Source organism: Setaria viridis, chromosome 4 (genome assembly GCF_005286985.2).
Source record: "Setaria viridis chromosome 4, Setaria_viridis_v4.0, whole genome shotgun sequence".
In the NCBI taxonomy this organism is placed as follows: Eukaryota; Viridiplantae; Streptophyta; class Magnoliopsida; order Poales; family Poaceae; genus Setaria; species Setaria viridis.
Window position 1 is genome coordinate 6,429,975 of NC_048266.2, and position 71,590 is coordinate 6,501,564.

General features: G+C 53.0%; 2 protein-coding genes across 2 annotated transcripts; both read left to right on the top strand.

Moving 5' to 3' along the window:
• Positions 1 to 15,147: 15,147 nt before the first annotated feature.
• LOC117853777 (fucosyltransferase 2) lies at positions 15,148 to 17,254 on the top strand. Its single transcript, XM_034736062.2, has 2 exons — positions 15,148 to 15,403; positions 15,675 to 17,254. The coding sequence occupies exons 1-2, from the start codon at positions 15,166 to 15,168 to the stop codon at positions 17,144 to 17,146; spliced, it is 1,710 nt and encodes a 569-aa protein (XP_034591953.1). The 5' UTR covers positions 15,148 to 15,165; the 3' UTR covers positions 17,147 to 17,254.
• Positions 17,255 to 34,865: 17,611 nt separating this feature from the next.
• LOC117853325 (galactoside 2-alpha-L-fucosyltransferase) lies at positions 34,866 to 37,170 on the top strand. Its single transcript, XM_034735717.2, has 2 exons — positions 34,866 to 35,237; positions 35,531 to 37,170. The coding sequence occupies exons 1-2, from the start codon at positions 35,069 to 35,071 to the stop codon at positions 36,991 to 36,993; spliced, it is 1,632 nt and encodes a 543-aa protein (XP_034591608.1). The 5' UTR covers positions 34,866 to 35,068; the 3' UTR covers positions 36,994 to 37,170.
• Positions 37,171 to 71,590: the final 34,420 nt, after the last annotated feature.

The following is a 71,590-nucleotide window of genomic DNA, read 5'->3' on the forward strand; positions in this document are numbered from 1 at the left end:
ACCTCGTCCTCATCTGCATTCCCTAAACTCCTCGTCCTTGTTCGCACCTGCCGAAATAACAGTCTCGTCTGCTGCATCTGCTCATTGGTTGCTACCGCTTTGGGATTTTTTTTTTTTCATTTCTTGATTACAAACAGATCCTCACTCAGTGCCTACTGCTTCCAAAGGCATGTCTGAGCATCGGGCTCCTTCCATAACTATTGAGTTTGTACTCATGACTTTGAATCCTATTAACAATACCGATTTTTTATATAGAGAGACCAAGTCCCTTACGCGAATAGCTATATACATGTTGATGTTTTTTAAAGGACGATGTTGTGTTCTGGATGAAAATCAAATAGCCTAGTTTTCATGATTTCAATTCCTAATTTAATTGTTTATTAATTGTGTTTGGCATGGGACCCTTTATTTAACTATTTTGCTTCCCAATTTGTTTAGAAACTAACCGATAGTCTTCCTATTCTTTTAATTCGGAAATTAATTTGATAAGGACTCTTTGGATCAATCTAAACCGTTAGATCATCCAACGGTATATATTCTTCTTTTTTTCTGATTAACATGGGAATTTGTAGACACTCTCAGCGAATGTGGTGATTTCTTTTAACGCTATTGTATTAAAATAATAGATATTCATGTTCACACGCACCTAGCTTATATACACATAAATAGGGAAAGGCTGTGGCTTTCCCCTGATTTGTGAAACTCAATTTTCTAACTGTCGGGATACATCCCCAGTACCCGTAAGAAAGGAAGAAGATTGACTCCTAATAGGATTGCTTTGTAATCCTACCAGGACTACTTGTAACCGACTAGTAATCCCGCCTCTTGGAGTATATAAAGGAAGGCAAGAGTCCCTGGATCGGTAGGCCAAGACCTCATAGAACCACAACAGAGGATCAAATCCTTAATACCAAACAACACCCAAGTGCAGGGCGCAACATACAATACCCCAAACAGGACGTAGGGTATTAAGCTACGCGCAGCCTAAACCTGTATAAATTCATGTCTTGTGTCCTCGCTTTTGCCTTTGAATTCCAGGTCTGGCGATCCCCCACCAACCAATCTATTATCTCGGGATACCCCTTGGTAGGTTGCCAGATATAAAACACTGACATCTGGTGCGTCAGGTAGGGGCGATCGTCGAGATCATCGGGCAAGCTTGAAGGATCTCATCATCAAGATCAAAAGGATCTCATCATCAAGATCAATCTACTCAACAAGAAGCAAGTCACCGAGTTGAAGTTCCGACCAGAGAAATCTACGCCGAGATAGAATCGATACGCTCCGCGTTCCCATCGAAGATCGAGTCGGTTTCCACCGCAGGCTGCTGCATACGGCTCGTCGATCAAGGAAGAGGCAAATCCGATTCGAGTTGGGAGATCAGACAGACTGAGGGACCCATGCCATAATTTCCAAGATGACAAAGATCTATTACAGTCATGCGTGGATTGAGGCAAATAATCAGCTCCGACTACCCTCCGTGAAAAGCAATTTTGAGGGATTTATGCTACACGCACATGGAAGGCTACCACAAGATCTCAAAAATCATAACCTAACGTGCATAGAAGATGTACGCGAGCACTGCTATCCCGACGTCCGGCCGCATCAAGTCACCGACGACTACTTCGACTACTCGTCTCGACTAGAAAATAGAAAACTAGTCGAGGGTGGGTTCCACATGATCACAACTAGTTGGAATCGACTCCGACTAGTTGGCTTCGTCAACAATCGACACGGCTTCGTCGACAATCGTCCACGAATCAAGCTAAGTCACTTTCCACATGCACTCCAACGATCCCCCACCAACCAATTTACTACCTCAGGATATCCGTCGGTAAGTTGCCGGGTATAAAATACTGATACTAGCCACCCTAAAATGGGCATGTATCTCTGCAAGGAAAGTACATTGGTGTTATCTAAAAAGTCTCGTGCATTGACACGTAATCTTGAGATGACTTCACAAACAACCTATACATTGGGATGTCTTTCTAAATTGTCTCATAGTAATTCAATTTTCTTAATTTGTGCATTGAAAAAAAGGAAATATTATGAGTTGCATGCAACCACAACTCATACAATGGTGGAATAGTCGTGTTATAGTCATAAAATCTAGCGTATGAGACGGTTGTTTTGCCAAACAACATCCTCCTTCTCTCTCCTCACCCTCTCTCCTCCACATCAGAAAAAATCCTATGTGGCATTGCATGAGATGACCTATGAGACTGCTGAGTTGTAGCAATGTGACCTAAAGTAAAATGATTAGGCGACATTTTTTATCGTCGAGTCGCCTAATCGTTCCCTGCCTCCGCCCTCTTTCCTTTGTACATGCAACTTCTTCTTCCAACCTCAGGGCAGTCCCAATAGGACATTAATGATAGTTTCTATCCCTCTTAATTGTCATGCCAACTAAGCAATTTGCTGATGTGGCAGTGGATTTATTATGGAGAGAGAGAAACCATTTCTTAGAGAGGAAACCAAGTCCTCACGCGCACCGATGGACTAAGAAACTAGCGAATCTGCATTGGGGAGATCCAAGTAGTTTCTTCTTATTTACTGTCGGATCCTTTGCGTTTGCACTGCTGCTACCCATCACTCGATCTCCTTTACATGATGCACACAGGATCCGGTACTAGAAGGGAGAATGATTGGTTGGATTTTTATTTAGATTCTAGATAAAAAAGTTGCATTGTGAAGGATAATTGCTTGATACAATATCCTAAACTATGGAAACTAAATTGGTTTCTCCCATTGGGAGTGCCCTCGCTCTCAGCCGCGCCTCACGTCCTCCGCTCCGACCGCGCCTCCTCCATCGGCTGCCCGGCCGCGCCTCCTCCATCCTCTGCCTTGTCCCGCCGCTTCCGTGTGCCCAATGCCGACGCGGCCCCTACCCTTCTGCCTATCCTTCGAGCGCCTGTGCACGGGTCTCGTCCAGGCGGCGGACGCCAATGCCGTGGGCGCTGCCGCTTCCCGCTCGAGGAGGTGGATGTGCATGCGATGGGGCTCGCGCTGCGCCATGCGTTTGTGGACCGCGTGTTCTGCGTCGCCGACGAGGACAACGAGTGATTTATCAGGAAGCTCCACAGTCCACGCGCGCATCGACCGCGCTTGGATCCAGATCCTCACCGTCGAGGTGCGGTTCCGGGGCTTGAACGTGGAGGCCGAGTGCCACGTCGGGACCTAGGCGCTGCCAACGCTGGCAAACGCGGTGCTAGACGCGGCCGACTCGCTGCTGGGGCTCACCGGGGTCAACCTCAGCAAGGGGAGGTTGCTCCGCATCTCTGGCGTCATGAGGCCATCCGAGATGTCAGGAAGAAGAGAACAGAGTATTCTTCAGTTAAGCAGAAGGGCAGCAGAGCAAGACGACGCCAAGTTAAAACACTCCATCGACTTCACTGATGCTTTTACTTCTTCATCGGATGGTTATCATCAATTCACCGTAGTGGCCACCGTTTCACCTTTGCTTACAGACAGACAACAGTTACTTTTCGACAGTTAAAAGCTTCTTTTACTTTTACTCCACTGGCCGATATTTTAGGCTTGGGAACTTGGTCTGTGATCCATTATCGAACAAGAAGAATCCTAAGTATCATTTAGTTGTAGCAGTAGCAGTAGTAATCGCCAATTCAGCATCTATCTGTAACTGAATCTTGGTTATCCTCAGTATCCTGCTGCTGTTGCTTCTATTTGCCTTATCTGTTCTTCAGTTCTTGTTCGTTTTCCTCTTCTGAATCTCTCAAATTTCCATCTGGATCTTGTTAATCCTGACAATTGGTATCCAGAGCCAAGGTTGCTCGGCGAGATCCACTCGCTTCCACAGCCAATTCCTTGTTTCTAGTCTGATCGGCGTGGTGGAAGGTGGTTTCAGCACCTGTTTAAACCCCACCCTCCCACCTAGATTCGAGGAAAACACCCAAGTTCCCCAAAGTTTTGCGACTGATTCAGTGCAAGCGAGGGTTACAGAGCACCTGTCTCTGCGTAAAATTCTGTGAGCTAAGCCGATTCAGTTTCGCAGTGGCGAAGGAGTGAGACGGCATTGATTCGGGTTGCAGGACATTTTCCTGTGTAAAATTCCAAGATCGATTCTGCGTCTCTGGCGGCGGTAGACGTTCTTGTGAATCATTTGGGGGAGAGCTTTTACTTGAACCGAATTCACAAGTCGTGAGGATGGCAAAGTTGGATGAAGTGGAAAAGGCGGATCCAAGGTATGCTACAGCTGTAGAAGTGGATGGCCTTCGTCGTACACTTGACGATTTCATGAAGAAACATGAGCAATGCAATGATGTTTTATCCACCACTATGGACAAGATCCTGATTTCTATTGGAAACCTGGGTGTGAAGAATGGAGTGTACAATGTAGAAGACAAAGGTTCAAACTTCAAAGCACCAAATGGTCCTGGTGGTTCTGAGCAGAAACTTACTCAAGCTGGTATTCACCAAACATCCTTTGTCCACAAATCTCAGCATGCTATTCCAGTGCCACAAGCACACCAGCCACAATTTTATACTCCACCACCTATCAAAAGAGCTCATTTTGTGCACAATAGTGGTCCTGAAACTTCAAGGGATGCACAATTGTTAGAACCACGTTTGCATGATTGGGAGAGGCACTATAATCACACTACACAAAAGATGTTATGGGGGCAGGAAGGAGATGATTGTCCATGGTCAGCTAGTGAATTGGAAGCTTTTTATGAAAATTGCCAATCAAGGTGTTAATTAGGAACAGGAAAATCAGGTCAGGGAACCACCAAAATGGGGACAATCCAACCAGCAGCAAATACAGCAACCTCAGAAATTTCAGCAATTCTACAACAAAGATATCCAACCTTTTCCAAGAACCAGTCAAAGCCAATTTAGCAATCATCTAAATTTGAGCACTGAACAGTGGCTAGAGGACCCAAACTCACATTCCCTGAGTTTGAACAAGCTCAACCACCTCCAAGAAAGTAGCTACCCCCAACTCAATTTATAAGACCGCAAAAGTCATGGGTGAGAAAACAAGGACAAAGAGCAGAAGGAAACACAACCTAACACTATTGCTGAACTGAAGGCAGCAAGAAAATGCTTTAAATGCAGAGAACCATGGATGCCAGGTCTGTAAAGGGAAGCAGGTCTACTCAGTAATTCTGGTGGAAAATGAGCAGGGCACAGAAGAAGTGGTTGTGGTCGAAGATACGGCTCAATCAGTGGATGGAGAATACTATGATGCTCATCCAATGCCTAATGTTCAAATTTTCATGTATGCTCTGTGTGGAACTACTCCCTCCAGCAATACTTTTAGCTTGAAACTACAAATTGGCAAACACATTGCTATTGCCTTAGTAGACAGTGGTAGTGATATCTCCTTCATCAATTCTAAATTTGCAGTGAAAACTAAATGTCACATATCTACTGTTGAGCCTATTCAAATATCTGCAGCAAATGGCAAGAATATGATCGGTGAATCTGCATGCTTATCTTGTTAAGTCAAAGAGTATGATGTCATACTTGGCGCTGATTGGATATACACCCACAGCCGAATTGGTCTTAACCTGGTCTTAACCTTAAAACCAGGGAACTCTCTATTACCAAGAATGGTATTAAAACAGTGACATTCATTGATGACGATTTTCCTGACAAAAAGCTGATAATTGGGCCTAAGAAGAAAAAGTCCATCACTGCTGCAATAGTGTTGAACAACGCTGACAAAAACCAGCCACAGCCTTGAAAAGCTTGACCTACCGGTGGAAATTCAGAAACTCTTAACTGAATATAGAGATGTCTTTTTGAAACCAACTTCTTTACCTCCAAAAAGACAAGTGGATCATGCAATTGCACTAATTGATGATTCAAAGATAGTTAATCAAAGACCCTATGGACTACCATTTCATCAGAAAAATGCAATGAAGAGTTAATCAAGCAGATGCTACACTCAAAAATGATAAGGCCCAGTATCAGTCCCTACTCATCTCTAGTTATATTAGTAAAAAATAAAGATGGAACTTGGAGAATGTGTGTAGATTACAGGCAACTGAACACTAACACAGTCAAGAACAAGTACCCAATTCCAATTATTGAGGATTTATTGGATGAGCTATTTGGAACAAAATTTTTCTTCAAAAATGATTTAAGGTCCGGATATAACCAGATTAGAACGCAGGATGAGGACATTGCTAAAACAGATTTCACTAGTCACATGGGTCATTTTGAATATGTGGTTCTACCCTTTGGGCTCACTAATGCTCCAGCCACATTTCAATCATTATCGAACACCGTCTTAGCTGAATTTTTAAGGAAAATTGCATTAGTTTTCTTTGATGACATTTTAATCTACAGTGCTAGTTTGGAAGACCACATTCATCATCTGAAGTCAGTCCTAGAAGTACTGAGGTCAAATCAACTTTTTGCCAAAATGAGCTTTGTTGTACTGAAAATTCCATTAGACCATTCAATTCTATATGTTCGTTATAATGTTATTCCACTATGCCACATTTTGAACAAAGGGTTTAGTGTTTCTTTCCCTTTATTAAATTGTTTGTTTAGCAAGAGATTTGTAATACATTTTACATCAAATTGTGTCACTTTTGACAATTGGATATAGAAGGACGAAATAATTGCTATTGCAAATATTATCAATGTTTTTTAAAAAAACTAAACTTATTGTAAAGTCAAATTGAACAATTTAAAATTTTATTGTGGTAGCAATGCACGGACATTTAACTAGTCCATGCTAAAAGAAGAGAAACAACATACTCCCTCAGTTTCAAATTATAGGTCGTTTTAGCTTTTCTAGATGTATAGTTTTTGGTCTGCACCTAAATATAGTGTATATATAGATGCATAATAATATCATTAACCTAGAAAAAGCAACACGATTTGAAATGGAGGAAGTAAAATCTAAAAAATTCTAGATATTTATTATTTGGTGGACTTCAACTGCTCGGATGCAGCTGGTAATACTCACGAGCCAACATATGATCTCGGCCATACATCTATGGACCCACCGGGAGGCTTGGATAGTCCTACAATACGGGGCTATACACCGAGACATGTCAGACATGGAGACTACCGTGTAGGACCGCGTGGTCTATGTGGAGGATAAGAACTAGTCGAGGATTAGGAAACTACTCATAATAATTAGAGTATGACTCTCTAGTCGAATCCGACTAGTACTCTTGTAAACAACCGATCTGTAACCCTGCCCCTGGCAATACAAGGTGAGGCAGGGACCTCCTCCAAACATCATCATCAATACAATCCAACCAACAGACAGAACGTAGGGTATTACGCGACATAAGCGCTCGAACCTGTCTAAATCGTGTGTTCGAGTTCACCTTTGTGTTCCTGATCTTCGGTGAGCCCCACGCATAAAACACTACCTCGGGTACCCTCTCGGTAGGTTGCCGGGTCTAAACACCAATAGCTGGCGCGCTAGGTAGAGGCTCTCGCCAAAGATCCACTAGCGAACTCGATGGTCCAAGTTATCATCAAGCCAACCATCGCATTCAAAGAAGACGCGACGTTCATCTTTGGCTCCTGGGTCAACGTCGCGGACGGTGCTGGAAACTTCCACCGCTATGTCGTGCTGGCCCCAGAGGAGAAGCACTATGACATCAACCTTCATCGCCAAGCTTTGGAGGATTTCGTTGAAAAATTCATCGAAATTTTTAACCTCTTCTGAGGCTCAAGTGACGAGTCCGAGTAAAACTCGACTTCTCCCACTAGTCGGGCTGGTTCCCACGAGCTGGTGCTCAAGCCATAATGTGAATCGGTCTACGAAACAAGTCAATTCCCGTTCGGACTTTGAAACTTGGGTGTTGTCTACCAAGACACCCTATCCAGATTTCAATCCAATTCAGATTTGATTGAGGACCTCAACTGCTACTCAAATCCGGATGAGGAAATCCCATTATCAGGTCCGCAACAAGGCCTGCTAATCACATCTACTCCACAAGGCAGATTTGTTGTGGTGGAACCGTGCGACTTAAACTGACTTAAGTGCGCCTAATCGCTGTCGGAACAACAATTATACGAAACGCACTTAAAACAGTGTAAGCCCGGTAGTCCGTCGAGTGTCCCTAGGACACTAGAAACATCCACTATGTGTTTCATAGCCGTACATCAGGATCACTTCCACGAAGGGAAAACATCAACAAATATTACATTTTTACAGATATATAGAAGGTGCAAATTATTACAAACCGTAGATTGAAATAAACTTAACAGTGCAAGTTAGACCATTGCTAGGAGTTTTGAACATAAAACCAGTCCAAGGGCAAGTAATTATACAACTAAGTTTTATTCCAGGGTATTGTGAGACCCGTAAATACCCTAGTTCTTCGGGACTTCTTCTTCGGTTGTCCCCTACTGTGCTTCTGAAAACAGCAATAAGGGATCCCTGCGTACGAAGGTACTCAACAAGGCTGACCCAACTAACCAATACAGGTAGGTTTAAAAATACTGTATGATAGCTTTATGGTGTACTGGCTGACTCACAAATTTTGCGGAAAGCTTACTACTAGTAGGACCTTGGTTTTATCATTTTATTTCAGATTATTTCTTACCTAACCATTCTAGGTGAATTAAATATTTTTGAGCAACCAGATGGAACTAAGTCATGCAGCATATTAATTTAAGGAAAACATTACAATCCACTAGATTACTCTACGATGCTTAAGCGATGATCAAGTGCATTCATAACCAAGAATTGCAGCGATCCGGACCGATTTACATCCTGCAGGAGATACCTAATTACCAGCTATGCACAAATGATCGGGTTGCACATAACAACCTTTCGATTAGTAGTACCCAAAGATCAGAAATATAACTACCCGAACCCAGGGACGCACCCCCACATGGGACCCCACGTCTGGCCTGATCTCCATGTGAGCTTCAGGTTACGCCCCTGCCATTCTCCAGCACGACAAGCACGGGTAAGAACATTTCCAATTAGAGAGCCAACTAACCTACCGGGCTTGCTGGTTCCTGATGGCAGTAAGCAACCAGGTAAAATCACTTGATCATTGGTTAAAACAACGAAAGGTCCTTAACCAACTTAAACTTAGTAGACAGAACTACCATCTCTAACTTTTGTCCACGTCTTCCAAAATTTCAGGTCATTTTCCTTGATTAACATGTACGACACTTTCAACCTTAGGTGATCGAGTAAAAAAGTTACTTCAAAGGGAATCTAAGCATTACTAATCATAGGATGATTATTAAATATTTGAACAGGTGGCAAAGATATCCTATAAACAAGGTGGGATCATGCACAAGAATAGGTTGCAATCAACTTCTAGACTTAATGCATACATAACAAAATAACCCATAATTGGACTCATGAATAATAACTTCTAAAAGTAGATAGGCTTAGATGCACCGGGCCTTGCCTTGATTATCCTCTGAAAATCCTTCCACACAGGGGATCAATTCAACAACCTCTTCGAATTCTTGAGGTTCTTCAGAGAATTCCAAGAAATCCACTTCTAGGGCTAATGTTTCTACATTACGGTGCATGCCATAATTAGAGATGCAAAACTTTTGAAACAAGAGACTATACAACTTATCTTCATGATAAAGTTACAAGTGCACACTAATCTACCCATAAAGATTATCCCACAATTTTAATTTCGTTTAACTACCTAACTTAAGTATCTCCCTTATTTAGAAAAATGTTATAATTAATTTCTAATTTGAAAAACATAAACCCTATGGATTAATGAATATTTGTGAATAATAAAACATTACTTAGAATTTTATTCATTTCATAATACTAAGTATTTATTTAAATACCTTAATCAAAGGCATTAATAAATACTTAAATTTTTATTAGTTTACCCTAGGGTTTAAGAATTTTTAATGCATAAAGGTAAATAAAATACACCTAATGAAATTGGTTTCACTACATTTGGACAATTCTATAAATTATAAAGAATTAAATATGAAAATAGGAATTAAATCTATTTTCTAGAACCAAAAACCAACATTATCCGAAAACCCCCTACTAGACTTTTCTTACTCACCCCCGACCTACCGCCACACGCTGACACGTGGGCCCAGGTCAACAGACCCAACTCCCAGCCTTGACCAAGAGCTGGCCAGTGGGTAAGCACGGTGGCTTGCCGCCAGCAAGGTTTTCGGTGATGGGAACATCCCCACTAAAAAACTAGTGTTCCAAAACACCTCCCAGCTTCAATGAAAAATCTTGCAGAATTTAAATTCAAAGTTGGCTGGTTGTTATTAGTTTCAGACTTGTATTTTCATACCATGAACAGTAACTTCCAATTAACCCCCTTTTGACTTTGAAGTTGAGATACACCTGACTTGAATTTGACTTCAAACTTGATGTCTTTGAATTTTGAATACCTTCAAGGCTTGACTTCTTATTTTTGTCAAATTTCTCCAAATTTTTGAATCTTGAATTTGAATTTTGATCAAATTTGACTTTAGCCATAATACCTTCTTTTCATCCCAATTTCTTCATTAACACTCTAATGGTCATTCTTGAGCCTTTAACAACCTGATTGTTACATTTGTCTACTAGCCCGACATGAAGCCATCCGCTCTCGCCAAGGATGACGAGTCACGCCTTGTTGCGTACCTCAATACCCTCCCTTACCTCTATTACCAGGAGGGTACTCCTCTGTCTCCTATCTACGAAGAAGACAGCCCTACAAATATTATCACATCAAGCTCGACTAGGTTTTTCCCGGAGCGGGAACTACTCAGCATCATCGTCCCTCAAGAGGCTGACGGCAAAGAACAACCAGAGAGGCATCCACGACGTGAGCGCCATCCATACGACGTGTCCGTGGATGAGCTCTTCGCCAACGTATAAGGAGAAGAAATCGAAACTCAAACGACACGACGGCGAGCAAGAAACACGGCATGAGTAGACCGTCGCCGCTGCCTTGCATCTGATCTACTCATCATTAACTTGAACCACATGTTTGAAGCAGCTCAATCACGTCATCGCAGCCATCAACTTGCTTACTCGGGCGATGGTGCAAGAAAAGTACACCAGACAATTGGCTCAGTTGGCAGAGCATGCGTACGAGCAACTCAATCGACAGAACCTGATCAGCTCGGTCTGACGCACCTATTCCCACCATGGCAGTAGCAGCAGGCATCCAAGTCGCAATGAGGCTGCGAGAAATGAGGTCCACAGAATCGAGTGTCCCAGAGCAAGTCAGCACAGGGCAGAAGGTAGTCGGACGGGACCCTCGGGAGGCCGTGGCACCGTAGGCCCTACCTAGAGCCTGAGCAACCTCGCGACCTCCGTCAGCAGATCAATAAGAATTGCGACGCTCGTGACATCATCGAAGGGCACCGCCGCAACCGCGAGTAGGAAGTCGACTACTCAGGAGAAGATTCTGACGGGTTCCCCGCCTTCTCCAAGCGAGTACGCAAGATGGTTCTACGCGCCAAGTTCAAACCTCTGAGTATTACCAAGTACGACGGCAAGCAGGACCCAGTCCAATGGTTGAGGTGCTACTCGCTATCAGTCCAAGCAGCGGGAGGAAACGATGACACAAAAGTCATCTACTTCCCCATTAACATGGAAGCAGGGCCACTCACATGGCTCGAATCCTTAAAAGTGGTCTCCATTGACATGTGGAGTCAACTGAAGGCGGCATTCACAAATAACTTCGCTGGGGCAATGCAACGTCCTGGAAACAAGATCAACTTGTCACAAATCAAACAGCAACAAGGCGAGACTTGTCAAAAATGGGGGATAATGGACCTTTACTCACCTCTTCAATTGGGAAAAAAAATCCTTACAGACCAAATAACTCAGGAAGCCCAACACAACCCACAAAATTATACTGCAGGGCAAAAGGGCCACTAGCCTAATGGTTAGAGCACCTGAGTAGCACCTACCAAGTTTGGATTCAACTCTTTGTGGGAGCGAATTAAACCGGTCTAGAATAAAAAATTATTAAAAAAATGGGTTCAATTCCCTACTGACTTCGGTCAAAAAAATTATACTGCACGTGTAGGTTGGCCCAGTTCCTAGGAGAGTCAACCAAAAAAGTACCAGTTTTCCTTTTTCCTTTTTCTAATCCATGTAATTATTGCATAACTTTGTGCATATTTTTTAATTACCTTACCATTTTGCAAATTTTTGTTCAGAATCTAAAAAAATAGTTCAACATTGCACGTAAATGTGTTCAAATAATACTTAATATGGGATCTTATCTTGTTGAATTAATTTTAACTTAATAAACATATTAAAAAAAGATTTAACATTTCACATAAATATGTTGAAATAATACTTCATATTGGATCTTACCTTGTTTCAACCCCCTACTGATCTCACTAGTATAGAGCAAATAAGGCATTGTACAAAGAGGGGCCAAGCTAGCCCAAAAAGGGGAAAAACAAAGAAGAAGACAAAAGTTATATTTACTAGACTCTTTTATGTGAGTTGAAGGAAGTAAACATTCAAATATCCAACAAGCTATAGGAAAACTTAGATGAAAACCATATACAAACTGATAAAATTGTTAGATCGTGTTGAAAATGTGCAAAAGGTTAGGTGTCCAACTGTGCTAAATGGCTAGCCAAAAAAATCAATAAACTAAAAAGATTACACATGAATCTTGAATAAATGAATAAATAAATAAACAACAAGAGCTTCAATAAAATAAAAAATAATTAAAAGGGATGAATATTAGTTCTTCAATAGAATAAGCTAATAAAATACTCTAGGAAAACAATGGCTTTCTTTATTTTACTAGAGCTATGTTATAGTCGTGTATAATGTGCGACTATATCCTTAATCTTGAAAATTAGAATTGTTTAGTGTTTTAACCATATTTTTAAAATATAAGTTTGAAATGCGACTATATCCTTAATCTTGAAAATTAGAATTGTTTAATGTTTTAACCACATTTTAAAAATATAAGTTTCAAATGTACCACTACGGGAAATAGTAAAGTTGCCGAATGCCACAGTCACTCGGTGAAGACCCAAAAACACTCAGCAAACTGTTTGCCAAGTGTAACACTCGGCATTCAGCACACGACAAATTTTGCGTCGGCAAACAGATTTTCCGACGACCAAAAACACACTCAGCGAAAATTAACACTCGGCGACAACGGCGGTGACGGCGTCCAGGTTAACGGCACGTTTGCCGAGTCCCAGACGGCAGACACTCGGCAAAAACATGAATCTTTGCCGAGTGTCGGCCTTGAGGCACACGGCAAATACGTGAAGCTTTGCCGAGTGTCGGCGCCTTGGCACTCGGCAAATACGTGAAGCTTTGCCGAGTCTCATGGTCGTGGCACTCGGCAAATACGTGAAGCTTTGCCGAGTGTCGGCGCCTTGGCACTCGGCAAATACGTGAAGCTTTGCCGAGTCTCATGGTCGTGGCACTCGGCAAATACGTGAAGCTTTGCCGAGTGTTAGCCAAAACACTCGGCAAAGAAGCGACAGAAGGTGGTGCAACTGTCCACTTTGCCGAGTGTTAAAGCCAAAACACTCGGCAAAGCCCCTCTTTGCCGAGTGTAACACTCAGCAAAGTGGACAGTACCCCTTTTTTACCCGTTTTGTCACGTATAACGGACCCCTCTCAATTCACAATACACATCATCACAGGCATTTGTAATAAACAATCACATGCATAATTCACAACCACCATTACAAGCATTATTCATAAACATCACAGGCATAATCCAACATAAGCATGAAACAAGCCATAAATCCAAGTTCAAGTCACAACTAAGTTTCATCCAAGTTCACAACTAAGTCTAGTTCCGTGGAGGCCAAGGAGACCACTGCAACAAATCTTGGTCTTCATTATTCGAAGCCGCCGATTGATTCTGCACATAGGATGGAACATTCTGAGCTAACATCTAAAGTTGTCAAAATTAAAGTATTCAATCTTAAGCACAATGTGTCAAGTGACTCACATGAGTAGTTGTGGGTGGCTGAGGCGGAGGGAACAACATCGGTGGTGGAGGCAAAGATTGACCCATGCTCGAAGCAAAATTCTGCATGTACTGGAACATCTGGTCCATCCTCATCTGATTTTCTTCCTCCATCCTCCGCCGCATCTCCTCCATCTGTGCCGCCATTTTCTCTTGTTGCTTCCTTGCTGCTTCCACCTGGGCCTACAATATTTCATTGCAATGTTATAATGCAAAGCTAAAGTATAACAACGAACGAACGATGAATGGAAGAGAAAGAACCTGGAGAGCCTCCATCTGGAACTGTGCAGTGGTTGGTCGTGGCTGTATCGTCGGGCTCGAGTCCGTGCTCCTTGCTCGGATCTGGGAGAGAGTGGGAGTAGAGGCCGTGTTGATTACGCCGTTGCCAATCCAATGTCGGCCATGCTTCTTGCCTCCTTCCACCCTCATCACGATTTCTCCATCAATGTCCTCGGAGCTCGGATCGAAGTCTGGCCCGTGAACCTCCCTAGCCATCATTGTATATTCGGTGACACGACTGTGTATGCTAGGATGGTTGTACGCCTCGGACGGGTCATTCGGGTCGAAATCGATATTGACTAATTAATGCACTCGGCGAATAGAAAATACGTCCTTTGTCGAGTGCCCGAGATAATGCACTCGGCGAATAGAAAATACTTGGCAACTTTACTGTTCCCGTAGTGTACGGCTAAATCTTTGTTATATATCGTCTCATACATTACAATCGTATGGTGTTTCTAACCACATTTTTAACAAATTGGTCATATACTACTAACTCTAACCATGCACAGTTTTCGTCCATGATCGACTAATTAAAGCCCCCCTGGTCAAATTAGTGCAGGACAACGATACAATGTCCATTATACCCCTGCAATTAATGGTCTGACAGGATCGAAGTGCCTTGAACTTCGGCGGTAGACCTTGTGTAAATATATCTGCCCGCTAATCTGTGGTGCAAACCCAACAATGCCCTTAGGGCACGAACGTGGCAAGGAAAATTGCAACTTGGTAGTTGGTACTAGTAACTCGATCGAAATCGAACTAATCAATAGTTTCTCAAAGTTAACAAACACATTTCACATGTAGCTTCGCTAGGCTCCAACGCGACGTCTATATGTAGCACAGCATTTAAAAAATCCATACTTGTCAGAGCATTCCAAGTACGTTGCAGACGTGTAGTTGACTTTAATTTGCAAATTGCAATACAACATTCTTGGTCACTTCCAGAAGCCAAGAAGCATTTAGGTACGGTGCGATGGGCAGAGTGAGCACTGTACGAAGGGAACAGCGGCACTGGGCGGAGATCGAAGAGGCTTGGCGTTCCATGGAGATGGAGAAGCCGGCGGTCGACGTCAAGCGGTGGAGCTGGGCGATCAGTGCGGTTCTCGCCGCCGTCGTGTTGACCGCGCCGCCCCTCGTCATCCTCCTCGGCGGCCGCAACTTTGGAGTGCCGGGGGTTTGGATCCAGACTGCCGTCGCCGGCTTACGCAAAGGTAAACCCTATTCACTGCTTGCACGTACTCAAAACTTCTAAAACATTCGATGATTTCATAAATCCCCGTTAATTTAGGTTGTTAATGGGCATTGTTAACTTAGAAAGTGTCTTATTAGAAAGGAGTAGCGTATTGTGTCTAACATTATTTTCCTTTTTTGTTGTTATTTATATGCTGTGTACATAGAAGGATCTGATATTCTTTTTGTTGTGGGCTGAGTAATTAAAATCGACAAAGAAGATTTCCTTATCCTGAGATCACTTGTTTGCAGGTTCAAGTGATCTCACCTTGCGCCACGACGACAGGCTTCTCGGCGGCCTACTGGTTGACGGTTTCGACGAGGAATCCTGCCACAGCAGGTACCAATCCGCCATGTACCGCCGGAACCCCGGCAGGCGACCCTCCCCGTACCTCATCGCCAAGCTGCGGCGGCACGAAGCTCTGCAACGGCGGTGCGGCCCGGGCACCGCGGCCTACAGCGACGCCCTAGAGCAGCTCAAGTCCGGCAAGAGCGTCGCGTCGCCGGAATGCAGGTACATAGTCTCCCTGCCGTACCAGGGCCTCGGGAACCGGATCCTCGCCGTCGCGTCGGCGTTCCTGTACGCGCTGCTCACCGACCGCGTCCTCCTCATCGACCCCAGCGACGGCATGGACGAGCTGCTCTGCGAGCCGTTCCTCGGGGCCACGTGGCTGCTGCCACCGGGCTTCCCGCTGGCAGGCTACGCCACCTTCAGCAACGACACCGCCGAGACCTACGGGAACATGCTGAGGAACAAGGTGATCGGGGCTGACGCCGCCGCCGACATCTCGCCGGCGCAAACGCCCGCGTTCGCGTACGTCTACCTCCACAGCGACGCGAGCGCCCATGACAAGAACTTCTTCTGGGACGAAGACCAGAGGCTGCTCCGCGACATCCAGTGGCTGGTGATGAGGACGGACAACTACATCGTGCCGGGGCTGTTCCTCGCGAACGCGTTCCGGGGGGAGCTCGACCTGATGTTTCCGGAGCCGGACGCCGTGTTCCACCACCTCGGCCGGTACCTCTTCCACCCGACCAACCACGTCTGGGGCCTCGTCACGCGCTACCACAACGCCTACCTCGCCGGCGCCGCGCAGCACGTCGGCATCCAGGTGCGCGTCTTCGGCGCCCAGCCGAACTCGCCGGAGCTCCTGGAGCAGATCACCTCGTGCACGCAGAGGCACAAGCTGCTCTCCGAAGTGCTCGCCGCGGGAGAGCCGATGACGATGCCGCCGCCGCCGGCGTCCCGTGCCAAGTCGAAGGCCGTTCTCGTCACGTCCCTCAAGCCCTGGTACCACGAGAAGCTCAAGAGCATGTACTGGGAGCACGCGGCGGCGAACGGGGAGGTGGTGAGCGTGCACCAGCCGAGCCACGAGGAGTTCCAGCGCTTCGGCGTCAGGTCGCACGACGCCAAGGCGTGGGCCGAGATCTACCTGCTGAGCCTGGCCGACGCGCTGGTGACCACCAGCCAGTCGACGTTCGGGTACGTTGCGCAGGGGCTTGGTGGCCTCAGGCCGTGGGTGATGTACAAGCCGGACAACGACACGACGGTGCCGGACCCACCGTGCGGCCGGGCCGTGTCGATGGAGCCGTGCTTCTTCGCGGCGCCGAACTATAATCTCTGGAAGAAGCAATGGTTGGACGCCAGTACGATTGTGCCACACGTCCAGCGATGCGCCGACTTCGCCTGGGGAGGCCTGATGCTGGTTGGTCGGAACGAATAGGTTGGAGTTGTGCTACGAGTATTTGTTGAAGATATACCGTGTGACGATTATGAAGATGATCTTCCATGTTTATGTACTTCTGAAGAAGTAGAGTAATCGCACGAGTTAGTCCTTTGAGTATAAAATTTGTAGGAAAAAAAAAGGTCTGACTTCCTCTTTGTCCCCAGATGCTCCCGTGCTCCCGGCCCATGTGCATCGCACATCCGACGGTGCAGCTCGGGGCACTGTTTGGACCGCGGGTGATATTTTCAGAAAGTTTGAGGGCTAAAACGTAAACTTGGACGTTTGGACCGCGGCCCATGTACTTCCTCCTTTTTTTTTACAGGGCCGGGAGCACGGGAGCATCTGGGGTGCGGGAGTACCCCAACTCTCCTCCTTTGTTGAGCGACTCTTTGAGGAATGAGGACATAGGGTACTGTAGTTTATTATGAAAAGGTGAGTATGCTGCTCTCGGCTCTGCTGCCCTTCGTTTTTTGCAAACTCTTGCATTCCGATGGAATTAGATTTAAGCTAAATTAAACGCTAGACCTTGTTGACGTGAAAACATGTCACACCAAAAATACTTGAGCACGTGACGTGCAACACGATGCTGAGGCCGGTGAGATCAGTTTCACCGGATCACCAGTGAAGTTCCAACAATGTCCACCCGGGAAGGATCCCGCTGGAGGTAGACGCATGTTGGGTTACCCTAGGCTCGGTAGGATAGCTAGGTACCTCCTCGTACCATGAAGATAAGAGAAGAACAACACATGAGTTTGGAAAAGTAGAGTAAAAAGGATAAATGATGGAAAAGATAAAAAAAACATATGTTAATCGATCGATTGTATATCCTCAATCGGCTGTGGCTCTTTATATTTACAGGGAGGGGAGGTCTTGCCCCATTAGAATTTGAAACACTTTTCAAATTCTTGTTAAAATGCAATTCCTAACTTAGACAGTCAGACTATACAAACCAAACTGGTCTTACCGGTTTTATCAGATGCAGATTTCTTGAAGTCATAACTCCCTCTTTTGAACTTCAAATTGAACATTCAACATATATATTTTGATCGTCTTGACAAGAGCTACGAAATGGTGAAGTCAAACTTTGGTCCGATTTGTCTAGACCTGCCAATTCTGGTTGTGAACAGAACTAACGTTTAGAAACACGAGATCATGCTGCCAATACACGGTGCTAAGTAACGGGATAATAATATAGAAGGCTGTGAAAAGAATCTTGCTGTTAACAAAAATGGGGCACATAATCGTTTGTGATAGTCGAATGACACGTGTTTTTAATTTAAAAAACAACGCATTTTCCCTTCAAGGCAAATGAAAAATATCAGTTACGGTATTCAATCATAAAAGCAAATTTCATATTGGTCTTTCTAAGATTATCACATGCACAAAAATCTTTGAATTGATGATTGAAATAATCCTTCCAATGCTGTTTGACTGGTTGCATGCTGGGCCGTTAAACCTCCTACATATGCAACCTTTCACTACCCTATGCTTCCTGGATGCTATTTAGGTCCTGTTTGTTTGAGCGCTTTAGCATTCCAAGCTTTCTAGAAAGCTGACTTTTGGAAAGCTAACATCATTTGACAAAGTTGACTTTTGGAAAGTGTTGGGGGAAATATTAACGATCCCCTACGACACCATTTAAGGAAGCAGACACGGAGGCCCGGGCCCACCTAGACGTGATCAAAGCTCCGCCTCGCCCGACCAAGACGCCAGGATTGGGAACGTCCGACCCCCCCTCCCGCAAAGTTTCCGCCTCGCCCGACCGCGACCCCGGGGTCGGGAGTGCCCGACCCCTCGCATCCGGGTTCCACCTCGTCCGACCCCAAGCAAAGGGGTCGGGCGCGCTGGGCCCCCCTCGGAGCGGGGATCCCCCTCGGATGCGGTCCAGATGAGCAAAACAGACAAAATCCTGTGGGTCCCCCCGTCGGCCTCGTCATAAATGCGCCGCAGGCCTGGCAGAGGGATGGTCGACCGCGTTCCTCACGCAACCTGGCGCAAGTACCCGTGCACGACCGCCCTGTACATGCTACAGTGCCGGCGGCCGGCTCCCATTCACCGCAGGGTACTCATGGCCTGCGCCGACCGGAGCAAAGGAGAGAGCGGCCTGTCCTCGGGTCCCACGCACCCTCGGGTCCCGCGCATCCAGCAGCACGAATGTGACGCTCTCCCTCTCAGCAGCCATCGCCTGAGCAGCAGCATCCACCGTCCTCCCTAACGGACGCTGGGGAAACGACGGAACGCCCTCATCATGATCTGATACCTACGAACATCGAAGGAGCTATCTGTAGGGAGGAACAACACTTGGCATACGGCGGCCTCCCCCTCCGGCAGGCGCACTGGCGTTCAACCAGGGCCGGCAGAGGCGTCGGACGCCCAGGGTCTTGCTCCTCCTTCCTGCCGTAACTTTTACCATTCTACGCTTTACTCTTTACAGTCCTCTTTACTCGATCCCAATTGTAACTCCGGCCATCTCCTTGCGATATAAAAGGCGGAACCCAGGGCCGGAGGGGGGATCAGCTTCTTCTCGGACAAGCCATAGCACACAGCGACTCTTCCTGAGAGCGCAAGTACAAAGAGACTTGGGACCAGTCCCTCTCTCGTCCATCTGTAACCCCCTACTACAGAACCCCGCGTGGGCAACACGAACATCCTCGATACTGGACGTAGGGCTTCCTTTGCCCGAACCAGTCTAAACCCGTGTCTCCCACGCAACCATCTGAGGCTTACGCGCATAAAAGAAATTTACTAGTCTAAGTCTTGATCCGCTGATCTTGACAACGACAGTTGGCGCGCCAGGTAGGGGACCTTTGCGCGTTCATCTCTAGCCCCAGATGGCCAATTACCATAGCAGCTTCGCTCCGGGCTCCCTGATCCGTTTCGGGAGCCTGGACTTCCTGGCCACCGGGGAAGGGATCGAGCTGATCCCTGTCCTCGTCTTGCCCGCTCGTCCTGCTGCCCTCGGCCTCGCCGCCAGGACGGCGGCGAGCGGCCGGTCGCCTACTGGAAGAACCTCACCAGGGGGACAGCCCTTCGGGCTACGCAACGCCACGGGGGCTTACGGTCGCCTCCTAGCGCGGTCCTTGACCACGCCGCCCGCGAGCAACGAGCTCGTGGACGTGGCGAGGACAATCACCGACGCTGGCTCCAGTAACGGGAGTCCCCGTCCCTCGCGCGAGTGCCTTATGGTGGACGCGCACTCCGAGGGGTCCAACGGCGATGGTGCCGAGGGGAGACAACGGGTTCCCCCCTCGCGCGCCGCAGCTACAACTGGAGCCTTACCCAGGGCCCCAGAGTGCTCTCGGCAACCAGAAGCGCACGCGGGCGCTCGCCAAGAGATAGAGCACCCCCACCACGAGAGGGGAGCGCGGCAACGGGCGCGCGACGTCTAGGAACGCATCTGTGCGGACGGAGAACGTCCACCGCTCTTTGCCCGCGCTAGCCAAAACGTCGCCGCCGCGGCGGTATTGCTCCGACAGCTCCCCGAGCCAGCGACGCCCGAGGAGCGACGGGCACGCCAAGAGATGCGAAACCTGCTCGAGTGCGCTGCCGTCCAGCAGGCGGAAAGTTCAGCGTCTCGGCGACGCGGGCAGAACGCTAGCCGGGCGACGCAGGGCGCGCCCCCGGAACGGCGGGGGGAATCTGTCCATCAACCCCCTCCGGGGGCGAAGCCGCATCCGCCCGACGAACCCCGCCGCCCGCGGTAGGCGAGGCTCGGTCCGTCCACCAGCGCGTCGGTCTCGTCCGCAACGCCCGCGACACCCTGAACGCGCGGAGGCGCTCCCGCGCGGACAGGGGGGACGGGGCCGATCGAGGCTACCACGTTCACCGTGGTGGGCGCTACGACAGCGGGGAAGACTGCAGCCCGAGCCCCGGAGCGGCAGGGCCTCGGGCCTTCTCCGCGCGCATCCTAAATGCGCCCTTTCCGCCGCGCTTCAGGCAACCCACGAGTGTAGCCAAATACTCGGGGGAGACAAATCCTGGAGTATGGCTCAGCGATTACCGGCTTGCATGTCAAGCTGGCGGGACGGACGATGACCTGTTTATCATCCGCAACCTACCCCTTTTTCTGGCAGACTCCACGCGAGCCTGGCTAGAACATATCCCTTCAGGACGCATTCACAACTGGAACGACCTGAAAGAGGTTTTCGTAGGAAACTTCCAAGGGACGTACACGCGCCTCGGCAACTCCTGGGATCTCCGGAGCTGCCGTCAGGGGTTGGACGAGTCCTTCCGGGATTACATCCGGCGATTCTCCAGAAAGCGCACCGAGCTCTCCAACGTCGCCGACGCCGACGTCATAGGAGCCTTCCTAGCAGGGACCTCTTGCCGGCCCCTCATCCACGAGCTAGGGCGCCGAGGCCCGCGAACCACGGAAGAGCTCCTCAACATCGCCACTAGCTACGCCTCTGGCGAAGAGGCTGTCGGAGCGATCTTCGATCGTTCCAAAGGCAAGGCGAAACGGGAGGAGGACGCCGATGAAGGCACCTCCAACCGCCAGCAGAAGAAGAAGGGCAAGCAGCAGCGCGAGGCCCCCCTCGTGGCCGCGGTCGAGCGCAAGCGGGGGCAGCCGCCCCCCGACGCCCCTCCCGGCTTCTTCGACAAGCTGCTCGAGGGACCGTGCCCGAACCACGAGTTCCCCGTCAAGCACGCCTACAAAGACTATAACCTCATGAAGAGGTACTTTGTGGGCAATCCGGTGAAAGGTGACCAAAAGCGGAAACCCGACGAGGAAAAGAAGGGCGACGAAGAGAAGAAAGACGGCTTTCCTAAGGTCGACGGCTGCTTCATGATCTTCGGGGGCTCCACAGCGTACGACACCAAGCGCCAGCAAAAGCAGGAGCGCCGGGAGGTCTACGCGGCCGAGCCTGCAACTCCGGCTTTCCTCAATTGGTCCGGACCGGCCATCACCTTCGATAGGTCCGACCACCCGGGACGCGTCTGGCATCCGGGGCACTACCCACTCGTCGTCGACCCCATCATCGGTACGACGCGCCTCACCAAGGTACTCATGGATGGGGGCAGCGGCCCCAACCTCCTCTACGCCGAGACTCTCGATGCTATGGGGATCGATCGCTCCTGCCTCCGTCCCAGCATGGCACCCTTCCATGGCGTCGTGCCAGGGAAGCAGGCGATGCCTCTTGGGCAGATCGACCTGCCCGTCACGTTCGGGACCCCTTCCAACTATAGGAAGGAGGTCCTCACCTTCGAGGTGGTAGGGTTTCACGGAACCTACCATGCCATCTTGGGACGGCCGTGCTACGCGAAGTTCATGGCAATCCCCAACTACACATACCTCAAGCTCAAGCTGCCGGGGCCCAATGGGGTCATCACCGTCGGCACAACCTTCCAGAAGGCATATGAGTGCGACGTGGAGTGTTGCGAGTATGCCGCGGCCATCACCATCACCAGCAACATGGCGGTCCAGCTTGCCGAGGTGATCGAAGATCAGCCCGACGCCAAGCAGTCGAGCACCTCCTTTGAGCCCACCATAGGTATCAAAGAAGTTCCCCTCGATCCCGGCTGTTCCAACGGTGGGGTTGTGCGGATCAGCACGGCCCTATCCCCCAAATAGGAAAGCGCGCTCGTCGACTTCCTCCGCGCGAACAGCGACGTCTTCGCGTGGAAGCCCTCGGATATGCCGGGCATCCCGAGAGAAGTCGCCGAGCATTCCTTGAACATTAGGGCTGGCTCCAAACCAGTGAAGCAAGGCTTGCGCCGTTTCGACGAAGAAAGGCGCAGGGCCATTGGTGAAGAGCTCCGGAAGCTCCTGGCGGCCGGGTTCATCAAGGAAGTGCGCCACCCCGAGTGGCTAGCAAATCCTGTCCTTGTACCAAAAAAGAACGGGAAATGGAGGATGTGTGTCGATTATACCGGTCTCAACAAAGCGTGTCCGAAGGATCCGTTTCCTTTGCCACGCATAGATCAAATAGTCGACTCAACCGCCGGGTGCGAAACCCTCAGCTTCCTCGACGCATATTCCGGCTACCACCAGATCACGATGAAAGAGGCCGACCAGCTCGCTACCTCCTTCATCACCCCCTTTGGTCCCTACTGCTACGTTAAGATGCCGTTCGGCCTCAAAAACGCGGGGGCCACCTTCCAGCGATGCATGCTGAAGTGCTTCGGGGATCTCATCGGGCGGACCATTGAGGCCTACGTCGACGACATCGTGGTTAAATCCAGAAAGGGCGACCAGCTCGTTCCCGACCTGGAGCTAGCCTTCGAAAGGCTGAGGGATAAGCGTATTAAGCTTAATCCCGAGAAATGTGTGTTCGGTGTCTCAAGAGGCATGCTGTTAGGCTTCATCATCTCGGTGCGCGGCATCGAGGCAAACCTAGAGAAGATAGCGGCCATCAGCGACATAGGGCCGATCCGAAACATAAAGGGAGCACAGCGCGTCATGGGATGCTTAGCATCCCTAAGCCGCTTCATCTCGCGCCTCGGCGAGCGAGGTCTTCCTCTCTATCGGCTCCTGAAGAAATCTGACCGCTTCGAATGGACCAGCGAGGCCCAGGAGGCACTTGACCGACTCAAGGACCTCCTGACGAAGGCCCCAATTCTAGTGCCGCCCGCTGACGGCGAGACCCTTCTGCTCTACGTCGCGGCGACCACCCAGGTGGTCAGCGCGGCCCTAGCAGTGGAGCGGGAGGAGGAGGGGCACGCTCTTAAGGTACAACACCCGGTGTACTTCATCAGCGAAGTCTTGTCCGAGTCCAAGGCACGATATCCACAGATCCATAAGCTCGTCTACGCCGTCCTCATCACGAAGAGGAAGCTGCGTCACTACTTCACCTCCCACCCGGTAACGGTCGTCTCTTCATTCCCGCTTGGTGAAGTAATCCGGAACCCAAATGCAACAGGAAGGATCGCGAAGTGGGCGCTTGAGCTTATGGACCAGGGTATCACCTACGTCCCCCGCACCGCCATTAAGTCCCAGGTACTTGCCGACTTCGTGGCCGAGTGGACGGAGGTACAAGCACCGTCGGCGATAGAGGAGCAGGAGTACTGGACGATGTACTTCGACGGGTCACTGATGAGGGCCCGCGCCGGAGCAGGCCTCGTCTTCGTCTCTCCGTTGGGCGTGCGCATCAGGTACATGATCCGCCTCCATTTTCCTGCATCCAACAATGTCGCTGAGTATGAGGCCCTACTCAACGGACTCCGCATCGCCATCGAGCTGGGAATCCGTCGGCTAGACGTCCGGGGCGATTCTCAGTTGGTCGTCGAGCAAGTCATGAAGGAGTGGAGCTGCCACGACCCCAAAATGGCCACCTACTGCAACGAGGTCCGTAAGCTCAAGGACAAGTTCGACGGGTTGGAGCTCAACCACGTCGCAAGGCGCTTCAACGAAGCCGCTGACGAGCTCGCGAAGGCAGCGTCCGGCCGGATGCCCGTCCCCGACGGCGTTTTTGTTAGCGACCAGCCGAAGCCTTCAATTCGTTATCTGGAGCCAGCAGGGGTCGGCGAGGCATGCCCAGCCCTGGGGTCGGGACCCGAGCCGGGGGAGGTCGGCAGCGCGCCACCTATCCCGGACCCGAGCACCGGTCCCGAGGGAATCAACGCTGCCTTACCCGACCCAGCCCTAGAAGCCAAGCCATCCGACCCCGTGGTTATGGAAATCGCGGCGGGCCCCGCGGCGGGGGCCGACCCCCCGACCGACTGGAGAGCCCCGTACCTCGACTACCTTGTCCGCGACACGCTCCCGGCAGACAAAACAGAAGCCCGCAGGATCGCGCGCCGTGCGAAATCCTTCACCATCATCGACTAGGAGCTCTACAAGAGAAGTCACACTGGGATCCTCCAGTGCTGCATCCCGATCGAGCAGGGAAAGGCGCTGATCCAGGATATCCACGCCGGGGCTTGTGGTCACCACGCTGCGCCAAGGACGCTTGTTGGCAACGCCTTCCGACAAGGTTTTTACTCGCCAACCGCGGTCGCGGCTGCTACCCAGGTAGTCCGCACCTGTGAAGGATGCCAGTTCTTTGCCCGTCAAACCCACCTGCCCGCGCAGGCGTTGCAAACCATCCCCATCACGTGGCCGTTCGCGGTCTGGGGGCTGGATCTCGTCGGACCCTTCAAAAGGGCGCCCGGGGGCTTCACCCATCTGCTCGTCGCTGTCGACAAGTTCTCCAAATGGATCGAAGCAAGGCCAGTGGCGCAAATCAGGTCCGAGCAAGCGGTACAGTTCTTCACCGACATCATCCACCGCTTCGGGATCCCAAATTCCATCATCACCGACAACGGCACGCAGTTCACTAGGAAGAGATTTCTCCAGTTCTGTGACGACCACCACATTCGAGTGGATTGGGCGGCAGTGGCGCACCCCCGCACGAACGGGCAAGTCGAGCGAGCCAACGGTATGATACTCCAGGGTCTCAAGCCACGGATCTTCGACCGCCTTAAAAAGTTCGGCGGACGGTGGGTTGCGGAGCTCCCAGCAGTCCTCTGGAGCTTGAGGACGACCCCCAGCCGGGCGACAGGGCTCACCCCGTTCTTCATGGTCTACGGGTCAGAGGCCATCTTGCCCACCGACCTAGAGTACGGGTCGCCGAGGGTCAAAGCATACGACGAACAGGGAAACCAGGCGTTACTCGAGGACGCACAAGATCAACTCGACGAGGCGCGAGATGTAGCCCTACTCCACTTGGCTAAATACCAGCAGGCCCTACGGCGTTACCACAGCCGCAGGATACAAGGCCGCGCCTTCAACGTCGGTGATTTAGTGCTCCGCCTCGTCCAAGATAACAGGGGTCGGCACAAGTTGACTCCCCCATGGGAAGGCCCGTTCATCGTCGCACAAGTGCTACGGCCAGGCACCTACAAGCTGGCAACTCCCGACGGGCAAATCTTCAGCAACGCCTGGAACATAGAACAGCTAAGGCGCTTTTACCCATAGCTTTTATTTCCAAGTTATGCATAATCTTGCCGTCTTTTCCGTTCTTTCGTCCAAGCTCAGGGGCATCCGACCATGGCCTCGTCCCAGGGTCGCATACCCCTCGGAGGCTACCAGTTTTGTTTTTCTGCGAAAAAAGAAACCCTGAGCCACCTTGGCTCAGGTCCTTTCGTTTAAGCTCAGGGGCATCCGACCCTGGCCTCGTCCCAGGGTCGCATACCCCTCGGGGGCTTCCAGTTTTGTTCTTCTGCGAAAAAAGAAACCCTGAGCCACCTTGGCTCAGGTCCTTTCGTTTAAGCTCAGGGGCATCCAACCCTGGCCTCGTCCCAGGGTCGCATACCCCTCGGGGGCTACCAGTTTTGTTCTTCTGCGAAAAAAGAAGGCCTTTTCCTTTAAGCTCAGGGGTATCCGACCCTGGCCTTGCTCCAGGACCGCATAGCCCTCGGGGGCTATCAGGGGTCCCGACCCCAGCCGCTGGGCGCCACCTAAAAAGAAAACGGTTTTTTCTTTTCTCAGTCTGAGCACTCCCTTTCGAAAACCTTTGGATGCAAAAAAGATAAGGATGCGTGAACGGTGCTCAGGCAAGTTGCGATCGGACCGCGGAAAAACCTACGCCCCAGCGGCTACGGCACCTTCGCTCATCAAAACTTACTGACGCACCCGGCAACGCATCCTAAAGCTTTCGAGCCCAAAGGAATAACAAAGGGAATCAGGTTCTTTTGTGCAAACAAAGAGTCATAAGAACAGGCCCGTATGGCCAACGCAAAACGAGTTCAAAAGGACTGACATAAGTACAAACTTTTTGGGCGCGAGCCCGGTACAGCTAATTCGTAGAGGGGTCGGCAGGAGCGGCGGCTTCAGGGTCGGCAGGAGCGGCGGCTTCAGGGTCGGCAGGAGCGGCGGCTTCAGGGTCGGCAGGAGGGACGGCTTCATCCTCCAGGAGCTTCGCGAGGGCCTCCGCCGGCGCGGTCACCCCGGCATCGATCTCGTCCAGCTCGGCTTCGGTGTAGCCGGCGCAGTACCCTTCACTCATCCCGGCAAAGTTAATACTGGAATAGTGAGAGCCGAAGACCCCGAAGGCTCGCCGCACGCCAAGGCGAAGCGCGTCCACAGCGATCTCGCGACGGCGATGGTGCACCTCGAGGACACGAGCCGGCAGAGAGCTCGACCCCTCCTCTGGAGCTACACCAAAGTCGTCGCAGATGACGCGGACCGCATCTCGCAGGGCGCCGTGCTCGCCGCGCTCCTCGTCGAGCAGAGCCCGCAACATGGCGATCTCACCTGCAGGAGCCACCCAGAAAACCCCACCAAGTCAAAGAACAGAACACAAACGACACAGGAACACGGGAATGCAGAAAACCTCACCGTCGGCCTGGGTCTTCAATTCACGCTCCCGGTTGGCGCTTTGGGACACGGCGGACTGAAGCCCCTGCACCTGCAAGCGGAGTTGATCGTTCTCCGTGCGAAGGGCTCCACGCTCCCCTCTCAGCTGCGCCAGCTCCTCGACGTCCCGGCGGGCCCTCTCAGCAGCAGCTTTAAGCCCCTCGGCGTCGCGGCGGGCCCTTTCCGCGACAACCCGGAACTCCTCAAGGTCGAGGCGGGCCTTCTTGGCGACGGCTTGGAGCCTGGCCTCCGTACGCCGTGACCCCTCCAGCGCTGCCCGCTCACGCTCTTGCAGGTCGCGGATGACCCCCTGGGCGGCGTTGACCTGCAAAGACAGGTCCCTGGTCCGCTCCCTTTTGGCGCCAAGCTGCAGGGACAGGTCCCTGGTGCGCTCCCTTTCGGTGTTGAAACGCTCCCAGAGACCCTGCTGCCGCCGGAGGAAATCAGATTTCCCCCGGCTGCCCTCTTGGAGAGCCTGCAAAGCAATACACCGTTTAAGGCAAAAAAGGCGAAAAGGAGGTAATCATCACCAAGCAGTAAGAATAACATACCTGGCTGCCAGGGACCACGGTGTTGGCCAGAACTCCCAGCGCCGAAGTCAGAGCCGCCTGAACCTGGGTGACACCGCCCTGCATTGCCTGCCACCTATGCCACTCGGCGGCGGCATCCAGCGCGAAGAGGTGCCTCGGCGGGTCATCACGGGATGACCAGCGGAGGACGGACCCTCTCCACGCCCTCGGGACGGAGGAAGCCGAGGTTGAGACAGGGGCTAACCCTGATGTCGCTGTCGAGGACGGCACTACGACGCTAGAGGCCGCCGGATCCGCCGACGGCCCCGGCGCCTGCACGCTCGTCGCCGCCGAGGCCGCCAACGGTACCCCTGTGGGCACCTCCACCTCAGCCGCCAGAGTCACTCCCGCGGGGGTGACCGGGACGGAGGCCCCTACCTCCGTCACCGCTGCCTCTGCCGCCGCCACGCCTCCGGGAGCAGGCGCCCCCTCCGCCTCTGATCCCGCCACGGCAGCAGGGGTATCCGTCCTGCCTCCTGTCGCCGCCGCCTCCTCCACCTCGTCGGCATCGAGGTCGATCACCTCCCCGGCCTGAGGGCCCGGGGGGATCACGCCCTGAGCTGAAGGGGCGATCGGAGGGGCGAAGGCGGAGTGGAGTCCGCTCCCCCTCCCGCAGCTGACGCCGCCGCCGCTCCGCCAGCCGCCTCCGCAGGGGCCACCTCCGCGGGGGGATCCGCGGCCGCACCAGGAACACCGCCGCTCGCCGCGAGTGGAGCCGCGGCCCGCCCCCCGGAGGAGGTCGACATCCGCAGCGCCTTCTTGGGCGCCAGCTGCAGGGTGAGGCCACGGGGAGAAGTGCTGCACATCGATGGCCAGGCGTCAGCAGAAACAAACGAAAAAAGAGGAGAAGAATGACACATAGGGAAAGCCAACTTACACTCTCAAAGTGCAGGGGCGACGCGCACGCTTCGACTCGGAGCCGGACGCCAACCCCGGGGCATCTGGCAGCGGCCGCTTGTCGCCGCCTCGCTGCTCTCCGCCAGCGGGCACGGCGGTGGAGGCAAGCTCCACGGACCCCCGAGGAGCGCCCCGAGCGGACTCCTGGGGAGCGCCCCGCGCCGGACCCAAGGCGGCGGCGGGGGCAGGCTCTGAAGACCCCCGAGGGGCGCTCCGTCTCGACACCGGGGGGGCATCCCTTGCCGACCCCGGGGGAGCGTCCCGCGCCCGCTCCTGGGGGACGCCCTGAGCCGACCCCGGGGGGGCGCCCCGCGCCCGTTCCTGGGGGACGCCCTGCGCCGACCCCCGGGTGGCGTCCCGCACCTGCTCCCGGGGGACGCCCTACGCCGACCCCTGAGGGGCGGTCCGCGCCAGCTCCTGGGGCGCGCGCTGTGTCGGTCCCTGAGGCACAGCCCCAGGGCCCGGGGGAGCCGAAGCCCGGGCGGACGCTTCCGCCGCTTCACCCCCCGCGGCTGTCTGCGGGGGAGCATCACGAATCACCAAAGCCCCTGATCGGGGGGGAACCAGCTCTTCCTCCCCTTCCTCTTCCTCATCTTCATCCTCTTCATCTTCATCATCGTCGTCGTCATCGTCAGACACGACCGCCCCCCTCCGCCGCCGCTGGAACTCCTTGGCGGCCTTCTTCCGCCTCCTCGCCGTCTCCTTGTCCTTGCGGCGCTTCTGCGCCTCGGCATGGAGACGGTTGCGAGCCCTCCGCTCGGCATCTTCCGGCACCGGCGGAAGGGAGTCCGCGACCGAGTCAGTGAGCCCTGCAAACATAAAGTAGAACCGCGTCAGAACAGCAAACAGCGGGACACAAGGAGAGAAAAACGATGTCCCAACTCCTTACCAGGTCTATGAAGCCCGGTTCCGGGCGCATCGGCGAATGCCCGGGGATCGGGTACTCGACATCCCTGTCCTCCAGCGCCTCCTGGAGCCGTTGCCGGATCTTGGAGGTGGCGAGCGCACCCGTCGCCAGGGCGGTGCCCTCGGGTGGCGCGTCGGGGGTCATGGCGCCAAGCGGCCGGGCCCGGAGCATCAGCGGCGCCACCCGCCGGGCGTGGTATGCGCCGATGACCCCGGCGCTGGTGAGCCCACTCCGCTTCAGCTGCTCGATGGCCTGCAGCAAGTCGGAGAACCGCTTCTTCTCCTTCTCCACCAGCCCGTACGCCCATACCTCGGGCGCCGTGTCGATGGTGCGGCCGGTGAAAGCCGGCAGGGGGGAGTCCGGGTAGTTCTTCACGTAGAACCACTGATTGTGCCACCCCTTGTGGGACACCGAGGTCTTCACCGTCATGTACTCCTTGGAGCGAGTGTGACGGAGATGGATCCCGGCGCACCCGATCGGCACCGGAGGCGACCGCTGCTGGCTCCCGGCCTTCCCCGTCTTCTGGTACAGGCTCACTGTGAAAAAGTACTTCCACAGCGTGAAGTGGGGCTCGATGCCCAGGAATCCCTCACACAGCGCGACGAACGCCGCGATGTGCTGGATCCCGTTGGGGTTGAGGTGCTGGAGCTCAAGCCCGTAGTGGTGGAGGAGTCCGCGGAAGAAGCGGCTCGGAGGAGAAGCGAATCCCCGCTCATGGAAGTGAGCGAAGGAGACGACGTAGCCGGCGGGAGGCGACGGAACCTGCTCCGGCCCCGGCAGCTCCCACTAGCCCGCCTTCGTCCTCTCGCAGAGGAGCCCCTTCCGCACCAGGCCCTCGGCGCGAGAGGAGGTGAAGTGAGAAACTCCCCAGGAAGCCATCGTCGGAGGAAGGAGGAGATCGACGGAGATGGAAGAAGAGCGCGCGGCTTGGAGCGAAGGAAATGAGGCGAGCGCGGATGACCTGAGTAGGAGGCAAGAAGGCTCGAATGCGAGAGGAGAGAGGAACTGGCGCGGCGGGCTCCTGCTTTTATAAGAAGGGTACCGGGGAAGCCAAATCGACGCCCCGGCCGCCATAAATGCGGCGCCAGGTATGCCCCTGCCACGCCCATTTCCTTTTCGAAAACCGTGCGCACGATCAGCCGCGAAAACATCCTATCTTCCTCGATTCACGGGACGGCGCTTCCATAACTCCACTTCCCGGGTAACGCGCCCACGACGACCCCCACGTTCGGCCCAGGCGCAACAACCGCTCCGTTCCGGCCCAAGGTCCACAGGGAGGTAAGAAAGGGATACGGGGCTGAAAACGCCCCAACGGCCCATTACGGTCACAAGGTTCGAAAGCTGGCCCAACACGGGTTCGACAGCTGCCTCAGGACATCCCCCGAGCAAGGGGTGAGAAGGGACGGGTCCGCTAGCGGCCAATAACCAGGCGAGCGAAAGCCAAGGGCGCCCCAACCTCACGTTCGAGTCCCGCCCGGTATAAAGTTCATGGTTTTTCCACGGGGAAAGGCAACGAGCCCCAGATCCGGTCGAACGGGTCCGGGAACTATATGAATTGGCCGGCGGGAAATTGGAGTACGCCACCAGCTTGGCCCGAGCCGGACCCCCCCGAACGGGGACCGGGACCCCACTCGAACTTACCCGTTTGCAGCTCAAACGAGCACCACGGTTCGTCCCACGTGGATAGCGTGGCCGGGCTCAACCCCTCCGTCCTAGCGAACGGACGCTTGAGGGGCAGCGATCAAAAAGTCGACCTAGCCTCCCGATCGGTTTCCTGCAACGAGCAGGAGCTCGGGGGCTAGTCTCGCAAACAACTACCACGCGTGTGGTCACAAATTGCGGGTTTCCCCTAGCCAGGCTGAAACAAAGCAAGCGCGCCATAACACAGAACCCGCGGCAAAACAGCGAAAGAAGCCTCCGGAGGAGCACTCCTGCTCCACCACAGGCTCGGGGGCTACTGTTGGGGGGAAATATTAACGATCCCCTACGACACCACTTAAGGAAGCAGACACGGAGGCCCGGGCCCACCTAGACGTGATCAAAGCTTCGCCTCGCCCGACCAAGATGCCAGGATTGGGAACGTCCGACCCCCCCTCCCGCAAAGTTTCCGCCTCGCCCGACCGCGACCCCGGGGTCGGGAGTGCCCGACCCCTCGCATCCGGGTTCCGCCTCGTCCAACCCCAAGCAAAGGGGTCGGGCGCGCTGGGGCCCCCCCGGAGCGGGGATCCCCCTCGGATGCGGCCCAGATGAGCAAAACAGACAAAATCCTGTGGGTCCCCCCGTCGGTCTCGCCATAAATGCGCCGCAGGCCTGGCAGAGGGATGGTCGACCGCGCTCCTCATGCAACCCGGCGCAAGTACCCGTGCACGACCGCCCTGTACATGCTACAGTGCCGGCAGCCGGCTCCCATTCACCGCAGGGTACTCATGGCCTGCGCCGACCGGAGCAAAGGAGAGAGCGGCCTGTCCTCGGGTCCCACGCACCCTCGGGTCCCGCGCATCCAGCAGCACGGATGTGACGCTCTCCCTCTCAGCAGCCATCGCCTGAGCAGCAGCATCCACCGTCCTCCCTAACGGACGCTGGGGAAACGACGGAACGCCCTCATCATGATCTGATACCTACGAACATCGAAGGAGCTATCTGTAGGGAGGAACAACACTTGGCATACGGCGGCCTCCCCCTCCGGCAGGCGCACCGGCGTTCAACCAGGGCCGGCAGAGGCGTCGGACGCCCAGGGTCTTGCTCCTCCTTCTTGCCGTAACTTTTACCATTCTACGCTTTACTCTTTATAGTCCTCTTTACTCGATCCCAATTGTAACTCCGGCCATCCCCTTGCGATATAAAAGGCGGAACCCAGGGCCGGAGGGGGGATCGGCTTCTTCTCGGACAAGCCATAGCACACAGCGACTCTTCCTGAGAGCGCAAGTACAAAGAGACTTGGGACCAGTCCCTCTCTCGTCCATCTGTAACCCCCTACTACAGAACCCCGCGTGGGCAACATGAACATCCTCGATACTGGACGTAGGGCTTCCTTTGCCCGAACTAGTCTAAACCCGTGTCTCCCACGCAACCATCTGAGGCTTACGCGCATAAAAGAAATTTACTAGTCTAAGTCTTGATCCGCTGATCTTGACAACGACAGAAAGCTAACACCATTTGACAACCTAGCTTTTGGAATAGCTTTCGGAATGGTGTGGCCCCGTTTGCTTCCACTTACTTATTTTTAGCACCCGTCACATCGAATGTTTAGATACTAATTAGGAGTATTAAACGTAGACTATTTACAAAACCCATTATATAAGTGGAGGCTAAACGACGAGACGAATCTATTAAGCCTAATTAGTCCATAATTTGACAATATGTTGCTACAGTAAACATTTGCTAATGATGAATTAATTAGACTTAATAGATTCGTCTCGCCGTTTAGCCTCCACTTATGTAATGGGTTTTGTAAATAGTCTACGTTTAATACTCCTAATTAGTATCTAAACATTCGATGTGACGGGTGCTAAAAATAAGTCAGTGGAAGCAAACGCCCCCAGAGTGTCTGCTCTGTGGGGTTCACATGTCAGGCTTTTCTTCAACCTTGAAGCTTCCCTGCGGCGGCTTCCTGAGCCCGCCGGATCTAGGCTCCTCGACGGCGGGCGGAGGCGAGGCTGAGGTGCTGGAGCAGGAGGTGGCGGCGCTCCTCAATGGAGGTGGGCTCGTAGATCCAGACGTCATATGTGGAGGCGTGCGTCGGCGGGGGCTGCTGCAGGTGGTGGTGGGAGCGCGTGCGGTGGTGGTGGTCGGCATTGTCGTCGGAGGCGGGACGGCGCGGCGCGGGATGGCGACGAGGTGGGGTGGGGCGGGACGGCGATGAGGCAGGGCGGTGCGGGATGAGTGAGGAAAGAAAAATGACCGGTTCACAACATAAACGATGGCAGGTGGGTAATTTTCGTGACCTTGACGTAGAAAGCTACGGAAAACTCATATTTCACTGCTTCTGGGCTTTCCATGTAACCATAGCTTCTGTGGGCTTTTGGCTTTAGGAAAGTTTAGCCTAGAAGCTGGCCGTTTGTTTAAGCTTCCAGTTTCTTAGGGTGGAAAGCTGCTGGAAAGTCAAAAAGCCTTAGTAGATCAGTGATCCAATGCTAAATGGATCTTTCACGAGGAGAAAAATCCCGATCGTTTTCATTTCACATTTTCTTTCCTTGAAATCAATATGGGTAACTGGAAAGCACGCGGAAACGAAAACGAAATAGGAACTATCAAAAATGGAGGAATTTGCCTCCGGTGCCGACGACAAAGCCTCCGGTGTGTACAATTTGCTCATCTGTTCTAAGTGCTGCTTGTGTTTCCCTCTGTTGTTGTTTCGTGTTGTGAACTTGTGATGGAGATATAAGTCAACTTTCTCCTGCAGACATTTTATTGGCTCCCGTTCCCCCTAGCCGTTGTTCTCCACTCAAAGTCTACACCTACTGTTCTCGAATCTCGATCATAGCACTAGTATATAATACAAGCATGAGACCTCGTCACATCGAGCGGCAAACTGTAGGAGATCGCTGGTTGGCCCACGTTTTCTTTCCGTTCTGTGACAAATATTAAGGGCCACTTTAGCACGGCTAAGCCGGTTTCGACTTTAACTTCTTGCTACAGTAACCGAGCACTATGTTGCTTTTTACTGTAGTGTGAAGTCGGAATGCAAAATGAGGTAAAAATAAACTAGGAGGAGGAAAGCCGGTGGAGCCGAAAAAAGTGGTACCCAGCTTCGGCTCCGGCATGCGCTCCGATGCGCTACAGTAACACACAGTGCCATAGCGCACAGTGCCAAAGTCGGAATCGGCGTAAGCCGCACCAAACGAGTAGCTCTACAGATGGAAAGAGCTGACCAATTGATCTTCTCCTACATTGTTTTGCGTCCCAATTCCAAGGACATTGAATGTTACTACAAGATGTCAACCTCGATCGCAGCACCCAAGACATTACACATAACTGCTGTAGGTAGGTCTGCTGGTAACTGGCAATAGAGAATCCGTGCATGTCAGTTGATAACACTTGAAAACCGATTGAAGATGTACTCCATGGATATACTTCACGATCTACTCCATTTCAATAACAACGGTGCACATGACAAGTGGTGGCGCTTTTGTCCAGTCGCCGGACCGAAGCACCACTACACATGCATGGAATAGGGGCACGAGAGCTCTGCACGAAGAAGGCAGCGGAAGCATTGCCGGAGACCGAGGAAGCTCCGCGGCTCAGCGTCCGAGGCCGTGGCGACGACAATAATGAACAACGTGCTCACTGCCCATGGCAAGCGATGGAACTGGAGCACCGGCGCTTTGCTCACCGCCGCCTTCGTAATGACCGTGCCCACGCTCGTCATCCTCCTCGGCGGGGGCACTACTGGCACGCCGGCGGTCTGGGTTAGGACGGCCATGGCCAGCTTACGGCAAGGTAAACTGTGTTTCCTCGTGTTAACGGCTATCTGTTACAAGAACACGCGTTTCCTGGGAGATTTTGCTGTGTTGTGATTCCTAAATTGAAATGATATGCTTCGTGCTAACTGCTTCCTTCAAATCCAAACAAAGCAAACGTGGTTGCTAAATTTCAGGTCATGGCAAGTTGCTTTGATTTTTGTCATCTTTGTACAGCTAGTGAGTTTGATTTTGAGATGATTCATGTTTGCCACAGAAGCCACTTTCATACCAAACTGAGCTTTGTGCTCACATGTTTGCGACGTTCTGCAGGTCCGGGCGACAATCTTCACGGCGGCCTCTTGGTGGAAGGATTCGACCAGGAGTCGTGCCACAGCCGGTACCAATCGGCCATGTACCGCCGAAACCCCGGCAGGCAACCTTCCGAGCACCTCGTCTCCAAGCTGCGGCGGCACGAAGCCCTGCAGAGACGGTGCGGCCCTGGCACCGCCGCCTACAGCGACGCACTAGAGCAGCTCAAGTCCGGCAAGAACGCCGCGTCCCCAGAGTGCAAGTACCTGGTCTCCATCTCGTACCGCGGGCTCGGGAACCGCATCCTCGCTGCCGCGTCGGCGTTCCTGTACGCGCTGCTCACCGACCGCGTCCTCCTCGTCGATCCCAGCAACGACATGGGCGAGCTGTTCTGCGAGCCGTTCCCCAACACGTCGTGGCTGCTGCCGCCAGGGTTCCCGCTCTGGAGCTTCAACCAGGACACCCCGGAGCGCTACGGCAGAATGCGGGAGAACGGCGTGCTCAGGACGGACGTGTCGAACGGCGGCTCCCCGGCGAATTCGAAGGCCGCGGATATGCCGGCGTTCGCGTACATTCACCTCGACTGGAACCAGACCGACCACGACCAGCTGTTCTTCTGCGACGAGGACCAGCGGCTGCTGTCCAACTTCCAGTGGCTGGTAATGAGGACGGACAGCTACATCGTGCCGGGCCTGTTCCTCGTGGACACGTTCCGGCAAAAGCTCGCCACGCTGTTCCCGGAGCCGGACGCCGTGTTCCACCACCTCGGCCGCTACCTGTTCCATCCGACCAACCACGTCTGGGGCCTCGTCACGCGCTACTACAGCGCGCACCTAGGGTGGGCGCAACGCCGGGTCGGCATCCAGGTGCGCGTCTTCCCCAGGTCGCCGGAGTCGCCGGAGCTCCTGGAGCGGATCACGAAGTGCACGCAGAAGGAAGGGCTGCTCCCACGAGTGGTGGACACGGAAGAGCCGGCCGTGACGGCAGCTCCGCCGACCGGCGCCGGAAGAGGTGTCAAGTCAAACGCCGTTGTGATCACCTCCCTCAAGGCCTGGTACTACGAGCAGATGAAGGGCATGTACTGGGAGAACGCGACGGCCGGCGGCGAGGTGGTGGTCGTGAGCCAGCCGAGCCACGAGGAGTACCAGCACTACGGCGTCAAGTCCCACGAGTACAAGGCGTGGGCGGAGATCTACCTGCTGAGCCTGACGGACTTGCTGGTCACCACCGGCAAGTCAACGTTCGGGTACGTCGCGCAGGGGCTCGCCGGGATGAGGCCGTGGGTCCTGCTCGGCCAGGCGAATGGCACAGCCGGGAACAACCGGCCGCCGTGCAGCCGGGACGTATCCCCGGAGCCATGCTTCCATATCGCGCCGCTGCATGACTGCAAGAGACGGAGAGACTCCGGCAAGATCGTGCCGCATGTGCGGCACTGCGAGGACGTGCCCACGGGATTGAAGCTTGTCGACCGAAAGGAATGGTGAAAAGGACAGTTGTAGGACACCAAGCATGGCAACATTCTGGTGACATTTTATTTTGGGCCTGGCGCACACAATATCGGATGTTTTAAGTGACCCTAACACTCAGAATTTGTAGCCATCAGATTACCAACGGCCGGTTGAGGATATCGTAATCAGGTCTACTGAGTTGTTGATGCTCAATTTTTTTGGGCTCTAAGCTTCTTTGTTAAGTCATACAACTTTAAAATCCATTAGGCCCATCTAGCACAACCACAACGCATCAATCTCTCTTCACGAATACTATTCAACATTGTTTACACTATTCAATAATCTTTTAAACCTATATCAATGTTTTGAATAGGCTAATTCAACATTACATGAAGATCAGATATTATTTTTAACCTGCTCCCTCCCACCTCACCCAGATTTTTCCGCATGTGATACATGCTTCAACATTTTCTTACAACTGATTCAACAACGCAAAGCCCACCTCACCCAGATTTTTCCCTAATTCAACATTTTACAGAGGCAACATTTCACGGGGTTAGATATTATTTATGATCGGTTTGGGGATGAGTTATTTATTTATCGTTGGATTGCTCCCTTACCTTATCTTAGCCATGCTGCCATGCATGTACTATAGCATGACTATTTGGAAGCCATGTAAAAAAAAATATGGAAGTTATATAGCTTTTCAATAATTTTCACACATGTGATTTCGGTATTTTAATTTTTTTTAACTATGCTTACACCCGAATTTTCAATGGTCCCAGAATCATACTGGACTGCAAAACAAAAAAAATGGGCCCAGAAAAAAGTGACAGATATATAAGCGGAAAAGGTCCATTTGCTGCCCTCGTCTATCCACTTTGTCCGCTTAACCTCCTAACCAAAATGTAAGTTTGATTTACTCCCTCTCAACTATTTTAGTTGGTCCAATCTACCCCTAATGAATTTTTTCTTTTTTATTTCTTCATGTACAAGTTGGGTTTTGAGTTTAAATTTTACCGAGTGACTTATAACACAATGTCATATATTAGAAAAATATATTATGAATTTTTCATCATTACATTTTATGCAATTTTGTATCCCTATGATCAATTTCATATTAAATATTAAGTAAAATACACGGGCGGTCCATAAACTTGTCATGGGGTGCCATTTAGGTTCTCTCAAAATGCATTTTCAGATCCATGAACTTGTCTCAAGATACCATTCGGGCCCTAAATTCTCAAAATAGATTTTCAGGTCACCCAACTTATCTCCAGGTATCATCCGAGTCCTTCAACTCTTAGAGTGCATTTTAAGATCCCCCAACAAATCGTCAAGCAACAGATGCGTGATCACTAGTATAAGGTGGTTGTGAAGGCAATGAGCGAGAAGAAAGCATTGTCATTAGCGGCAGGTTACAAGTTCTAAAATTTGAAAATATATTTTTGAGAGTTTAGGGACACGGTGTCGGTGTTTAGACCCTACAACCTACCGAGGGGGTACCCAAGGAGTGTTTTATGCGTGGGGCTCGTCAGGATCAGGAACTTGAAGGTGAACTCGAACACATGATTTAGACAGGTTCGGACCATTTAGATCGCGTAATACCCTACGTCCTGTGTGTTGGTTGTATTGTATTGGATTGAACTTGTTTCGAGGGGTCCTTGCCTCGCCTTATATTGCCGGGAGCAAGGTTACAAGTCAGTTGTTTACAAGAATACTAGTCGGATTCGACTAGAGAGTCTTACTCTAATTTCTATGAGTAGTTTCCTAATTCTCGACTAGTTCTTGTCCTCCACGTAGACCACACCGTCCTACACCGTAGTCTCCATGCCTGACACGTCTCGGTGTACAACCCCATATCTAGGACTGTCCAAACCTTCTGGTGGACCCATAGATGTATGGACGACAAGCCCCCGAGTACTTTTTAGTCAAATGTAGCAATCCCAAGTACTTGTGTAGGCGTCTCCAATTAGTCTGTGGTGCTCTTTGAGCACTCCATCGGATTGAGTCTTCGAACGTACTCGAGTACTGCCATGCGGCTAGAATGTGCTCAAGCCTTATTTAACTCGGTCTTGAATCTTCAATATTGAATTTTATATGGAGGTGTGATGAAAATCGCACTCCATATGGAGTAGCTCCGAGCCTTAGGTTGAATCGAAGAATCAGGCTGAGGGTCAATCTTATAATTTCACATCTTTTTTTCTTAAAACCCAAAGAAAAAACTTTCGAGTCGATGGGCACGTGGCACATAGCCCCTGAGCCATTACACGACTAGTTTGGGCATAAGGGTCAACCACTGGTCAACATGACCGTTCGCCAGCAGTAACCTATCTCTTTCCGAAAAAATTGGAAATTGTCGAGCGATAACTTTGGGCATTTAAAAATAGAATATTCCCATTAATCTCGCCTTTGTTTTAATTGTGATGCGGTTATAAATAACAGAGGAATTCATCCCTCCAATTTCACCCAAGCCATTTGCTCTTTCATCTTCCATACTGTAACCCTAGCATTGCCGCTCGCCTGATCCTTGAGCTTGAGTGCCACCATCCCCCATCGTTTAGCCCCCGAGCACATGCGCAAGAAGACCCTCGTTGCAACACGAATAGGGAACAAAGCGATATCTAGCAAGGCGGCGAAGAGCAAGAAAAGGAAGGCTAAGAAGAAAAAGGAGATCCAGTTGCTGGGTCCGAAGTATGGCAAGACGTACTAGACAGCTCCGCATGCGCCTGGAAGAAATCCGTGCTAAAGGATGCGGATATCCAAGCATTGGTGACGGCCAATCTTCTACAGGAGCAAGACTTCATCAACTGGAGGGCAGCCGGTGGCAACCCATGGCCAATGGAGAGCTATACCCATGAAACAGTAATCTTCATGCATTTTATTGAGCGCAGTTTGGCTTTTCCCACATCGGACTTCTTCCACGGGCTTCTGAATTATTACAGTTGGAGGTAGTCCACCTCAACCTCAACTCGATTATGCACATAGCAATTTCCGTGCATCTCTGTGAAGTTTTTCTCAGAATCCAGCCACACTTCAACCTCTTCCGCAAGTTCTTCAGAGTCAAGCCCCATCCCAGGATGGATCATACAGAAGTAGTCAGGGAGGGCAGGCATTCAATTGTGGGAGAAGGTCAAAGGCTTGTACTTTGATTATGAGTTGATTGACTCCCATTCTGGCTGGAAAGAGAGGTAGTTTTTCATCGGAAATCATGAGCCCCGACTACCCAAGGTGACAGGCCACCGCCCAATTTGGAACAACCGGTGGTCGGACGAGCTGACCCATGAAGATAGCTTTCAGCTACCCGAGCTTCTGGAGAAGATCGCCGTACTCAAGTCGCAAGGGCTGACCGGAGTCAGGGTAGCTTTTAGTTTTATGAAGAGGTGAGTCCAACCCTTGCAACTGCGCTGCACTTGGGGATACGACTACTCGGGCCCCAATGATCCATCTCGGATGACATTCAATGACATCTCTGTGGATGAAGTCATGGTGCGATTGAGGCACCTGTTCAAGCGCGTGAGCACGATCCCAACTATTGTTTGGGAGTTTTCTGCCGCGAACCCTCCAAGCAGTATAAGTACCCATGGCCTCCAAGCAAGTACTAATTTTTGTACTTGTTGATTTTTTGACTTATCTTTTTTTGCAAGAAGAAGTTCACTTCTTTGCTCCACTCCTCCACCTGGATTGGATGGCTCAGACACCGGTCCATGAGTACACACGACTGTCGATGTACAGAAGGTAGTCAAGGAGGAGGAGGAGGAGGAGGAGGAGGGTTTTTCTTCCTTCAGCAGCTCTGCCTCAGAGGCTGCTAAGGAATTTGTCATAAGGCCCGACTGTCGGACAAGGATGGGTCTTCCTACGGGACATCGAAGTGCGCCGCTGAAGATGACCTAGAGGCTGGACTAGCTCCACCACCGAAGAAGAGGCACATTGTCGCTGTCAAGTGTGTGGTGAAGAAGTCGCTCACCGCTGATGAAGTCCCTCCTTCGGTAATCGCATTCGAAGAAGGACAAGATCCTAAGGACCAAGTACTTGTAAGTCAATTTCTTAACGCCATGTCTACTCAGTATGACATTGGTGGATTGCAGGTACTCGGGGAGGAGACAGAGGCGGAGAAGATGACTACAAAAGTTGTGCAGCAAGAACTGCCAGCGATCAAGGAGGTCATCAAGCTTGATGATGAAGAAGAGCCTCCTGTCGTTAGGGCCAACCCCATCGGTGCGCAGACTACTCAAGTGGTGGAGACGGTGGCCAAGGCTAGTGAAGATCCAGCTGCGATCCAACAAGCCACGCTGAAAAAGCCATCACCCATTGTCAAGCCCATACACCTGGCGGAAGAGCCCTCTTTGAAAATAAAGAGGTCCACAAAGTAAGTATTTGAGGACTTATTGTGACTTGGACTTTGTTTGGTAGTGTGTCTTGACACTTGTGTTTGTAGGAAATTTGCCAGCGTGGACACTGGAGGCCTGAGATCGAAGCCTGCAACCAATGGCGGCAACCGCTTGGCCCAAGACCTCATCCCAGCGCCCACAAATCCCCGTCGGAAGAGCAGCTTGCACCAAAAATAGCTCCAGATACTATATCCCTTGTTGCTGCACTTATGCATGATGTTATTGCATCACTGAATGTCACTATAGTGCTAGCTCCCGAGCCGCTAGTAGCCGAACCCATCGCGGCAACTACTTCTAGTGTGGTGGCTACGTTTGTAGCCCCCGAGCCCAAGACGGAGGCCGAGGTGGCAGAGGCGACTAGTTCTAGAGTCGTGACTACCCATGTAGCCCCCGAGCCAGAAGTAGAGACACTGTAATGTGAGCTCAAGCACTTGAGTGCGAACTTGCCAAGGAGCGATAGTACTCCTCCCGGCTACTCATAAAGTACGACGGCCAAGCCGCCAAGTACCGCAACCTCGTCCAGAAAGCCGCGGAGGAGAAGGACCACCTCTAGAAGCGCAACAAGATGTTGAAACATCAGTTGGGACGTAACTTATTTGCTCTTATTGGTCTTCAAGTACCAATTGCACTTGGTGATTCTGAACTGCTCCTTGTGTTGGTCTTGCAGAGGTTCAGAAAATCAAAGAGTCATGGATTGGCAGAACTCGTACTATACAGTGATAGAGCAACACGACAAGTTGTCCGCTCTGTACGAGAATCTGGAGCACCGCCTGGAGAAGGAGCGGAAGATGCACTCCGACAGGGGAGTCAATCTGGTGAACGCCATGAGGAGTATCCAAGAGCGTGAGGCTGAGCTGGTGGCCACAAAGCTTGCTCTGAAGGAGTTGACAGAAGCCACTCAAGCCATCGCTGACATGGTGGAGCCCCCGGCGGAAGGTGTGGAGCCCTGCCCTCTGGCGGAAGTACTCAAGGAAGTGCTTGTGAAGATAACCGGCTACATCCAGAAGATGGTAGAGTCCATCTTGAAATAGCTGTTGGTGATGGTGAAATCCTTCTACTTGCAAGCTAACTTGGCTCCAGTACGGAGGGGATTGCACAAGACTGCTCTGATGAGCAGTTTCAACAGTACCATCAAGAGGTGGCTCCTATTGCCAAGGAAGTAGCCGGTCAGATAGACCTTAAATAGTTGTTATGTAAAAAAATGAAATCATTGTAATATAAACATGATTCGAATGAAATGTAAATGGTTTTGAAGTCTTGTCACAAATTTTATTGTTGTCAACTTGTATGTATTCTTTGTTTTAGTGCATCTCCCAAACTACCCTGATATTTGCTCATACGGTAGTCATGAGTCTCTGCACACAAGGTTACTCTTCTGAGCCTCTTCACATACATAGTATAGGGTACTTCTAGAATGCGACCCCTTTTTGCGGAGTGCAGGTACTCGGGTATCTGGGTAGTCGAACTCTTTAGGCAAGTAGACTCTTCAAAACTTCGTCGGCTGGAGCCTATCTTTGCAACCTCTCTGGGTTGTTCAGATGTTGTGCTCCCGAAGACCTGGAACTACGAACTTGTTATTACAAGCTGCGACTAGACAAACTTGTCTAGATAAGAACTCGAGTAGTATAATAAGTCCCAAATTACTGACAACTTCTTTTCTCGAGGCCATTGGTGGACAGACTTGTCCAAGGAGCTGACTAGCTCATGATTTTTGTGTGCAGGCTTGTCTTTGCAATTTGCTGTTGGACAGTTTCATCCAACGAGTTGAACAACTTGAAAAATGTGAGTGCAGACTTGTTATTATAAGCCACATGTGGAGAATTTAGGTGATAGTACCTAGGGAGCTGAATAGCTCGGCGAACTTGCTTTTGCAAGTCATGATCAGGCAGAAATAGGTAGTCATTTTATGACAAGAATAAATCTGCTTTAATAAATTGTGATTGTACAACTAAGGCCGATGGCCAATTTATATAAATATGTGAACTATGGGTAGAATCGACACAGGTGCTCGATGTTCCACAAGTTGTCGACTACTTCACCAGAGAGAGTTTGTAGCCTGTACGACCTACGTCCAGTGACCTTGGAGATGATGAAAGGACCCTCCTATGGCAAATTCAGCTTGTGCAGCCCCTTGGTGTCTTGAATATGCTTGAGGACCATGTCACATGTGTTTAACGAATGTTCTTTGACGTTGCGATCGTGATAGCGGTGAATTCCCTTCAAGGTATCTTGTTGACTAGTGTTGGGGGGAAATATTAACGATCCCCTAAAATACCACTTAAAGAAGCAGACACGAAGGCCCAGGCCCACCTAGACATGATCAAAGCTCCGCCACGCCCGACCAAGGCGCCGGGATCGGGAACGTCCGACCCCCCTCCCCAAAGTTTCCGCCTCGCCCGACTGCGGCCCCGGGGTCGGGGGCGCCCGACCCCTCGCCACGGAGTTCCGCCTCGTCCGACTCCAAGCGAAGGGGTCGGGCGCGAGGGGGCCCCCGGGGTAGGCATCCCCCTCAGATGCAGTCCAGATGGACGAGACAGACAAAATCCTGTGGGTCCCCCCGTCGGCCTCGCCATAAATGCGCCGCAGGCCTGGCGGAGGGAAGGGATGACCGCGCTCCTCACGCAACCCGTCGCAAGTACCCGTGCATGACCACACTGTGCAGGCTACAGTGCGGGCGGCTCGCTCCCATTCACTGCAGGGTACTCATGGCCTGCGCCGGCTGGAGCGAAGGAGAGACCGGCCTGTCCTCGGGCCCCGCACGCCCTCGGGTCCCGCGCGCCCAGCAGCAAGGATGTGACGCCCTCTCTCCAGGAGCCGCCGTCTGAACAACAGCATCCACCGTCCTCCCCAACAGACACCAGGATAATGACGGAACGCCCTCATCATGACCCGACGCCTACGAGTATCGAAGGAGCTATCTGCAGGGTGCAACGACAGTTGGCACACGGCGGCCTCCCCCTCCGGCATGCACGCCGGCGTTCGCCAGGGGCCGGCGGAGGCGTCGAGCGCCTAGGAACATGCTCCTCCTTCCTGCCGTATTTTTTACCATTCTACGCTTTACTCTTTACATACCTCTTCACCCGATCCCAGCTGTAACTCCGGCCACCCCCCTTGCGATATAAAAGGAGGGATCCAAGGCCGGAGGGGGGATCGACTTTTCTCTCCCACAAGCCACAGCACTCAACGACTCTCCCCGAGAGCACAAGCACTAAAGAGACTTGGGACCAGTCCCTCTCTCGTCGATCTGTAACCCCCTACTACAGAACCCCGCGTGGGCAACGCGAGCACCCTCGATACTGGATGTAGGGCTTCCCTTCCCCGAACCAGTCTAAACCCGTGTCCCCCACGCAACCACCTGAGGCTTACGCGCATAAAAGAAATTCACTAGTCTAAGTCTTGATACGCCGATCTTGACAACGACAGTTGGCGCGCCAGGTAGGGGACCTTTGCGCGTACATTCCCAGCCTCAGATGGCCAATTACGATGGTAGCTTTGCTCCGGGCTCCCTGATCCGATTCGGGAGCCTGGACTTCCTCGCCACCGGGGAAGGGATCGAGCTGATCCCTGTCCTCATCCTACCCGCTCGCCCAGCTACGCCCGGCCCTGCCGCCGGGACGGCGGCGAGCGGTCGCTTGCTTACCGGAAGGACCTCACCAAGGGGACAGCCCTTCGGGCTACGCACCGCCACGGGGGCCTACGGACGCCTCCTAGCGCGGTCCATGACCACATCGCCCGCGAGCAACGAGCTCGTAGGCGCGACGAGGACAATCTCTGACTCTGGCTCCAGCAACGGGAGTCCCCACCCCTCGCGCGAGTGCCTTGTGGTCGACGCGGACTCCGAGGGATCCAACGGTAATAATGCCGAGGGGAGACAAAGGGTTCCCCCGTCGCGCGCCGCAGCTACAACCGGAGCCTTACCAAGGGCCCCGGAGTGCTCTCGGCAACCAGAGGCGCGCATGGGCGCCCGCCAAGAAGTCGAGCACCTCCACCAGGAGGGGGGAGCGCGACAACGGGCGCATGACGTTCAGCAACGCATCTGCGCGGACGAAGAGCGTCCGCAGCTCTTCGCCCGCGCTAGCCAAAACGTTGCAGCTGCGGCAGTGTTGCTCCGCCAGCTCCCCGAACCAGCGACGCCCGAAGAGCGACGGGCATGCCAAGAGATGCGCAACCTGCTCGAGTGCGCCGCCATCCTGCAGGCGGAAAGTTCGGCGTCCTGGCGATGCGGGTAGGACGCCAGCCGGGCGATGCCTGACGCGCCCCCAGAAAGGCGGGGGGAATCTGTCCATCAACCTCCTCCGGGGGCGAATCAGGCCACGTCCGCCCGACGGACCCCGCCACCCGCGGGAGGCGAGGCTCGATGCGTCCACCAGCGCGTCGGTCTCGTCCGCGACGCCCGCAACACCCTGAACGCGCGGAGACGCTCCCGCGCGGACAGGGAAGACGGGGTAGATCGAGGCTACCACGTCCACCGTGGCGGGCGCTACGACAGCGGGGAAGACCGAAGCCCGAGCCCTGGACCGGCTGGGCCCCGGGCCTTCTCTGCGCGCATCCTAAATGCACCCTTTCCGCCACGCTTCAGGCAACCCACGAGTATAGCCAAATACTCAGGGGAGACGAATCCTGGAGTGTGGCTCAGCGATTACCGGCTTGCATGTCAAGCCGGCGGGGCGGATGATGACCTGTTTATCATCCGCAACCTACCCCTTTTCCTGGCCGACTCCACGCGAGCTTGGCTAAAACATATCCCTTCGGGACGCGTTCGCAACTGGAACGACCTGAAAGAGGTTTTCATAGGAAACTTCCAAGGGACGTACACGCGCCCCGGCAACTCCTGGGATCTCCGGAGCTGTCGTCAGGGGGCGGACAAGTCCCTCCGGGATTATATCCGGCGCTTCTCCAGAAAGCACACCGAGCTCTCCAACGTCGCGAACGCCGACATCATAGGAGCCTTCCTAGCAGGGACCTCCTGCCGGCCCCTCGTCCACGAGCTGGGGCGCCGAGGCCCGCGAACCACGGAGGAGCTCCTCAACATCGCCACTAGCTATGCCTCTGGTGAAGAGGCCGTCGGAGCGATCTTCGACCGTTCCAAAGGCAAGGCAAAACGAGAGGAGGATGCCGACGAAGGCACCTCCAACCGCCAGCAGAAGAAGAAGGGCAAGCAGCGGCGCGACGCCCCCCTCGTGGCCGCGGTCGAGCGCAAGCGGGGGCAGCCGCCCCCCGAAGGCGCTCCCGGCTTCTTCGAAAAGTTGCTCGAGGGACCGTGCCCGAACCACGAGTTCCCCATGAAGCACGCCTACAAAGACTGTAATGTCATGAAGAGATACTTCGTAGGCAATCCGGTGAAAGGCGACCGGAAGCGGAATCCCGATGAGGAAAAGAAGGGCGACGAAGAGAAGGAAGATGGCTTCCCTAAGGTCGACGGCTGCTTCATGATCTTCGGCGGCTCCACAGCGTACGACACCAAGCGCCAGCAAAAGCTGGAGCGCCCGGAGGTCTACGCGGCCGAGCCTGCGACTCCGGCCTTCCTCGACTGGTCCGGGCCGGCCATCACCTTCGATAGGTCCGACCACCCTGGACGCATCCGGCATCCGGGGCATTACCCTCTCGTCGTCGACCCCATCGTCGGCACGACGTGCCTCACCAAGGTACTCATGGATGGGGGCAGCGGCCTCAACCTCCTCTACGCCGAGACTCTCGACGCTATGGGGATCGACCGCTCCCGCCTCCGTCCTAGCAAGGTACCTTTCCATGGCGTCGTGCCAGGGAAGCAGGCGACGCCTCTCGGGCAAATCGACCTGCCCGTTACGTTCGGGACCCCTTCCAACTACAGGAAGGAGGTCCTCACCTTCGAGGTGGTGGCATTTCGCGGAACCTACCATGCCATCTTAGGACGGTCGTGCTATGCGAAGTTCATGGCAATCCCCAACTACACCTACCTCAAGCTCAAGCTGCCGGGGCCCAACGGGGTCATCACCGTCGGCACGACTTTTCATAAGGCATACGAGTGCGACGTCGAGTGTTGCGAGTACGCCGTGGCCATCACCGTCACGGGCGGCATGGCGGTCCAGCTTGCGGAGGTCACCGAGGATCAGCCCGACTCCAAGTAGTCGGACATCTCCTTTGAGCCCACCGAAGGTATCAAGGAAGTCTCTCTCGATCCCGGCTGTTCCAATGGAGGGGTTGTGCGGATCAGCGCGGCCCTATCCCCCAAATAGGAAAGCGCGCTCGTCGACTTCCTCCGCGCGAACAGCGACATCTTCGCGTGGAAGCCCTCGGACATGCCTGGCATCCCGAGAGAAGTCGCCGAGCATTCCTTGAACATCAGGGCCGGCTCCACACCAGTGAAGCAAGGCTTGCACCGTTTCGACGAGGAAAGGCGCAGGGCCATTGGTGAAGAGCTCCAGAAGCTCCTGGCGGTCGGGTTCATCAAGGAAGTGTGCCACCCCGAGTGGCTAGCCAATCCTATCCTTATACCAAAAAAGAATGGGAAATGGAGGATGTGTGTCGATTATACCGGTCTCAACAAAGCGTGTCCAAAGGACCCGTTTCCTTCGCCACGCATAGATCAAATAGTCGACTCAACCGCCGGGTGCGAGACCCTCAGCTTCCTCGACGCATATTCCGGCTACCATCAGATCGCGATGAAAGAGGCCGACCAGCTCGCTACCTCCTTCATCACCCCCTTTGGCCCCTACTGCTACGTTAAGATGCCGTTCGGCCTCAAAAACGCGGGGGCTACCTTCCAGCGATGCATGCTGAAGTGCTTCAGAGATCTCATCGGGCGGACCGTTGAGGCCTACGTTGACGACATCGTGGTTAAATCCAGGAAGGGTGACCAGCTCGTTCCCGACCTGGAGCTAGCCTTCGAAAGGCTGAGGGATAAGTGTATTAAGCTCAATCCCGAGAAATGTGTGTTCGGTGTCCCAAGGGGCATGCTATTAGGCTTCATCGTCTCCGTGCACGGCATTGAGGCAAACCCGGAGAAGATAGCGGCCATCAGCGACATAGGGCCAATCCGGAACATAAAGGGGGTGCAGCGCATCATGGGATGCTTAGCCGCTCTAAGCCGCTTCATCTCGCGCCTCGGCGAGCGAGGTCTTCCTCTCTATCGGCTCCTGAAGAAGTCTGACCGCTTCGAATGGACCAGCGAGGCCCAGGAGGCACTTGATCGACTCAAGGACCTCCTAACAAAGGCCCCGATTCTGGTCCTGCCCACCGACGGCGAGCCCCTCCTGCTCTACATCGCGGCGACCGCCCAGGTGGTTAGCGCGGCCCTGGTGGTGGAGCGGGAAGAAGAGGGGCACGCTCTTAAGGTACAACGCCCGGTATACTTCATCAGCGAAGTCTTGTCCGAGTCCAAGACACGATATCCACAGATCCAGAAGCTCGTCTACGCCATCCTCATCATGAAGAGGAAGCTGCGTCACTACTTCACCTCCCATCCGGTAACGGTCGTTTCATCATTCCTGCTTGGTGAAGTAATCCGGAACCCAAATGCTACAGGGAGAATCGCGAAGTGGGCGCTTGAGCTTATGGACCAGGGTATCACCTACGTCCCCCGCACCACCATCAAGTCCCAGGCACTTGCCGACTTCGTGGACGAATGGACGGAGGTTCAAGCCCCATCGGCACCAGAGAAGCAGGAGTACTGGTCGATGTACTTCGACGGGTCACTGATGAGGGCCCGCGCCGGAGCAGGCCTCGTCTTCGTCTCTCCATTGGGCGTGCGCATCAGGTACATGATCCGCCTACATTTCCCTGCATCCAATAATGTCGCCGAGTACGAAGCCCTACTTAACGGGCTCCGCGTCGCCATCGAGCTGGGTATCCGTCGGCTGGACGTCCGGGGCGATTCCCAGTTGGTCGTCGAACAAGTCATGAAGGAGTGGAGCTGCCACGACCCCAAAATGGCAGCCTACTGCAACGAAGTCCGTAAGCTCGAGGACAAATTCGACGGGTTAGAGCTCAACCACGTCGCAAGGCGCTTCAACGAAGCCACCGACGAGCTGGCGAAGGCGGCGTACGGCCGAATGCCCGTCCCCGACGGCGTTTTCGTTAGCGACCAGTTGAAGCCTTCAATCCGTTATCCGGAACCGGCAGGGGTCGGCGAAGCACCCCCAGCCCCGGGATCGGGACTCGAGCCAGGGGAGGTCGGCAACGCGCCACCTGTCCCGGACCCGAGCGCCGCTGCTTCGCCCGACTCGGCCCCAGGAGCCGATCCGTCCGACCCCGTGGTCATGGAAATCACGGCGGACCCCGCGGCGGGGGCCGACCCCCCGATCGACTGGAGAACCCCGTACCTTGACTACCTTGTCCGCGACACGCTCCCGGCAGACAGAATAGAGGCCCGCAGGATCGCGCGCCGCGCCAAATCCTTCACCATCATCGACCAGGAGCTCTACAAGAGAAGTCACACTGGGATCCTCCAGCGCTGCATCCTGATCGAGCAGGGAAAGGCACTGATCTAGGACATCCACGCCGGGGCTTGTGGTCACCACGCCGCGCCAAGGACCCTCGTGGGCAACGCCTTCCGACAAGGTTTTTACTGGCCGACCGCGGTCGCGGATGCCACCCAGGTAGTCCGCACCTGTGAAGGATGCCAGTTCTTTGCCCGCCAGACTCACCTGCCCGCACAGGCGTTGCAAACCATCCCCATCACGTGGCCGTTCGCAGTCTGGGGGCTGGATCTCGTCGGACCCTTCAAGAAGGCGCCCGGGGGCTTCACCCATCTGCTCGTCGCTGTCAACAAGTTCTCCAAATGGATCGAAGCAAGACCAGTAGCGCAAATCAGGTCTGAGCAGGCGGTACAATTCTTCACCGACATCATCCACCGCTTCGGGATCCCAAATTCCATCATCACCGACAACGGCACGCAGTTCACCGGGAAGAGATTCCTCCAGTTCTGCGACGACCACCACATCCGAGTGGATTGGGCGGCAGTGGCGCACCCCCGCACGAACGGGCAAGTCGAGCGAGCTAACGGCATGATACTCCAGGGTCTCAAGCCACGGATCTTCGACCGCCTTAAAAAGTTCGGCGGACGGTGGGTTGCGGAGCTTCCCGCAGTCCTCTGGAACTTGAGGACGACCCCCAGCCGGGCGACAGGTTTCACCCCATTCTTCATGATCTACGGGTCAGAGGCCATTTTGCCCACCGACCTAGAGTACAGGTCGCCGAGGGTCAAGGCATACGACGAACAGGGAAACCAGGCGTCACTTGAGGACGCACAAGATCAACTCTACGAGGCGCGAGATGTAGCCCTACTACACTCGGCTAAATACCAGCAGGCCCTACGGCGTTACCACAACCGCAAGATACAAGGCCGAGCCTTCAACGTCGGTGACTTAGTGCTCCGCCTCGTCCAGGACAACAGGGGTCGGCACAAGTTGACTCCCCCATGGGAAGGCCCGTTCATCGTCGTACAAGTACTACGACCAGGCACCTACAAGCTGGCAACTCCCGACGGGCAGATCTTCAGCAACGCCTGGAACATAAAACAGCTAAGGCGCTTTTACCCATAGCTCTTATTTCCAAGTTCTGCATAAACTTGCCGTCATTTCCGTTTTTTCCATTCAAGCTCAGGGGCATCCGACCCTGGCCTCGTTCCAGGGCCGCATACCCCTCGGGGGCTACCAGTATTGTTCTTCTGCGAAAAAAGAGCCGCCTCGGTTCAGGCCTCTTCCTTTAAGCTCAGGGGTATCCGACCCTGGCCTTGCTCCAGGACCGCATACCCCTCGGGGGCTATCAGGGGTCCCGACCCCAGCCGCTTGGCGCCATCTAAAAAGAAACGTTTTTTCTTTTTCAAACCGAACACTCCCTTTCTAGGCCTTTGGACGCAAAAAAGAGAAGGATGCGTGAACAGTGCTCAGGCAAGATTTGATCGGACCGCGAAAAAACCTACGCCCCAGCGGCTACGGCACCTTCGCCCATCAAAACTTACTGACGCACCTGGCAACGCATTCTAAGCTTTTGAGCTCAAAGGAACAGTAAAGGGGATCGGGATTTTTTACGCAACAAAGTCATAGAACAGGCCCGTATGGCCGACGCAAACGAGTTCAAAGACTGACATAATTACAAACTTTTTGGGGCGCAAGCCCGGTACAGCTAACTTGACGAAGGGTCGGCAGGAGGGGCGGCCTCATCCTCCAGGAGCTTCGCGAGGGCCTCCGCCGGCGCGGTCACCGCGGCATCGATCCCGTCCAGCTCAGCTTCGGTGTAGCCTGCGGTGTACCCTTCACTCATCCCGGCAAAGTTGATGCCAGAATAATGAGAGCCGAAGACCCCGAAGGCTCGCCGCATGCCAATGTGAAGCGCGTCCACGGCGATCTCGCGACAACGACGGCGTACCCTGAGGACACGAGCCGGCAGAGAGCTCGACCCCTCCTCCGGAGCTACGCCAAAGTCGTCGCAGACGACGCGGACCGCATCTCGCAGGGTGCTGTGCTCGCCGCGCTCCTCGTCGAGCAGACCCCGCAACTTGGCGATTTCACCTATAGAAACCATCCAGAAAATCCCACCAAGTCAAAGAACAGAACACAAACAACACGGGAACGCGGGGACGGAAAAAACCTCACCGTCGGCCTGGGTCTTCAACTCACGCTCCCGGTCGGCCCCTCGGGACACGGCGGACTGAAGTCCCTGCACTTGCGAGCGAAGTTGACCGGTCTCCGTGCGGAGGGCTTCACGCTCCCTCCTCAGCTGCGCAAGCTCCTCGGCGTCGCGGCGGGCCCTCTCAGCAGTAGCTTGAAGCTCCTCGGCATCGCGGCGGGCCCTTTCAGCGACGGCCTGGAACTCCTCGAGGTCGAGGCGGGTCTTCTCGGTGACAGCTTGGAGCCTGGCCTCCGCACGCCGCTCTCCTCCAACGCCGCCCGCTCACGCCCTTGCAGGTCGCGAATGACCCCTTGGGCGGCGCTGATTTGCAGGGACAGGTCCCTGGTGTGCTCCCTTTCGGTATTGAAGCGATCCCAGAGACCCTACTGCCGCCGGAGGAAATCAGATTTCCCCCGACTGCCCTCTTGGAGAGCCTGCAAAGCAACACGCCGTTAAGGCAAAAAGCAAAGGGGAGGTACTCATCACCAACAGTAGGAGCAACATACCTGGGTGCCAGGGAGGACGGTGTTGCCCAGAACCCCCAGCGCTGAAGACAGAGCCGCCTGGACCTGGGTGATGCCGCCCTGCACCGCCTGCCACTTGTGCCACCCGGCGGCGATGTCCAGCGCGAAGAGATGCCTCGGCGGGTCATCGCGGGATGACCAGCGGAGGACGGACCCTCTCCACGCCCTGGGAACGGAGGAGGCCGAGGCCGAGGTAGGGGCCGACCCTGACGCTACCGTCGAGGTCGGCACCATGGCACTAGAAGCCGCCGGGTCTACCGGCGGCCCCGGCACCTGCACGCTCATCGCTGCCAAGGCCGTCAGCGGTATCCCGGTGGGCACCTCCGCCTCAGCCGCCGGAGTCACTCCCACGGGGGTGATCGGGGCGGAGGTCCCTGCCTCCGTCACCACTGCCTCCGCCGCCGCCGCGCCTCCGGGAGCAGGCGCTCCCTCCGCCTCTGATCCCACCATGGCTGCGGGGGCATCCGTCCTACCTCCCGTCGCCGCCGTCCCCTCCGCCTCATCGGCGTCGAGGTCGATCACCTCCCCAGCCTGAGAACCCAGGAGGACCGCGCCCTGAGCTGAAGGGGCGACCGGGGGAACCGAAGGCGGGGTGGAGTCCGCTCCCCCTCCCACGGCTGACGACGCCGTCGCTCTGCCAGCCGCCACCACAGGGGCCACCTCCGAGGGGGGATCCGCGACCGCACCAGGAACCCCGCCGCTCGCCGCGGACGGGGCCGCGGCCCGCCCCCCGGAGGAGGTCGACAACCGCAGCGCCTTCTTGGGTGCCAACTATAGGGTGAGGCCACGGGGAGTAGTGCTACACATCAACGGCCAGGCGTCAGCAGAAACGAACGAAAAAAGAGGAGAGGAATGACACGCAGGGAAGGCCAACTTACGTCCTCGAAGCACAAGGGCGGCACACGCGCTTCGACTCGGAGCCAGACGCCGACCCCAGGGCATCCGACAACGGCCGCTTCGCTGCTCTCCGGCAGCGGGCACGGCGGTGGAGGCAGGCTCCACGGACCCCCGAGGAGCGCCCTGAACGGACTCCTGGGGAGCGCCTCGCGCCGGACCCAAAGCTGCGGCGGGGGCAGGCTCCGAAGACCCCTGAGGGGCGCTCCATGTCGACACCAGGGGGGCACCCCTTGCCAACCCCGGGGGAGCGTCCCGCGCCCGCTCCTGGGGGACGCCCTGCGCCGACCCCTGGGAAGTGTCCCGCACCTGCTCCTGGGGGACGTCCTGCGCCGACCCCTGGGGGGCGGCCCGCGCCAGCTCTTGGGGCACGCGCTGTGCTAGCCTCAGAGGCACAGCCCGAGGGCCTGGAGGAGCCGAAGCCCACGTGGACGCCTCCCCCGCTTCACCTCCCGCGGCCGTCCGCGGGGGCGCCTCCCGAATGACAAGGGTGCCCGATCGGGGGGGGGGGGGGGAACCAGCTCCTCCTCCCCCTCTTCATCATCTTCTTCATCTTCATCCTCTTCATCATCATCGTCGTCGTCGTCATCGGACACGACCGACCCCCTCCGCCGCCGCTGGAATTCCTTGGCGGCCTTCTTCCGCTTCCTCGCCGTCTCCTTGTCCTTGCGGCGCTTCTGCGCCTCGGCTTGGAGACGATTGCGAGTTCTCCGTTCGGCATCTTCCGGCACCGGCGGAAGGGAGTCCGCGACCCGGGTTAGCGAGCCCTACAAACACAAAACAGCTCCGCGTCAGAGCGACAAATAGCAGGACACAAAGAAAGGAAGACGATGCCCCAACTCCTTACCAGGTCTATGAAGCCCGCCTCCGGGCGCATCGGCGGGTGCCCGGGAATCGGGTACTCGACGTCCTTGTCCTCCAGCGCCTCCCGAAGCCGTTGCCGGATCTCAGAGGCGGCAAGCGCGCCCGTCGCCAAGGCGGTGCCGTCGGTCGGCGCGTCAGGGGTCACATGGCGCCAAGCGGTCGGGTCCGGAGCATCAGCGGCGCCACCCGTCGGGCATGGTACGCTCCGATGACCCCGGCGCCGGTGAGCCCGTTCCTCTTCAGTTGCTCGATGGCCTGCAGCAGGTCGGAGAACCGCTTCTTCTCCTTCTCCACCGGCCCGTACGCCCATACCTCCGGCGCCGCGTCGATGGTGCGGCCGGTGAAAGCCGGCAGGGGGGAGTCCGGGTAGCTCTTCACGTAGAACCACTGGTTGTGCCACCCCTTGTGGGACGCTGAGGTCTTCACCGTCATATACTCCTTGGAGCGAGTATGACGAAGATGGATCCCGGCGCACCCGATCGGCACCGGAGGCGACCGCTGTTGGCTCCCGGCTTTCCCCGACTTCTGGTACAAACTCACTGTGAAAAAGTATTTCCACAGCGAGAAGTGGGGCTCGATGCCCAGGAATCCCTCGCACAGCGCGACGAACGCTGCAATGTGCTGGATCCCGTTGGGGTTGAGGTGCTGGAGCTCAAGCCCATAGTGGTGGAGGAGCCCGCGGAAGAAACGACTCGGGGGAGAAGCGAACCCCCACTCATGGAAGTGGGCGAAGGAGACGACGTAGCCGGGGGGAGGCAACGGAACTTGCTCCGTCCCCGGCAGCTCCCACTCGCCCGCCGCCGTCCCCTCACAGAGGAGACCCTTCCGCACCAGGCCCTCGGCGCGCGAGGAGGTGAAATGAGAAACCCCCCAGGAACCCATCGCCGGAGGAGGGCGGAGATCGACGGAGACGGGAAGAAGAGCGCGCGGCTTGGAGCCAAGGAAACGAGGCAAGTGCGGATGAACTGAGCGGGAGGCTGGAAGGCAAGAAGGCTCGAATGCGGAAGGAAGGCAAAACCGGCGCGGCGAGCTCCCACTTTTATAGGAAAGGTACCGGGGAAGCCAAATTGACGCCCCGGCCGCCATAAATGCAGCGCCAGGTACGCCCCTGCCACGCCCGTTTCCTTTTCGAAAACCGCACGCACGATCGGCCGCGAAACATCCTATCCTCCTCGATTCGGGGGACGGCGCTCCCCATAACTCCACTTCCCGGATAGCGCGCCCACGACGCCCCCACGTTCGGCCCAGATGCAACGACCGCTCCGATTCCGGCCCAAGGCCCACAGGGAGGTAAGAAAGGGATACGGGGCTGAAAACGCCCCTACAGCCCATTACGGTCCAGAGGTTCGAAAGCTGGCCCGACATGGGTTCGACAGCTGCCTCAGGACATCCCCCGAGCAAGGGGTGAGAAGGGACGGGTCCGCTAGCGGCCAATACCCAGGCGAGCGAAAGCCAAGGGCGTCCCAACCTCACGTTCGAGTCCCGCCCGGTATAAAATTCATGGTTTTTCCACGGGGAAAGGCAACGAGCCCCCAGATCCGGTCGAACGGATCCGGGAACTATATGAACTGGCCGGCGGGAAATTGGAGTGCACCACCAGCTTGGCCCGAGCCGGACCCCCCCGAACGGGGACCGGGACTCCACTCGAACCTACCCGTTTGCAGCTCAAACGAGCACTACGGTTCGTCCAACGTGGATAACGTGGCCCGGCTCAACCCCTCCGTCCTAGCGAACGGACGCTTGAGGGACAACAATCAAAAGTCGACCTAGCCTCCCGATCGGTTTCCTGCAACGAGCAGGAGCTCGGGGGCCAGTTTCGCAACCAACTACCACGCGTGTGGTCACAATTCGCAGGTTCCCCAGCCAAGCTGAGATAAAACAAGCGCGCCATAAAACAAAGCCCGCGGCGAAACAACGAAAGAAGCCTCCGGAGGAGCACTTCTGCTCCACCACAGGCTCGGGGGCTACTGTTGGGGGGAAATATTAACGATCCCCTAAAATACCACTTAAAGAAGCAGACACGAAGGCCCGGGCCCACCTAAACATGATCAAAGCTCCACCTCGCCCGACCAAGGTGCCGGGATCGGGAACGTCCGACCCCCCTCCCCAAAGTTTCCGCCTCGCCCGAGTGCGGCCCCGGGGTCGGGGGCGCCCGACCCCTCGCCACGGAGTTCCGCCTCGTCCGACCCCAAGCGAAGGGGTCGGGCACGAGGGGGCCCCTGGGGCAGGCATCCCCCTCGGATGCGGTCCAGATAGACGAGACAGACAAAATCCTGTGGGTCCCCCCGTCGGCCTCGCCATAAATGCGCCGCAGGCCTGGTGGAGGGAAGGGATGACCGCGCTCCTCACGCAACCCGTCGCAAGTACCCGTGCATGACCACACTGTGCAGGCTACAGTGCGGGCGGCTCGCTCCCATTCGCCGCAGGGTACTCATGGCCTGCGCCGGCTGGAGCGAAGGAGAGACTGGCCTTTCCTCGGGCCCCGCGCGCCCTCAGGTCCCGCGCGCCCAGCAGCAAGGATATGACGCCCTCTCTCCAGGAGCCACCGTCTGAACAACAGCATCCACCATCCTCCCCAACAGACACCAGGATAATGATGGAACGCCCTCATCATGACCCGACGCCTACGAGTATCGAAGGAGCTATCTGCAGGGTGCAACGACAGTTGGCACACGGCAGCCTCCCCCTCCGGCATGCACGCCGGCGTTCGCCAGGGGCCAGCGAAGGCGTCGGGCGCCTAGGAACTTGCTCCTCCTTCCTGCCGTATTTTTTACCATTCTACGCTTTACTCTTTACAGACCTCTTCACCCGATCCCAGCTGTAACTCCGGCCACCCCCCTTGCGATATAAAAGGAGGGATCCAGGGCCGGAGGGAGGATCGGCTTTTCTCTCCCACAAGCCACAGCACTCAACGACTTTCCCCGAGAGCACAAGCACTAAAGAGACTTGGGACCAGTCCCTCTCTCGTCGATCTGTAACCCCCTACTACAGAACCCCGCGTGGGCAACGCGAGCACCCTCGATACTGGACGTAGGGCTTCCCTTGCCCGAACCAGTCTAAACCCGTATCTCCCATGCAACCACCTGAGGCTTACGCGCATAAAAGAAATTCACTAGTCTAAGTCTTGATCCGCCGATCTTGACAACGACAACTAGACAAGTGTTGCATAGCGAGCTTCTTCAAGGTTGTCTAAGTCTAGGTGGCTTGTTTCTTCTGCCGCACCTTCTTCGTATTGCTCAACTACTGGAGATTTCTACATGACGTCGGTAGGGAGGATAGCTTCTGATCCATAGATCAGGAAGTAGGGTGAGTACCCTTTAGGCTTGCACAGCTGGGTGCAAATTCCCCAGAGGATATTGGGTAGCACCTTAAGCCACTTGGCTCCTTTGGTGTTTCCAATGTCGTGTAGTCTTTTCTTGAGAGCTTCCAGTAACATCCCGTTGGCACGCTCAACCTGGCCGTTGGCCTACGGATGAGTGATAGAGACGTACCAAATGTCAATCCCGCTGTTCTCATAGTACTCCCAGAACTAGTGATTGTTGAAATTTGAGCCCAGGTCTACGATGATGCGATTGGTTAAGCCATAGCGATGGACAATTTTGCCAAGAAAGTCAAGTACTGTATCTACCTTGGGGCAGGTTACTGGCTTCACCTCGATCCACTTGGTGGACTTGTCAATTGCCATGAGTACTCAGTTGAAACCTCCAGGTGCCATAGGACGAGGGCCAATCATGTCTAGCCCCCAGCATGTGAAGGGCCAAGAGCATCAACTTGTAGGTAGGGACGTGTTGTTGCTTAGCGAAGAATTGACACCATTGGCATTGGCGGACTAGTTCTTCGATGTCAGCGAGAGCTGTAGGCCAATAGAATCCTACTCTGAAAATCTTGCCCATGATTGTTCTTGAGGAAGCACGATTGCCGCAGATGCCTTTATAGATTTCCGCCAGTATATCCTTGCCATCTTATCGTGGAACGCACTTCATGAGTACTCCTGATGATGCACCTCGTCTATAGAGCGTGTCTCTAACTAGAACATAATTTTTGCCGCATCGTGAGACTTGCTCTGCTTCTGTCTTGTCTGGAAGTAACTTGTGCTCCTTGATGTAGTCGATGAAGGGGGTTCTCCAGTCTACATTGATTATTATAACCTCCCTGTCTGGCACATCGTGGCCTTGATCGGTGGTTTTTGAAGGCGCCGGCTCCGTTATGGATGGCTTGTGTACTTCATGGATGAAGACCCCAAGTGGAACTTGAGCACGAGTAGATCCAAGCTTGGACAAGATGTCTGTGGCTACGTTATTATCATGAGCCACGTGATGGAACTCCAGACCAGAGAACTTGTTCTCTAGCTTGCGTACTTCCAGGCAGTATGCATCCATGTTATCCTTGTGGCGATCCCACTCGTCATTGACTTAACTTGATGTATGACCACCAGCAAATCACCATAGCCCAACAGCCACTTGATTCCCAGCGGGACTACCAGGTAGAGCCCATGCAGGAGCGCTTCGTATTCAGCTTCATTGTTGGACACCTCCCAGAAGAGTTGCAGAACATATTTGAGTTGTTCGCCTTTGGGAGAGATTAAGAGTACTCTTGCGCTGGCGTTCTCGAGCTTGAGTAATCCATCAAAGTACATGGCCCAATGCTCTAGACGTTCTACCAGCGTTGGTACTTGGTTTTCCCGCTATTTTGCCATGAAATCAACTACTGCTTGTGACTTGATGGTAGTCCTTGACTTAAATTCCAGGGGTAATGCTCCAAGTTCTACTGCCCACTTCAAGATTCTTCTTGTCGCATCCCGATTATGGAGGATTTCTCCCAAGGGGAAATATGTGACGACGGAGATGTTGTGTTCCTGAAAGTAGTGTCGTAGCTTCTACGAGGTGAGTAGTATTGCATATAGCAGCTTTTGAACTGGCGAGTACCTGGCTTTGGGATTCGACAACACCTCGCTGATGAAGTAGACGGGCTTCTATACTTTGTATACATGACCTAGTTCTGGTCTTTCGACCATGATCGCTGTGCTGACGATATTAGTAGTCGCGATGATATAGAGTAGTAAGTCTTCATTAGGATTTGGCGCCATAAGGACCAGTGGATTTGATAGGAAATCCTTCAACTGTTGAAGGGCTTAATCCGCCTCCTCGATCCACTAGATTTTATCTTGCCACTTGAGTAGTTTGAAGAAGGGTAGTTCCCATTCTCCAAATCTTGAGATGAATCTGTTGACGGCCACCATGCATCCAATCAGCTTCTGGACGTCCTTGATGCACAATAAAGCTTGCAAATTGTTTATGGCAAAGATCTTCTCAGGGTTAGCTTCAATCCCTTAGGGACTGATGATAAACTCGAGTAGTTTTTCGGAGGGTACACCGAACATGCACTTTGTTGGGTTCAGCTTCCACCTGAACTCTCGTTAGCTTGCGAAAGTTTCTTCCAAATCTGCAATCAAGTCGTCGGGATTTCTAGTCCTTACGACCACATCATCCACGTACACCTCTACATTACGGTGTAGTTGTTTCTTGAAACACTCCTGGATTGCCCGTTGATAGGTGGCGCCTGCATTTTTCAACCCGAACAACATTGTAATGTATGAGAATGCTCTGTACAGGGTGATGAACGCGGTCTTGATTTGGTATTCTTCCTTGAGAGCTATCTGGTGATAACCTGAGTAGCAATCAAGAAAGTAAAGTAGAGCGCATCCAACCGTCGAGTTGATGACTTGATCGATCCTAGGGAGTCCGAAGAAATCCTTTGGACAGTGCTTGTTGCGGTCTGTGTAGTCGACACACATCCTCCACTCGTTGTTATTTTTTTTCTGCACCAAGACGGGATTGGCCAGCCACTCTAGATGATAGAATTCGTTTATGAAGCTAGCCACGAGTAGCTTGGCTAACTATTTTTTGATTACTTCTCTTCTGTCTTGGGCGAATCGGTATAGTCATTTTGGCGTAGCTTTGGGATCCACATTTAGTGAGTGCTCGATCAACTCCCTGGGCACCCCCAGCATATTAGATGGCTTCCATGCGAAGATGTCTCGGTTGGCTCGAAGGAAGCTGATGAGTGCGTCTTCCTATTTGGGGTCCAGCCTTGAGCCAATCAGAGCTGTCTTGGAGCTATCACCAGTTTCAAGGTCAATGGATTTGATATTGACTTCACTTACCGGCTTGACCTTGGTTGCCCCCGACTTGTTCTCTAGGATCTCGAGTTCTGATGGGGATAGTTTCTTGGGTACCATGAAGACTTGCATCATCGAATTTGGAACTTGAGTAGTCGCTGCTAGCTCTACAGCTTCCGTGTTGCAGTCATATGATCTCTTCAAGTCTCCATGCAGGGAGAGTACTCCCCTGGGTCCTGACATTTTGAGTACGAAGTACACGTAATGCGGGATGATCATGAACTTGGCTAGTGCAGGTCTTCCGAGGATAGCGTGATACGAAGTTTCAAAGTCGGCTACCTCAAACCGGATGTATTCTGTCCCGTAGTGTTCTTTGGTCCCAAAGGTAACTGGCAAAACCACCTCACCAAGGGGTACAGCCGCGTTGCTTGGGACAATCCCGTAGAACGGAAAGTTCGTCGGGGTGAGCATATTCATAATGTCGAGACCCATCTTCCTCAAAGTCTTGGTAAAGATTTGTTGAGACTATTGCCGCCATCAATGAGTACTTTTCTGAGTCGAGAGCCTGCAACTACTGGGTCCAAGATGAGAGGTAGTGTCCCGGGTCTAAGAAACTAGTCAACTAATTCTTCCTGGAGAAGGTGTTTGGCACCTCGGACCACTTGAGGAACGTTGGTGTTGCTGGTTCAATGGACATGATCTCTCGGAGGGCTAGTTTCTGGGACCGCTTGGTAGCAGTACCCGGTGTGCCCCCGAAGATGACGTTGACAGTGTTGGACGGATTCTAAAATTTGTTGTTGTCGGCATCATCTTCATCTTTCTTAGCCTTGCCCATGTCCTTTGCTCCAGAAGGTTCTAGCAGATCTTTCATGACTCTGCGCAGGCTATAGCAATTCATCGCAGAGTGCTTAGAGTGTCGGTGCCATGAGCATTGCTTTTTTATGAGCTCTTTGAATGGAGTCCTTTCTTGATTCCCACCGCCTTTCTTCGAAGACTGGGACATCACCACGACAATATTGTCTAGCTTCCTCTTGCGATTTTGACCACCTGAGTAGTTGCCTCGGTTGTCATTATTGGGTCGATCATTACGGCTCTTTCATTGCGTTGGCCATTACTCTGGTTATTGTTGCTCTGGCCTCTATTACAGCTAAACTCGAACCTCTTAATTTCTTTGTCTTCTTCATCCGCCCAGGCTTGTATCATGGTCTTGAGAGATTTGATACCTTTGGGGCATCTCCTGCTAAAATCTTGGAACATCCGACAGTCAGAGAGACTGTTCTGGAAGCAATCTATGGTGTCCCGCTCCGTGATATCCATGATAGTTGCTTTCTTATTGAAGAAGCAGTGTAGATAACTACGCAGGGTCTCGCCTTGTTGCTGCTTGACTTGAGACAAGTCGATCCTATTGCCAGGACGCTGCATTGCCCCTGCAGAGTTGTTTGTGAATGCCGGATTGAGGTGCTTCCATGTGTCGATGGAGTTCTTCTCTTGGTACTGGAGCCATGTGAGTGGCCCTACCTCCATGCGGATGGGGAAGTAGATGACCTTGGTGTCGTTGTTTCCTCCCGTCGCCTGTACTAACAATGAGTAGCACCGCAGCCATTGGACTGGGTCCTGCTTGCCGTCGTACTTAGTGATATCTGGAGGTTTGAACTTGTCAAGTAGAACTGTCTTTTGACTCATTTTGAAAAGGCAGGGAACCTATGAGAATCCTCTCCCAGGTACTCAACTTTTTTTCCGCGCTCACGGTGGCGTCCTTCAATGATTGCACGAGTGTCATAGCTGTTGTTGATCTAATAACGGAGGTCATATACTGGGGGTTCAGGCTCTGGGTGGGGCCCACAGTGGTCACGACCTCCCAAGGGTTCCGCCCGACTACCCTATGCCCTGATTTGGCTTGGTCTGGGACCCTCATTTCTAGCACCCTCGTTTTGACTAGGTCGCCGTGGCTACTGCCATGCTGGGATGAGGTGTGTCGAACCGAGTGTATTGGGCTTTGTTGATCGAGTTGCTTGCACGCGTGCTCTGCCAGTTGAGCGAGTTGTCTGGTGTACTTAGTTTGTGGCATGGCCTGAGTAATCAGGTTGATGGATGCGATGGTGGCGAGAGGAGTCTGGTGCTGACACAATTAAACTGCTTCAAACGAGTGATCGAAGTTCATGATAGGAAGGTCAGCTGCAAGGCGGCGGTGACCCTCGGCTCTTGCGGTGTTTCTTGCTCGTCGTTGATTCCTTTGAGCTTCGGTTTCTTCTCCTTCTACGTTGGCATTGAGCTCATCCTGCGAGACGTCATCTGGGTGACGTTCGTGATGCAGATTTGTTTCTAGCTGATCTTCATCCTCGCCTCCTTGTGGAGTAACGATGTCGAGAAGTTCCCGCTCTAGAGAATAGCTACCTGAACTTGACATGATGACCTCTGTGGAGCTGTCTTCATCATAGATGGGTGACAGAGGGGTTCCCTCCTGATACAGGAGGGTGTCAAGGTAGGCGACAAGATGCGATTTGTCGTCCTTGGCAAGAGCAGGTGGCTTCATGTTGGACCAGTAGATGAATCTGCCTTGTGGAGTTCATGTAATGGCCATGTTGTGGACCTGATAATGGAGTCTACTCATCCGGATCCGAGTAATAGTGGAGATCCTTGATCAAATCTAAGTTGGATTGTGATCTGGACAAGGTAGCTAGATAGGCAGCACCTGAGTTTCAGAGTTCGAACGGGAATCGAGTTGTATTATAGACTAATTTGCACGATGGCTCAAGCGCCAGCTCGTGAGAACCAATCCGACTAGTAGGAGAACTCGAGTTGTACTCGGACTCATCCCTTGAGCCTTGGAATAGGTCAAAAAATTTGTTGAATTTCTCGATGAAATCCTCCAGAGCTTGGTGATGAAGGTTGATGTCGTACTACTTCTCCTCCGAGGCCGGCGCAATGTGGCTGTGGAAGTTTCTAGCACCATCTGCGACGCAAACCCAGGAGCTGAAGATGAATGTCACGCTCGCTTCAAACGAGACGGTAGGCTTGATGATGAGTTGTGCCATCAAGTTTTCCAGTGGATTTTGAGGTAGTGTTTTATGTGTGGGGATCACCGAGATCTGGAACTCGAAGGTGAACTTGAACACACGATTTAGATAGGTTCGGGCCGCTTAGATCGCGTAATACCTTACGTCCTGTGTATTGGTTGTATTGTATTGGATTAAGCTTGTTTGGAGGGGGATTCTGCCTCGCCTTATATTGCCGAGGGCAGGGTTACAGGTCGGTTGTTTACAAGAATACTAGTCAGATTCGACTACAGAGTCCTACTCTAATTGCTACGAGTAGTTTTCTAATCCTCGACTAGTTCTTATCCTCTACCTAGACCACGCCGTTCTGCACCGTAGTCTCCATGCCTAACATGTCTCGGTGTACAGCCCCGTATCTAGGACTGTCCAAACCTTCTGATGGGCCCATAGATGTATGGACGACACACAAATGAAACCCGAGGATAAGTTTGGGGACCTAAATATGCACTTTGAGAGTTTACTGACCCAGATGAGACTTTAAGACAAGTTTGGGGACCTAAAAATGCGTTTTGAGAGTTTTAGGACCCGAATGATACCAAAGGACAATTTCAGGGACCGCCGGTGTATTTTACTCTTAAATATTCCCCTATATGAAAACAACAAAAAAAATATTAATATATTTTCTAATATTGAAGCGTCCCTATTTGCACAAGGACTAAATGTGATACAAATACCAGTCTCAGGAGGCCGGTAACCCATTTATTCAACAAATAGGTTAGAAACTGTAAAACTCCCGAGGGACGGGCGAGAAAGATATGCCCAAACGAGAAGCAATACAAACACACTAATGACCCAGGCTACTGTCCAAACGAACACTAGACAGCACCCAGCACTACACAGTAGCGGAAGCATCCTGCTAAAGCCCAACGCCACAGGCACGTCAGGTCCGGAAGTAAGCTTGTACTTGAAGTCTTCACCGGCAGCGAAGTCCAGGTCTTCCTCTGATCCAACAAAGCAAAGGTGAGTACAAAAGTACTCAACAAGTCCAACCACACCCACGGAGGGGGATAACAAGAATATGCATAAGGTATAACAAGGATCAGGTAGGGGTTCGTTTGCAATAAAGCTAGATTTTAACACATGCAATGGTTTTGTTTTTAAAGGGCTTTTCACAAAATATTATTTAATAAACTGAATTAATTGAGTGGGGTTGATCCTACACAAGGATACAAATTTTAATACTACCGGACTCCCCGTCCATGGTAGCACACGGCACAACTGTCAGGCACTTTCCGAAATTCATAATCACACCAAGACACCCATCCATCTCCCAAAAGCTAGTTATGTGCACAAACCGTAACTCGTCCAATACCATGGACACAGCTATCCGAATAGATTTTAACTCTGCAGAGGTGTACACTTTACCCAGAAGTAGGGTACCGTGACACAAACACCTTAGTGTTGGCGTGGATCCTAACAAGCCATTACCCACCTTAGCTAAGACCGGATTAACCATCACAGAAGCAACCATAGGGTTAAGGACCTACCAACGAGGCCTTAACCGAGACCTAAGTCTACACATGCTTACTCCTTCTCCATGCTCTCCCATTGCTTAACCAGCACACCGATGAATAGACTTGCTAGTGGGATTTATCCTAAGCCTTTGCCTCATACAAAGGTCAAGTGGTTGCATGGTAATTTGGGTTAGGCAAGATGACACATCAACTCGATCCTTAAACATGATGAGACAAATACCTCCCAACCTGCTCAACCACTAAGATACGCGCCTAATTGTATTTCATACAAGAAACACCCATCTGTCTCATCTAAGCACCCTTTTTTCCTTCCCTGAAACCCATTTATTTTTCTAAAAACACTCAACACATTTATTCATTGATAAAATGCAATGTAGTCATGATTGAATTGTAACAAAGTGAGTAACAAGATCGTAAGCATTCTAACAGCAATTATGAGCATATCATATTTAGAGATAATCCTACATCATCAAGGAACAACCATAGCAATCAACGGGTGGCTATCCAACCAGGTTTCATCTAAGCAATAAAACAATATATGCAATTTTTAAAAAAACAATCAATATGTTGTGTCTAAAAACTGGGATAAATATGCATCAACGGGTGAGATTGGACTTGCCGTCTTCAAAGCCTTCCCAAAGCTCCTACTCGTGGTACAGGTCTGCCGGCTCCGGCTCGCAATCCTAGCCTTCGTACTCCGGCTCGCGGTACTGGCCTCTAAACTAGTTTTCCTCCTCGACGGTGCAAAAGACAAATAAACACAAATAAGCAAAAAAACAAAATAAATGAGCTCAAATGGAGATGAGTAAAGGAGGGATAGATAATATATGTTTTTAGAAGAATTTAGGAAAAAGAATCATGCAAATTGGAGTTGAGATGAATGAGATATTATAGTTATAAGTTTGGGCTATTTAATGGGCCTAACTGCATGTGAATGGCCTACTGGCTCTCGGTTAGTACTTGGTCTATGGGTTTGACTAATGGGTTTGGCCCAGGAAGGAAATAACTGAGAGGGGAGAGTGTCGGGCATACTCCCCAGGCCCTCGAATAGGCCTTGGTAGGCCCACTAAGGGACGTACTCGGACAAGATTAGAACAAGGATAGGCGTGTCCTTCTCGGACTAGTCTTGTATGTTTATGGAAAACTACTCGGGCCAATACCGAGTAGAACTCTGTAATAGTACCCGACTAAGACTTAGACTTGTAACCCTGCCCTCCCGGGTATATAAGGCCGGGCAGGGACCCCCCTCAGGACAACTCCAATTCATCAATCCCCAAGATCAATACAAACCAACACACATGATGTAGGGTATTACACGATCTAGCGGCCCGAACCTGTCTAAATCATGTTCCTTGCGTCACCATTGATTCCTTGATTCTCGATGACCCTTACTGCATAAAAGACCACCTAGGGTACCCCTAGGCGGGTTGCTGGTCTAAAAACACCGACAGCTGGCGCGCCCGGTAGGGGAGCTCGTCGAGTTTCTCAGCGTGAACTCAATGGCGAAAGTCATCATCAGGCCCGTCTTCTTCATCGAAGCTGGCGCCACCTTTGTTTTTGGATCCCGGTTCTGCGTCGCCAAAGGCTCAGGATCGTTCTGGTGCCAGATCGTTGACACTCAGGAGAAGAAACCAGAAAACCTGACCAGAAAAAATCAAGATTTCAAAGTCAACAAGTTCGAGTTCGACTACGCGTAGGATCCGACTTCCCCTCGGACTACTCCGTTTCCCCGCTCAGGGGTCAGGCTCTCCCGACCCCAGGCCTCGGGGTCGGGCGAGGCGGAGTCTCGCTCAGGGGTCAGGCTCTCCCGACCCCAGGCCTCGGGGTCGGGCGAGGCGGAACTACTCCTCCAAAGGGTCAGGCACTCCCGACCCCAGGACTCGGGGTTGGGCGAGGCGGAATTCCACTCAGGGTCAGGCGAGGCGGAGCTACTCCCTCAAAGGGTCGGGCTCAGCCGACCCCTGGACTCAGGGTCGGACTTGCTTCGGATCCGGCGGCCCCAGTCAGCATCCAAATCAGTTTCGACTTCAAGGCGGTTCCCGCACGGACTCCGCAACACGACAAAAGTCTACCAAGGTTTTCTTACTCAAACCTGAGTCGATCTCAGGCATGATGAGGACGTTGACTCCAACTCATCCTCCTCACTAGAGATACCATTATCTGGTCCAGCCCAAGGGTTGGTAATAACTTCGACATCACAAGGCAGATTCGTCCACTGGCCGGGATTGCGACCATCTTTTCTCGACCGTGACTACGACTCGCGCCTCGTCGCCCATATAGACAACCTGCCATATCAAGAGGGTGTTCCACTTGCGTCCAACCACGAAGAAAGCTACACAGAGATTGCTACATCAAGTTCCGGAAGCTACTACCCGGACAGGGAGATACCTGTTATTACTTAGAATAACAACCCGGGTACTAGCCAGAATAGAACCCCCAGGCGACTAGCACAAGTCGACCACATCTCTGAAGATGAGTCTACAGCTGACGCCCCTCACATTGAAACTTCCGAACAGCGCAACCAATGAAGGGCGCGCAATGCCACTCGAGCTGAGCGACGACAGTCGATGGCTATAAATATTCCTATTACAAATCTTGAACGGGCTTTCAACGCAGTCCAGGCTCAGGAGCACAATACTCCACTCGCGGCCATTGCTTCAATCAATCTTTTAACGACATTGATGCCTCAAGATAAGGATAACGCAACCACAGCTCAACTCGTGCAGCGTGGCAACGGACTAATCGCACAACTCGCGGAGCAAGCTTACAAGCTACTCGACAAAGAATCACCAATCCCGTCCGTTCCTCGCATTACATCGCATCAAGATGGAAGCAGGGGGGCTGCAGATAAAAATGCCGCCCCACGAAATGATGACGCAGTCAACCAACCCCGGCAACACAGCCAAGGTCCAAGCAAGCATAAAGCTCCTACTCGACAGAAGGATGTGGGTGAAGTCAGCTGCACCAACTCGGTTAAAAGTATTCGCCCTACACGGAAGGTCCGCGAGATGTCCAACTTCAGTGATCTACGAGAAATCCTCAACAGTCGGCGCGAACAAGAAGTCGACAGCTACAACCACTTTCCTGCTTTAACAAACCGAGTAATGAAAACAAAATTACCCGAAAAGTTCAAACCAACCGGCAATACCAAGTACGACGGCAAGCAAGACCCAGTTCAATGGCTGCGCTGTTACTCGCTAGCCGTCCAAGCAGCCGGGGGTAACAACGACACCAAAGTCATTCATTTCCCCATATGCATGGAACCCGCGCCACCGACCTGGCTCGAGTCACTCAAACCCAAGTCCATTGACTCTTGGGCATACTTGACAAAGGCTTTTACCAACAACTTCGCCGGCTCCATGGCTAGACCAGGCAACAAAATCGACTTAAGACAAATTAAACAGAAAGAGGGCGAGACCCTACGCGACTATCTGCGACGGTTCTTCGAAAAGAAGGCTACTATAGTGGACATCTCCGAAGTAGACGTCATTGAGTGCTTCCAAAACGGACTCTATGATCGACGAACATACCAAGACTTCGGTCATCGACGACCAGCCGATGTCAAAGAACTCAAACTCATGGTGCAACAGTGGGCCGATGAAGAAGACAAAGAACGAGAACGGTTCGGTTCCCACCGTAACCACGGACGCGACAACATCCACAACAATGAAACAGATAAAACTCGGCATAACGAGGCTCGGAACTCCTACCCAGGTAACCACAATCGCAAAAGGAAACCCGACAACACCGTTGCTGCCATGACCAGCTCCGGAAAAAAGGGACATCGCAGAAACAACGACTGACCAACTTTCACGGAGCTACTCAAAAAGCAGTGCCCATGGCACCCGACTAGCAAGCACTCCGCATTAGACTGTTACAGCATGCGCCGAGTCATGCAAGACTTACCCGCACCACCAACTCCTGAAGAGTACGCCAAAAACAGAGATAAGGGTAAAAACAAAGCCCGCAACGATGAAGATGAGGATGGCGATTTCCAACCAGCTTCAAAAACCGTCCACGTCATTTTTGGCGGCATTCCCGGCACTGCATCCAAGTGAGCTAACAAACTCGTACTCAGGGAGATCATGGCCATCGAGCCGACGGACCCCACACCGCTAAAGTGGTCGGAAGTTCCAATTTCTTTCAGCAGAAAAGATCAATGGACGAAATTTTCAGAACCAGGCCGTTTTCCACTAGTCCTGGATCCAGTCGTGGCAGGTTCAAAGTTAACCAAAGTACTCATCGACAGTGGGAGCAGCCTCAATGTTATCTTCACCAAAAACATTAAGGAAAATATGCCTCGATGTCACTGAAATGCTTACCCCAACGGATTCACCTTTCTACGGCATTGTGCCCGGAAATGCGACCATACCACTGGGACAAGTTGTCCTTCCAGTCACCTTCGGAACTAAGGAACATTACCGCACCGAGTACATCAGATTCGAGGTTGCCGACTTTGAGACATCTTATCACGCCATACTCAGACGGCCAGCACTAGCCAAGTTTATGGCCATACCACATTATGTCTACCTGGTACTCAAAATGCCAGGTCCTAAAGGAGAGCTCACGCTACGAGGAGATCTCCGGAGATCCTACGAATGCGACACCGAAGCTGTGGAAATCGCTGCGACTACTCAATCTCCTAGTCCCATGCAGCAAATCTTCACAGCCTCAAAAAAGCTTCATCCAACTGAACTTGAGATCCCGGAGACCAAGTCGGGATCCACGAAAGTGAAACCTGCCAGTGAGCAAGACTTCAAGTCAGTCGACCTCCAGACCGGTGATCCTTCCAAGACAGCCCTGATCGGAACAGGGCTAGATCCTAAATAGGAATTCGCGCTCGTCAGTTTCCTTCGGGCTAACCATGATATCTTCTCTTGGAACCCGGCTGACATGCCAGGTGTGCCCAAGGAAATGATCGAGCATTCCCTCAACGTCGATCCCAAAGCTACTCCAAAACAGCAACGACTACGCCGGTTCGCTCAGGACAGATGAGAAGCAATCAAAAAAGAGTTAGCCAAGCTACCCGCGGCAGGATTCATCAAGTCTTCCATCCTGACTGGCTCACCAATACTGTGCTTGTTCGTAAGAAAAACAATGAATGGAGAATGTGTGTCGACTACACCGACCTCAACAAACACTGCCCGAAAGATCCTTTTGGGCTACCCAGGATTGATCAAGTGGTTGACTCCACCGCCGCGTGCGCTTTGCTATGCTTCCTCGCTTGCTACTCCAGCTATCATCAGATAAGCCTCAAAGAGGAAGATCAAGCCAAAACAGCGTTCATCACGCCCTTTGGAGCTTTCTGCTACAAAACAATGTCCTTCGGACTAAAAAACGCAGGAGCGACTTATCAAAGGGCCATACAGATGTGCTTTGAAAAACAACTTCATCGCAATGTCGAAGCCTATGTCGACGACGTCGTCGTCAAAACAAGGAACCGGGAGGAACTCATTGCTGATTTGGAGGAAACTTTCTCCAGTCTCTGTGCTTTCCGGAGTCAGAGAGGCATGGGGAGGAGACGACGCTACGCGTTAGGTGGTGCCACCATGCCCACGGACAGGAGCTCGCCGGAGTAGGGTTCTGGTCCTCCGTTTCCGGATCTGAGGGCATGGGGAGAGAGAGGAGGAGGAGGGTGTTTGATTTTGGGGGATCTTGGCCGGGGTGAAAGGGTGGAAGGAGGTCGGCCACGGGCGGCCATGGATGAGGCTCTGGAGTTCTTGGGAGCTAAGTGTAGGTGAGGATATGGAGGGTCGTTGCTTGGGGAAGGTAGAGGAGAGTGTGGAGGTGCTCACCAACAAACTAATCGAGCTGTGGCGGCTTGTCATCGAACATCAACGAGGGGGAACCTTCTTGTGCGCAAGAACAGAGGCGAGTGAAATTGGAGCGAGGAGGGAGATGAGAGGCAGAGCTGGGCGACTCGATGAGCTCGGTATGGCGACTGAGAGCAGCTCATGGTGGCTTTTATAGGCGGTGAGGGCGAAACTGTGCCAACAGCTCACCTACTCACCATGAATCGCGATGCTGTGGCCGGGCGGCAGCTTCCGAGCGTCGGCTTGCTGGGGCGGTGGCGCTGAGGCGACGCGGTATTGACGACGTACGCGACGAGGCAGCAACGGTGTGGATGAGGTGGGGATGTGGCAAGGGGTGGCATGGTGCGGTGCCATGCGTGGGGCATGGTCACCTCACAGGGCCGGGTTGTCATTCGAGCAGAGCAAGGCAAGCACGACAAGGGGCCCCTGGCACGTGAACCTTGCACGCAACGCTCGCGCTGCTGCTACTACTCTGTGCTGCTTGGTACATGCTACTCTTGGGATGGATTATGGATGGAGAATGAATTGAGCTCGAGAAAGGTTTTGCGATATTTTGAAATTAGATTTTCAAATAGGTTTTGAAGTTTTTGAGTTCGAGTGATTCTTGGATTTAAATTTTCGGGTTGTTACAAACCTAGCCCAGTTAAAATGAATCTCGTCCTCGAGATTTGGCTGGTTCCTAAATAGATGGGGAAAGTCTTTTCTTAGAGCATCTTCTCGCTTTCAGGTCACTTCTGCTTCATTGTGTTGGCTCCATTACACACGACATAACTTGACTGTTAAATTTCTTGTTTGCTTTGTAAGTGTGTCACGAATTTTGATAGGTAATTCCTGGTACCTAAGGTCATCTTGTAAATCTATAGCATCAGTGGACACTTGTTCTTCTGGAACTCTCAAGCATTTATTTA

What these genes read in the sequence shown, in the direction of transcription:
- LOC117853777 (XM_034736062.2), top strand. Translation starts at nt 15,166, where the DNA reads ATGGGCAGAGTGAGCACTGTACGAAGGGAACAGCGGCACTGGGCGGAG. An exon ending in CGTCGCCGGCTTACGCAAAG is followed by an intron (nt 15,404 to 15,674) that starts GTAAACCCTATT and finishes ACTTGTTTGCAG; the next exon opens with GTTCAAGTGATCTCACCTTG.
- LOC117853325 (XM_034735717.2), top strand. Translation starts at nt 35,069, where the DNA reads ATGAACAACGTGCTCACTGCCCATGGCAAGCGATGGAACTGGAGCACC. An exon ending in CATGGCCAGCTTACGGCAAG is followed by an intron (nt 35,238 to 35,530) that starts GTAAACTGTGTT and finishes GACGTTCTGCAG; the next exon opens with GTCCGGGCGACAATCTTCAC.